The following is a 71,039-nucleotide window of genomic DNA, read 5'->3' on the forward strand; positions in this document are numbered from 1 at the left end:
CCCTTATAAAATAAAAATTATTCACAGGAGGATACAGTGTGAACTGTGATGATAAAATGATCATTTTGCCCCTCACCATTTTACCCCTCACCATATTCACGGAAGAGAAGGCTGAGAGCATTTTTGGCATAAAAAAATATATAATAATATTTTATAAATAGAACCCTAATGGATTACTAACTGCAGGGGGCGAACTGAACATTTTTCATTTTACAAGGGGGCAAAATATAGGTTTTTAAATGATAGGAAAAAAAAGTGAAAATTCGGATTTTGACAGGGAGGTTTTATGTAATTTAGTCTATCTTATATATAGAACTATATGGAGTCTCACAATCTCCCCCCTTTTAAGTTCTGACGTCCTCGTCAGAACTCAGACTCACAAGTATCAGGCGATGTAAGACTCGTCTCGCTAGCCTTGTCATTCCGACCCGACTCAGCCGAAACTCATCTAACACTTCCGACTAGTAATTGGCTCTGATACCAACTGTAACGCCCCAACTTTCTAAGGGCCACCCATTCATATAGGACTACTCTTGTCCTAGCATGCTTAGCTCTCTTAATCTCTTGGGCCTAGCCACCACACAAAATGCTTAAGCCGAGTTAAGAGTTTAGCCCTATTATATCTTATATATAGGACTACCTATTACCTGGGGTCTCACATCCAAAGTACTAGCAGTAGCAGTAGTAATAGTAATAATAATCTATCTAACTACATTAAAGGATGGTTTGGGGGGACCACAGGGTGACACGTGTCCCCGCAAACCCCCCATTCTCTCTCCCTCTATATATATATATATATATATATATATATATATATATATATATATANAAAGGAGCAAAACGAAAATACCAAAAGAGTGAAGGACTTTAGCGTAAAAGTATTTTCAGGGATTATTTTTAATTTTAGGAGAATTTTATTCGGAGCAGAAGTGCTTGTGGCGCGTTTTTTAGGTTTTTTTTTTTTTCCTTTTTTATTGTTCAAAATTTTCGTGTTCTTAATTTTCTACTCTAACCCTTAGAAATTAATTCTAGGGAGTTTAGCCATGTATTTTCCCAGACACTTTTTTCTTTCTATCTGGAAAAATCCAAAACAAAAAAGAGTTCTAAAAATTACAATGGGGCTGTCCTGAATTGTAATTCTTTAAAAAAAAAACTGTCCTTATTTGCGATTTGATAGATCTGATATTTCTGGAGGTGTGGACCAGGTGCACGTAGATCATGTGTACAAGCAAACAAGAAGGCGATTCCTGTTGTCCATCGGATGCACGTGATGATCATTTGTATCTAATAATTAATCTCCCATCCAATTTTACAAAAGGTCGTTTGCGGTGCTGCTTACTACGATCACCACCGTTTGATCTCGGCCAAACCAATCGAACGGCCCAGAACTCAAAAACACTGCTCCTGCAGGTACACAGAAGGTTACCGCACAGAGGAAAAATTTTAGAATGTAACGGGTATATTGGTGACGTGACGTAACAAACCAATCAAATATCTGCTTTAAGAAATATATGTTCCGTCATAATTGTCAAAAAATATTTTTATTATATTTTTGTTTGAAAAAAAAAATATGATTGACTTGTTATTAATGACGTGGTGCAAGTGTGACAGTGTAAAACTCCTTCCTTTGAGGAGCACTTTTGGGTGTGAGTATATAAATATGGTGGGGGAGGAATGAGGGGGGGTATTAGAATGGCTTTTTTGGAGCCCCATGTGGAGAAGCCATGTAACCATGTTGCAGGGAGTAGGCCTAATCATTAGATGTGGGATTTTGGGGACCACTGGATGCTGATTGATGCAGAGTGGAAATCATTCTCAGTCTCTGGTCATTTTCTTAGGTTTAAATGCTCAAGGAATATTCCATCTTCAATGAATCTCACCACTTGTTGGAATAAAATTTACCATCCCAATTTGTTGTTGTTTCTTTTTTTTTTTTTGGTATTGGATTTACTAGTATAATTGGTAGAAATTTTTTATTTTATTTTATTTTTTTCAGAGTAAACTTTTAACAAAAAAACATGCAGAAAAGACGAGAAGAAAACAAAAAATAAAAAACAAAAAACAAAAAACAAACCATCACAACATATGTGGTCTACTGTGTTCCGCTTATATTTCTTTTTTTCCCCCTTAAAAACAGAAAAAAAAAAACAGAATGAAGAAAAATGAGGAAAATATGAATTATATGAAAAAGGAAAAAGGTGGAATTGGTATTTGTATCAAATCCTCAGCTTTTGTTACTTTGGATAAAGTAATTGTCATTTTGGAGGATTTAGGGTAAGTTGCACCACTGGTTGTGGTTACCAAACTTTTTGATAAGTTTTTTTTATGTAGGAAAACATTCATGAAAGTGGGGCAACAACAATGCAATTTAAGCCTTTGTATTATTCAATTCATAGGGGTCAGTCTCATTTATGTTTCTTTGGACAGGGAATGTCTCTAGACTCCAAAAAGATTATAAAATGGTTTGAAACCTATATGAGAATTAGCTTAAGGAAAAATACTTTAAATAAAAAAAGGCCTTACCCCAGTCCCCAGAGATACAATTGAACAGTTACATAGATGATATAAGCCTAGAAGAAATGGTCTGAGTGGTATAAGCACAAAAAGGAATAAGTAACTAGTTAGTGTTGTGGCACTATTTTTGGTTATCAAACAAAAAACATAAAAATGTATAAAGGCCCCTTCAGCAATAGGCCATTTTTCAAATGACCACCTCAATTTCTTTTTTTTTTTACTTTTTTTTTGGTGTACACTCCCCTGTACATTGGCTTTTTTTTTTTTTTTTTTTGAGTTGCATGCTCCCAATAGCTTAAATTTTACTAGTGATTCCATCAAATTCAATAAATTTAATTACATTTTAGCTAATAAACCTAAAACAATTAACGACGTATATAAAAAACTATTAAATTTAACAAATCTTCCGACTTAACTAATTAGAATAACTCGATTTATTAAGAAAGTGTCGAGGAAGTTGGCGGGCCTATTACAACAAAGGCTATAGTTTGAGGGGGTCTCGGTACATTTTTGTGCTGCATTTTTAACACCTTGTGCACAACTTGTCCATTTCTATGTTAAACTAATTATTATCTACATGATCAGTTGATCACAGATTAAGATGCATCGTAAACAAAAAACTTTGATAAAACAAGCCAAAACATTAACAGAAATGCAGCACAAAAATNCTCAACTCTATATATATATATAAAGTTTTAAAGTTTTGAAATAATTAGTTACATATATAATATAATTAATTAATTTTATTAATAATTAATAATACTTCTATTTATTGATTTTTTAAAAATTATTTTGATAGATTTATCTCAAATCCTTTTCATATAAATTTTTATAAAATAAATTATTGTATAATTTACTTTGCACATATACCAATTTTAATGACTTTTATTTAAATAGATTTAACTATTAGATTATTTTTATATAACTTTTATTTAATTAATAATTAGATTTATAAAACTATATAAAAATATTAAAAAATTAAAATTTATTATAAAAATATTTTTATATCAGCAGTATCGCGTGGGTATTTCACTAGTATAATAATAATAATAATAATAATAATAATAATAATAATAAGAGGCCACACAACACAAGATCCCAAGATCTCTTTGAGGGAAAAATTCTAGAATGCAACGGATATATTGGTGATGTGGCATAACAAACCAATCAAATGTCTTCTTTTAGGAGTATATGTCCCATCATGATTATAAAAAAATATTTTTATTGTACTTTTGTTTGAAAAGAAGAAATGTGATTGACTTGTTATTAATGACGTGGTGCAAGTGTGACTGTGTAGAATTCCTCACTTTGAGGAGCTTTTTTGGGTGTGAGTATATAAATATGGTGGGGGAGGAATGAGGGGGGGTATTAGAATGGCTTTTTTGGAGCCCCATGTGGAGAACCCATATAACCATGTTGCAGGGAGTAGGCCTAATCATTAGATGTGGGATTTTGGGGACCACTGGATGCTGATTGATGCAGAGTGGAAATCATTCTCAGTCTCTGGTCATTTTCTTAGGTTTAAATGCTCAAGGAATATTCCATCTTCAATGAATCTCACCACTTGTTGGAATAAAATTTACCATCCCAATTTGTTGTTGTTTCTTTTTTTTTTTTTTTGGTACTGGATTTACTAGTATAATTGGTAGAAATTTTTTATTTTATTTTATTTTTTTTATAGTAGACTTTGAATCAAAAAACATGCAGAAAAGACGGGAAGAAAACAAAAAATAAAAAATAAAAAACAAAACTATTTCAACATATGTGGTCTACTGTGTTCCGCTTATATTTCTTTTTTCCCCTTAATAACAGAAAAAAAAAACAGAATGAAGAAAAATGAGGGAAATATGAATTATATGAAAAAAGAAAAAGGTGGAATTGGTATTTGTATCAAATCCTCAGCTTTTGTTACTTTGGATAAAGTAATTGTCATTTTGGAGGATTTAGGGTAAGTTGCACCACTGGTTGTGGTTGCCAAACTTTTTGATAAGTTTTTTTTATGTAGGAAAACATTCATAAAAGTGGGGCAACAGCAATGCAATTTAAGCCTTTGTATTATTCAATTCATAGGGGTCAGTCTCATTTATGTTTCTTTGGACAGGGAATGTCTCTAGACTCCAAAAAGATTATAAAATGGTTTGAAACCTATATGAGAATTAGCTTAACGAAAAATACTTTAAATAAAAAAAGGCCTTACCCCAGTCCCCAGAGATACAATTGAACAGTTACATAGATGATGTAAGCCTAGAAGAAATGGTCTGAGTGGTATAAGCACAAAAAGGAATAAGTAACTAGTTAGTGTTGTGGCACTATTTTTGGTTATCAAACAAAAAAAATAAAAATGTATAAAGGCCCCTTCAGCAATAGGCCATTTTTCAAATGGCCACCTCAATTTCTTTTTTTTTTTACTTTTTTTTTGGTGTACACTCCCCTGTACATTGGCTTTTTTTTTTTTTTTTTTTTTTTTTTTTTTTTTTTTTTTGAGTTGCATGCTCCCAATAGCTTAAATTTTACTAGTGATTCCATCAAATTCAATAAATTTAATTACATTTTAGCTAATAAACCTAAAACAATTAACGACGTATATAAAAAACTATTAAATTTAACAAATCTTCCGACTTAACTAATTAGAATAACTCGATTTATTAAGAAAGTGTCGAGGAAGTTGGCGGGCCTATTTCAACAAAGGCTATAGTTTGAGGGGGTCTCAGTATATTTTTGTGCTGCATTTTTAACACCTCGTGCACAACTTGTCCATTTCTATGTTAAACTAATTATTATCTACATGATCAGTTGATCACAGATTAAGATGCATCGTAAACAAAAAACTTTGATAAAACAAGCCAAAACATTAACAGAAATGCAGCACAAAAATGAGTATATGCAGCAAACAAATCCATATTAGCTTAAAATCAGAACACGGGCACCTGTAATTATTCAATGAAAAAAGCACAAACTTATGAAAATAAGCACAAACTAGTAATAAACATTAGCTATACCAATATGAACTTGAATAGCAAACAAAAGAATCCAGTCCACTATTCTCACACCAAATCATTCCAAGACAGATTCGAAAAGAAAAGGGTCCACGAAAGTATGACATTAATATACAGTAATACGCGAGGAGGATTCAAGCGGAAAAGTTACCGACCGAACCAAGCTTTCTGGGGCTGCTGCATCTCCCCGTCATTCATGAGCTTGTCGAGCACCACATTCAGATCCACATTCTGCCCGTTCTCAGTAAGCTTCCTCACAGTTGCCCTAACTTGGTCTCTCGAGAACCCCATATTTGCGACCTTCTCAACCACATCGTCGAGCGGCATTCTGTTTCCTGAGGAGGAACTACCACCACCACCACCACCACCACCACCACCACCTGAGCTTGATCCAATTGGCACTGCCTGAGGTAATACCTGAGCTGTTGGAAGCCTATTATAGTTGCTTCCCCGGTCGGGTGAGGGCCCAGATGAAGCAAAAGGCGAGGGTTTCATTGAAGAGGCGCTACGATGGGAGGGGGATCCGGTGTAAGGGTAAGAGTCGGTGAAACTACTTCCCGGTGGTGGGCCATAAGGTCTGCTTGTAGGAGGTTCGTATACGCCAGTTGGCGGCCCGTAGAAGTTCTGAGCCGGGGGCCCACTAAATGGGGCTGGTTGGCGGACAGGCGGAGGGAAGTTCTGAGGCGGCGGAGGCATGTACGGAGCAGTCTCTTCATGCTGGATTTGAGATGAAGGGTTAGCAGGTGGGAGCGGGGGTGGCTGAGGATATTGGTGATGCTGAGGTGGTGGTTGGTAGTGTTGCTGTGGTGGTGGCAGTGGCGGCTGCTGCTGCATAGGAGGGGGCTGGTATTGTTGGTATTGCTCCTGAGGTAAAGAAGGGACAGAAGGGATTTGAGGCTGAGTTAGAGGAGGAGGGAATTGTGATTGAGGTGGTGGTGGGTTTTGAATTTGTGGCGGTGGCTGCGGCGGAGCATTTGGGGGAGGGAGAGAAGGGAGCATAGTGGGTTGTACCGGAGGAGGAATTGGGACTTGGTGTTGTGGCGGGACTTGGTGTTGTGGCGGCTGCTGCATGATGGGTTGCTGAGGTGGCGGCTTGTGTTGTGGGTGAGTTTCTGGGTGTTGAGTGATAGGGTTTTCTAATGGCTGGGGTTCTTTAGATGTTTGTAGCTTAGAGAGTTGAATTTGAGCTTCCATGATCTCTTGCTTGTCGCGCAGCGTTTGTACACCAGCTTGTACCTGCATGGTGTTTTAAAAATAAATCCAGTCAGTTTTGATAAAACTAAAAGATTTCAGTTTAATCACTAATGCATATTTTGGTAGAAAAGTAAGTGCAAATGTTTCTTTCAACAAGAAAGTACACTTGAAGGAGCATAAATAAGACAGGGTTCCAGTGAAGGTTCAGCTTCCTGAAACTTATAAAAAGATAAAAATAAATAATATAAGAAAAAGAAGAAGAGGAAGAAGAGGAAGAGGAAGGACAGAGCTTGCTTGTACAAACAGGAAAACTGATGAGCTCTGCTAGCTTGGGGAAGTTTACTGTCTGTCGCAGGTAAGATTTATTTCACTTGGGTTGAAATTTTTTGGCACAGACACGTAATAATACTGCTCGTAATAATACTGCTCATCCTCTTCAAATTATTACAGGTTAATCATCATTCACTTATATAGGTTAATCCTAATGAGAACATTGTATGCACTCGTATTATTTCATTTAGGTTGAAATCTTTTCGCCTACACTTGACAGCTCCTCATCTTCTCAAATCGCTACAGATCATCACAGTTCACAAATTCCTACTGTGACTATATGAGAACATTGTATGCATCCATATCAAATATCCTGTGAAATTAAAAACAACATGCTAAACAGTGCAAACTCCAAATGGAAAGGTCCAGTAGAAGGTGCTGAACAAAACAAAAGCTGAAAATGAAAATTTTAATCTTTACCACATAAGAATAAATATATTTGAATTAGCTGAATCCAATCCATTACAGACTAGTTTCAACAGGGACCAAATTGAGACAGACTCCTGATTCCTGAACAGCTGAACATAAACTCAGTCAGCTTTCGGCCAATTTCAATCAGTTCTAATCAATTTTAACAGGTTTCATTATCAATTTTAATCAGATATTGGCCATTTAATAGGTAGTTATTAGTTTTACTTCAAAGGATATTCTAACAACATTTGGCCTTTTAAGTTGGTATTTAATTTCCTGTCATTTAATTTTGATCCAGATTTCAAGATTCTACAATATTCCAAATATCCATCATTCTCAAATATTGTTTTGATAATCTGTAGTTGATAACATCCAGATAACACAGCATTCAGTAATGTGAATTGTCAACTACTTCTATTATATATCACTAGTTCCAATTGCAAAGTGCAGAACTTATCATCTCCCAATATATCTTCAGATCTGTTATATAAGCCAAAATGAGACACATTACATCATAATTATCGTCTCAATATTCTCCAAAATTGTTTACTTTTCAAAATTTCTAGTGTTGCCATTATTTTCTCTTCTATACTTCCTCTGCTTCATGGTTTGGAGAAGTTCCCATCTAAAACCACTGAAATAGTGAGACGTTTCATTTTTTGTCGACAACCAAATCTGAAACCAAAATCAAGTTCCCGACAGTGCCCCCTAACAACATTAATCAAGTAACAAAAAGCAGTAGCATAGTCACACAAAATAGGAAAATATCATATACAAATAAATGTCACTAAACAGGAAACATGCCCCCCAAATGAAAACCTGTGGTCCATAATCAGTGGTCTAATCTTTACAGCACACCATCCCCATCTCCCTATAATGTCATTTGACTCTCTGTATGCTTCTTCTTACAAACTTTTATGTTGCACTAAGAGAGCTCAACCACTAAAAACCATCAACTTCTACTTCGGCTCTAATGATGCAAAAAAAAAAAAGAAAAAAAATCAAATAATAGTCGAAAATAATGTTCCTTACTAGAGATTAAATTATTTATCGACACTAATAAATTTATTAGGAAGTCTTAGAACAAGCATAACTAAGTCGGAGTACAAACAAAATTGGAGTTAAAATAGTAAGTATCAAACGGAGCTAAACAAAAAAATAAAAATAATTATAAAAAATAATTATAAAATTATAAAAGAAGGTCTAAGTAAATGAAGGGAGGGAAAGATAGATGTCGTAAATGTTACAAAGCTTTATGCATAAGACAAAAATTTCCTATAACAGGCGCCAAAAGAAAAAATTGTGGTTGCTCCTCTCTTCCCTTAGGTAGAGGAAAACTTAGAGCAATGATTTGATAAGCACAAACAATTCAATCATATCAATTCAGTAATCAGAGCAATCCAGCTGTCCAACTTAATCATTTTCAGCTATTACACAAATAATCAGAAATGATTGCAGGTCAATAATCCATAATAAAAGCAAGAAATAATACTGCACTAACTATTGAATAATGAAATTGATCTGCGGACTTATTGGATAATTTACAGTACAACAAATAATTCATGAGCTATACGTAATTATGGAGCTTTATGTATATGATAAAAAATTAAGACTGGACGGACCAGAAAAGTGTGAACGTGTATATGTTTTAAAAATCAAAGTTGTCAAACTGTACCATATTGTTGGTGGCCCCTGTCCTACGTAAAACTACCGCTTCACTGCCTCGATTTTCATCAAACACATCGTTATTATGTTTAGTGTGTAAAACTGATCAAACAGTCCAGTTTTTAGTGGACCAACTGGCTTGTTAGAATCAAAAAATACCTTCTCTTGATATTGAGAATAAATTTTTTAACTTAAGAACAAAGTTTAACACTAATTACACTAAGGATGCAAGGATAATTGCAAGTTTCCGGTATTTCTTTTACAACAACAATATTTTCCACCCCTCTCTTGGCATACATTATGCCACTCTAAGTTTCGGCTTATATCAGCAAAATGTTATTCGTATTAAGTAAACCAGGTTCAGTTGACAAAACAACTGACTTGAACCTAAAAGAATGGACAAGATACTTCTTGAGTGCAGTGACCATTTCAGTCTTTACAAAGCTGCTAAGGCACTAACTATAAATCAGGTTTCAGTATTTTACTGGTTCCTCACAATAATGAAAAGTAGTATTGTGTGGTTAAAATTATTTAAACATGGATGAATTGAAGAACATTAAAAAATTAATGAAATCCAAAAGCACCTTCACAGCAAGATGTTTACTGACAGATAGAATCGGTTAAACTAAGATTTAAATTGGGATGCTATAATTGAAAGTTCAAGTGAAGCAAACCTCTCGTAAAATATTCTCAAACTGTCTCAATTTTCCATCTGTGCTGCCATTAAAATTTCCCATAACTACCTTCAATTCATCAACAGAACTTTCAAGGCGGTGTGTTCTACTCTCTAGCTGGGAAAGCCTTGAGCTCACACCATCCAGAGCATGTAGCAGATTATCAACATATTTTTTCACAGTATGATCGATGTCAGCCACAGTAGCTGCACTATGTGTGCCCTTCTCTTCAACATGACTAACTTTTGTTAATTCATGAGGCTCCAATATGCCAGCATTCTGCACCATGTAGCAAAAATAATGAGTACACGTGATAACAGAACAGCATGACAAAAATTAGAACTTACAAATAACACTGCCAAACATCGAGTGGTGATTAAAAGATGAACACCTATGCAATCAAATTGTACACTTAAGATCAACCCTAGATTTTCACACAAATAAGTAAGCAAACAAAATCGTGAGCAAGTATAACATTAACGGCACGTTTGTTTCTTATCCTATTATCTGTTTCTTCTCAAAATGGATACAGGATTAATGTGTTCATCTCCTGCTTCCTAACAGAAAGAAATTTTTCTAAAAAAGAACTATTTCTGATCCATTTTTGCATCCATCAACATTTCGTAAAAACCATGACACAATCTAAAGGCACCTGTAACAGAGTCAATTCTCCCATTTCTTTGAAGCCATAGATAAAGCAACACAATCTAAAGGCACTCCATAGCAATATTGTTTTGTGTGTCATCTACTGCAATACCCATTTGCCTTCAACCACGTGATGATAGAAACTAAAAAAAGAACTAACATTGCAGATCTAGTGGTTCAACTATTACTGCTTGAGCATACCACAGGGGAGATTTATTGAAGTAGCCAATAACCAACATGAGAAATTTATAGGAAGACTTGAAGAAAACTAGCTTGAGCTACACTGAAACAAATAATAGCTAGAGTAAACAGGTAAAGCTGCATCCAACATATCAGAAACCAGTGAATAGCCCAAATATAAGACATCACCCGCAGGTAAGAAAGTTGCCAACTATAAGTACGACAAATGTCCAACATATAAGAAAATATACCAACTATATGTACAATAGATCTAGATACGGTAGATTACACCATTGGTCATTGAGCAAATTGCAAAGATTCAATTACAACACTGAACTAATTTGTTGATATTAAGTCACTGAATCTCAATTCTACTCCAATCAGGTCACACCATCTTCTAGTTAATTTTGATGTACGTGGGTTATGTGATAACTGATTCAGCTACTACATCATCTCCAAGATCACATGGTAATGGCGTTGCAGCTAATTCAATGACCTAAATGAAAGCATGACAAGTGACCTAATCGAAACAAAAACTCAACTTTCTATGCACCAAAAATGAAAGATATTCAATGACCTAAATCAAGTTTCGGATTAAGTTCAAACAAACTGTGCAATTTACTCACATAGATATATCGTCCATACTCACATAGAAGCAAACACAATTGAAATGACCTCAAGAACAACAAACTAGTAGAACTAGAAACGTCTCATCATGTAATCGATCTAGAAAATTAAGGTACCTGCAAACGCTGGAAAACCTTAATAACTTTCCCAAACCTAAAAATTATAACAGTAAAATAGAGAAATACTGACCACAAAGAGGGAATTCACCATAAATTTCAATCACATCTAGAATCAATAAGAGCACCATCACATCAATTCATCAATTATCAAAGGAAAATCTAGAAATCACGAGAGAGATCCGTACTTTGAGATTGGAGGTGGCGATCTTCGAATCGACTGATCCCCAGGTGGGCCTGGAGACATCTAATCCGACGCTGCTCGAGGGAGAAGACGATGCGAAGCTTGTTCGGATGGGCTGGAAATCGTAGCTGGGGACGATCCCCTCCTTCTTCGTCCCTCCACCTCCTACTCCTCCGGCGCCGCCGTTGATCTGGTGCTCCTCCTGGGGGTTCATCAGATCGAACAAGTCCCCTCCGCCTCCGCCGCCGCCGCCGGAGCCGCCGGAGGATTGCAAGCCCGAGAGCCCTAGGATCTGCTTATCCATGAACTGCGAGGAGTTCATCGCAGAGGAGAGCGGTGGGAATCGAAGGCGATCGATCGGAATTCTAGGGTTTGGGAGAGGAGGATCTCTCTAAGAAGAGGAAGAGGAAGAGGAAGAGGAAGAAGCCGACGAGGGAGAGAGAGAGAGAGAGAGAGAGGGAGAGAGAGAGAGATTGTAGCCTTGTAGGGAAAGGTTATGCGGTGTGGTGTCTCTCAGAGCTATTAATTGAGAAGGTACATTATTGGGATATCAATGGGTACATTATTGCGGACCAAAATTTTATGGCCATAGTCCCAGACTAATAGTTTGGGGATTCTGTGGATCGGCGCCACGTGGCCGATCCGACAGCCACGGATGGAAAGACAAAAAAATCCTATGTTTTTAGAGAGAAAGAGAAAAAGTAACTGAAATTCCTGGCCGTTGGATCAGCCATGTGGCATCGATACGTATAATCCCCAAACTAATTAATTTGAAAATTAAGCCCATAAAATTTTTGTCCCATTATTGCAATAGCAATGTGTATTGATGCTCAAAATCTTATTTAAACCGAACTTAAATCAGACGAATTTAAACAAATATAATTCTGATTATAAATATAAATATAAACAAAAACTCAGCAAGCTCAGATTTAGTTATGATTTTATCTAATATCTAAACAAAATCCAAAGCCAAAACTATATACAAAATTGATATATATATACCATATACTATCTACTATTAATACTATATACTAAACTAGTAAATTTTGATCTTATTAAAAGTTTTAAATACTCTAAATAATGTTTAACGGTATGAATCGTCGATTCGGAAGCTCTATCATCGAAAAAGTTATGAATACGAAGGCGATCGTACTCATAAAAGTATAGTAGCCGGACTTATATATATATATATATTAATAATTAATATTATCTTAATAATTTTACTGAATATTTAGTTTACTAAATAGCCTGATTCAGTATTTTGATTTCGGTAATGGATTCTTGGTTTTTTATTCAAATTCGGTTTTACATTTTGAATTTTGAATCTGGCCAGGTTTGGATAGGGTTTTGAATTTTAGTTGTTTATTTGTGTTCTGCTTCGGATTTTTTAAAACCACTTTGAAATTCACCCGTTGCCGTTCATAGTATACAAGGATTTCTAAACTATTTCCTTTTTTTTGATCCACCTTTTTTTGAGTAAATATATACTGCATGTGAGATTAAAGTAGATTAAATTAAACCAAATTGCTTTGTTTGGATTCGGTTTAATGTAAAATTTACAAAATTTTGGAGGAAAAAAAAGCTCATCTTAAACTTTACAACTGAAAAAAGAAAAGATTATTCGACAAAAGTTTCAACAAAATACTAAATTTTATCTCAGCTATAGAAATGAATACAGTAAATTGCATATAAATAATTATGTAAAGATCTTATCAAATTTTCTAAATTTCTTTTCAAATAAATTTAGGTTTAAGAACCTTATATAAAACACTAATTGTGGATTGGGCTTGCGAGTTTAATAAGCCCGGGTGCTTATCATGGGCCAAATATGATGGAGAATAAATGGGCCGAATTAGATTTGGTGGATGTGTCGGGGCCAATTAATTATGGGCCTAATATATGAAAACCTAATTGGGCCAAATTTTAGATTTGCTTGGCTAAAAATATCCGTCACATGGCATTCATTATGAAAGCACTGAGAAGATCTGGTATGAATTTAAATTCTCGAAAACAAGTGTTAAAAAACAAATTTAATCTTAGAAACTATAAAATCGCTTTTAAGGAGAAAAAATTAGCAAGTTAGGGCACTTACGTACAATTGTTTTTTTTTCTTTTGAGAGAGACAGGTAGCACGCTACCCCGCTTCGTTTATTTCATTTGAAAATAAACTTAGCTGAAAATGTGAATTAAGTAGGATTTGAACTTAAAACATCGGGTATCAACCACCAAACATTTTTCCACTTGCAATTACGTACAATTGTTAGTTTGCAAAGTATATTGCACACAACAATTTAAGTCATGTTAACTTCACCTCTAAAAAGGGCTAATTTGTTATAGGCAACAAATTATAAAAATTAGCAAGTATAGTTAGAAACTTGAGAACGTACTTGAGATCAAAGTAATACTTCTCAAAGCATTGCACTTATAAAAGTGTTACATAAGAACTAGTAATAATGATTTCAAATTTTGAGTGAACGAAACATTTCTTTTGTAATCCCAACCAATCCTCAACATTTTTGAATAAAACCACGGCTTCAATAACTCCACACAATCTCACAACACCAACAGAGAGGAACAAAAAAAAAAAAACGAAAAAGGCAAATATGTACACACTTAAGAAATACCATGTTATATTATTGATATTGATGTTCATTTACATATAATTAGTTGGATGATTAGTCAAACAAACTAGCTATATAATTAATTCCTAATCATCCAATTCCCAAATAATTATTCAGTACAAATACTCAATTAGTGTTAACTTAGTCGAAGACCCAGTCCATGGCACTTGAACTCCAACCATGCTCTCCTCATACACAAACCCCACCTCCTCTCCATTAATCCGGCACGACGAGGGACGCACCGACGAGTAAACCCTCATCTCCCCCGCGCCCTTCACCGCGACCTTCGCGGTTATCTCCTTTTGCTCTTCTTTAAACTGCGCACTTTCAATTGCGCCCCCCGCGTTCAGCATGTTCGCGAGACCGATTGGCGCGAATTGCACCGATTTTTGGCCTAGGGACAATTTCTTCACAGGGGAAACTACGAGCAGCTCGTAGTTGAATGGGTCCAAAGTGATCTCCACTTCGTCTTGTGGCTCCAAAAGTTTGAGTTTTTTCGATTCTACGAAGTAGACCGCGAAGTGCTCGACGCCTTTGACGGAGATCGGGTGCTTGCCGTTCTTCCACTCGACGTCGGAGGGGCGGGCGGTGGCGGTGACCGGGCGCGAGAACTCGGAGGCGCACTTGTTGCGCCGAGATTTCGGGCACCATCCTCCTCCTTGGCAATTGAAGGCCCCCACAACTCCAGTATACTGTAAATTAATGTAAAATTAGAAATAATCACTTTACTATTTGGTATTTGTTAAAATTTGTACTTGTTCGAGACATCGATCAGCACTGTCAATAATAATTCCTGCGTAATAAATAATTACCTTGTTGAGATTCCAAATCTTGAGCATGGTCTTGCCATTGTGCAAGGGGTCCTCGAAGAGGCAATCCCTCGTCGGGAGGGCGTAGTGCGCGCACCGAAGGATGGTGCCGTCGGGCAAGGTGAGCCGTCTGAGCAGGTCGAAATCGTGGCGGCCGACGGCGTCGCTGACGTAGACGGGGCCGCCGGAGATGGCGCGGGAGGCGGCGTGGAACGCCGCGCAGGGGTGGGTGGATTGGAACATGTCCCAGTCGGGGTGGATGAACTGGCCCATCCAAAGCGAGTTGTAGGCGCAGTGAACCATGTGGCATCCCTGCAACCAGTATGTCCCGTTCGGGTCCCCCGATGGGTCCGTGCACCAAAAATCGTCGCCTGTAATAAATTTTAAATTTCAAATTTTAAATTTTAAATAACAAAGGAAAAACTAGTATAATAGTTATTTTGTTATTTTTGAAGTTGGGATAATGATGTAGTTGATTTATGATACGCACCGACGCGGCCGAGCGAGATGGTTTCGGTGCCGAGGAACATAAAGTCGTTGCAGTGTTCCATGCTTGCGATAACTCCATTCCCCTTGAAGTGCTTCTTCACGGAGTCGGTGAGGGCTCTGTAATAAGCTTTGGCCAGTTCAACTCTCCCTCCATACTCTTCACATAGCATCTCCAGAATCTGGACCAAAACAAAAAATTAGCAACTAAAATGATATTTAATAGTTTTAAATTTATGTAATATAATTATATATAATTTTATATATCTACTAGTGAAAAAGGGACAAATAATAAATAAGATATATATATATGTTAGTAAATAACTGCTGGGAAATTGCAGTTCCATATATTAAAATTTCTTTGAGATTGATTGATGGACCAGGTCTACTATACCGTCCATTAACCCTGTTGGTGCAGGAGGTTAATTTATTAAATGGGCATTAATTGTCTCAGTGGATTACCCGTGCACCGAAAAATTATTAATGAACGCGCATCGCAATCAATTAATGCGTGCTCATTTAGAACAAAAACAATAGCCTAATCCAACCATCGAAATCTCCTAAATATATATTCTTTTTATTATTAGATTCTAAATTCCCTGTATATGTCCACTAGACCAAGGTCCATGCAATGCTTTTTTTACTTTTTCTTTTTTTTAAAAAAAAAAATTCCAAACGCATCCCACGATTAATTAGTCAATTACACAATAGATCGAGAGTGCTCGAGAACCCTCGAGACATCGACACCTCGCCACCTCTCTAAGCTACGTACCAAGACCATAAAATAAACAAAATAAATAAATAAAAATTAAAAAAAAAATACATAAAAGGAAAAGGGAGGAGGGATCGCATTGCGTATACGTATGTATCTGTGCATGGAGAAATTAAACGCATGTACGTACGTGTATGACGTCGACCTTGACCCCGTCGATCCCGCTGCGCTGCAGGTGCGAGTGCAACCCTTGGTACAGCTCGTGGGCTCGGCCGGGTTCGACGAGCCCGACCCCGTTGTTCACGATCTTGTCCACGGCCAAGTCCTCCATCGTCGTCTTAAGCCCCTCGGAGAGCCTCGGCGCCACCACACTCGCCGGGGGCATGCCCCGCACGTGCGGCCTCACCCCGCCCCAGTACCCGCACAGCGCGTGCCACATGTACACGTGCTCCACGCTCGGGAACGCCCCCTTCACGTCCCCCACGAACGCCCCCAATCCCCTGCTTCCGCAATTGCCCTCGCTCTTCTTGCTGGTGTAGTCGCGGAACTTGCGGTTCTCCTCGAACTTGATGAGGCGGCACGGCATCTGCTCCCCGGCCGACGTCCGGTTCATCCCCTCCTCGCCCGACGCCGGGTCGTCGTCGTCGTGGCAGATCGTCTGCCACCCGTCGTCGATCAGCAGCAGCCCCGGCGGGCAACCCCCCTCCGCCAGCCCCTTCACTCCCTCCCACACCCCCTCAGGATGCACCTGCAGCCCCGCCCCATAAATATTAAAACACCGTTCTCTACCGATTTAAACCTTATTAATAGTTATAATATACAACAGGCACTATTAAAATACCGTTTCCTAACAGCTTAATTACCTTCAGATAGAAGGCGTCCCAGGTGCACCACCCGAACTTGTCGACAATGCCGGGCGGGGACTTCTCGTCGAGGAGCTTGAACGTGCCGAGGTGCGCGCGCACGACCTGCATGGCTTCTTTGACGAGAGCGTAGGGATCGTCCCCGGCGTGGAGGTACAGAGCGCTCCTGAAGGAAGCGCTTCTCACCGCCGCCGACCCGCTCTCCACGCACATGTCGACGAAGTCGGGCCTCTCGCCGCGCTGCAGCGAGGCGCGAAACGAGCCCTCGATGAGAGGGAGGAGGAGAACGTAGGGCCGACCGGTGTTCGACCGGTCGAGGACGAGGAGCTGGGTCTCGTGCTCCACGTCGGCGCCGGTGGAGCCCACCCAGTGGGTGGTCCACCACACCTTGAACCGGAATATGCTCATGAACCGGATCCCCGCGAGCCGGCCCACCGGAGCCACGTGGCGGCTCAGGGGCTCGTCGACGTCGAAGCCGACGAAGGCCCCGGCGCCTCCAAAATCGGCGGCGGCGGCGAGCGTGATGTTGGGAGGCACGTCGAGCAGGAAGGGGTGGCCCCTGACCGTCAGATCCCCGCCCTTGACCGCGAAATCGGACGGCGGGAGATCGCCGTCGACGAAGCCGCCGGCGAGCACGTCGGCGACGTCGCTGCTCTTCGTGAGGTTCGGCGCCATTAACGTCGTTTATGCAACCAACAACAACACGTACTTGTGAATTCTCGGAGAAGCGCTCTTGGTGGGAGTAGAGGACTCTGTTTGTGGGTTGTGTTAATTGTGTTAGCTCTGTTGCTGTGGGGATGGATGCGTAGTTGGGAGGTGGGAAACCAACGGGGATTGGGTAGGACTTTTATAAGGATATTTTGGGGCCCACAAAGGAAGGTTCTTCATAGTTGCTCCCTTATACCATTTATTTTCTTTTTTTTTCATTTTTTTGTAAAATTAAATATTCCTGATTTGGAGAGCTGTGGGGATGGATGGTCGACACGCGTCCATTAATCACTCCAACAGCACACGTGTCACTCTGCGGTGGGACAAGCGTCAACTCGAATTTTTTTCTTTCTTTTTTTTTAAATATATATATACACACACTAAGCAAATTAATTAATAAATAAATTAAAAGTGCATGCATGTTCTTTAATTTGAGATAGTAGTTAAACGACCATGGCCTGGGTCCTTCTAGTCCCTCCATTTGGTCTGGGTGGGGCCCAGGTGCTTTTCATTTTTCATAAGCTTTTTTTTTTTTTGTATGGTAAAAATTGTAATAACTTTTTGTTAAATTGGAAATGCGAATCACTGAGATTATCTTAGTAAGCTTTAATTAGGAAAAGCTCTTGAACTTCCTCGAAAAGCTGGATCTATATATTATTATATATATAACATATAGCGAATGTTTAATTTATTGCCAAAAAAGACTTTTTTTTAAAAAAAAAAACCATCTTTCTTTAATTGATATGTGTCATTATGTAGAGATTATTGACTCACTAATTGAAATCTCAAGATTAATTTACTGAGATTGAGATTAATCAGTTTCCTTTCTTTTGGGATTCTTTTTCTTTCACTTCTATAAATAGGAGGTAAATAGTGGGTAAATATGAGGAAATGAAAAAAACTTTTTAACCTTAATTTCTTTGAAGCAGTTATATCTTATTGGCTCATCTCGTTACCAGTGTTACTATAATCAGCATAGTTTGTTACACCAACTGTTCAAGTAAATTAAATAACTGCGTAAAGAGCTCTCATTGGTTTGTTTTTTAAATCTAAAAATAAATTTATTATCGAAAATCCCAAAGCAATTCGCTTTACAAAATCATACAAATTTTGGTCGGTAGGCATGTGAAAGGAGAAAAAAAATATATATTTCCACTAATTAATGTTGTGTGAGGATCCCATTGGCTCCCCAAGCCTACAAATTAAGCATCATGCAACCACCTCATTGGAAAAATATAGAAGGTGATAATAATAAACAATCAATTATCCATATCATGTACATATCTTTGACTTTTCCTTTTGTTATATATATATATATATATTCAATTTTTTTTTCATATATACTAAACTTATAGATCACATGAGATACAGTTAAGTGTCGGTTATTCATGTGGACGTTGTAGGTAGTTGCTGAATATTTGACGCCGTTAAGGGTCGGTCATATATATTACAAGTGACACAAAATTAATAAACTGAGACGTGCATGTTACGATGTCCATATGTGGACCAATTAGTTAGAGTTCAAATGTTACTGTTCAGTGTCGGTCACACATGTAGACACATTTGACTCTAAATTAATTAATTGAGTCGTACCTGGGCCCGAGTTACAATACATGGTACAACTTAGATATATATGTGGGCCAACATATATCGACTACTATATAACGTGTATTTTTGAGACAAGTGTCGCTCGCTTAACATTCCGAGTATTTTGCACCGACCAAATTTAATATGTAGGACGCGTGGGGGTTTGAATTTGAAAATTTTGAGCTCCTCTTTTCCTAATTTTGAGAACTCATTCCGTGGTCGGTGTCATTTGCGTCAAACGTTATCCACAAAGAAAGCAATATATATAGCAATGTGACAACAAGGCAACGAGTTTCGTCTTAAATGAAGGGTGCAATAATAAATTATTCTGTAAAAGTTTTATTCTGATCGTGCATCCCACTTTGAATGAATTTTGGATAACTGGATCGGAACTTTAAGTATATTATTAGAGTACGATAGAATGAAATAGTGATACACACCGAGCAACTATACTAGGTTTGGAGAGTCTATCCTGCTAGTTCTTATCACATCTTATATTTTCCGCGGAAATATCTGACTTACTTTGGCGATGAAGACGATAAATAGAGATGATAAGTTGAATTGAGATAAGATGCGTCGCCACACAGGATGTGTTGGACCTATAAGCTAGGTCTAAGCTTAATTACTTTTCTTAAGAGCGTTTGAATCTAAAACACAACAATTCCAACCCCTTGCGCCATGCGCCATTAAGAAGCTCGGCATCCAGGAGAAGCGAGGTAGGTGAGTTACATACAGGATGGAAGGGGGTGAGTTGCCAGGCTCCTTTAAGAGGCTCTGTATCTAGGAGCTTCGAGGTAGGTGAGTCAAGCAAAGGAGGGAAGGGAGCGGGATGGCAGGAGCCATTAAGGAGTTCCGTATCTGGTTACGCGAGGAAGGAAGTAGGGGTTAAGAAGAAATCTGGGAGTCGAGTTACCTGGGCGGACGAGGTAGGTGGTGTTTTAATGAAGGTCGCCAGAAGCTTTGAAGATGAACAGGTGGCGTTACCTTCATTCGGCAAGAACCTCCACAGCAAACAAAAGGAAGGCGTCATTGCGGAACATCAAAGGAGCAAACTTCGAGCTCCGCCTGAGGAAGCTAGGGGAGTAGACTTGTGCAGGGTGGGAGATGGCGCTAATAAGTGCCTCATCCCACCCAGCACCACCCCCCCCAGCGGGTCTTATAAGGAGGTGTTGATGAAGAAGCTGGAACCACACTTTCCAGCACCTAACCCTCCGAAATCAAAGCTCCATACTCCTTACTCTCCTCGAGCCATCCCTCGACGTAGCTTATCGAAGAGGTGTTTTCGGTGCCTCGCCAGTGATCACTTCGCCAACGTCTGTCGCGACCCTGTTCGGTGCTTTAAGTGTTGGAAAACCGGCCACCGGGCGTACTCTTGTAGGGATAAATTGGGCACGACTGAAGCAGCCATGGACAGAGCAGCTAACCTGAGGGGGCGACCGCCGCGTACGAAGGTTTTTGTGCCGTATACTGAAGAGTATCTGCGTAGAGTCGAACTGCGCCGAAATGCCGTTCTTGCGGACGTCATTCAACCGGCTAATCTGGGCCGGGATCCTATCACACTCATCAAGTCGGCACTAGCCAGCCGATTCGGAGGGTACATCGATGACTTCGCTGTCGCGCGATATCGCGATAGGGATTTCGCAATTTTTCTGCCGGAATGGGTTCCGGCGAGTCTTCTGATCAGGAGAGAGATCATTACTCTAAATGATTTTTGGATCAGGTGTTGGCCCTCGGGGCAATACCGAGACGCCCGTCCACACCGAGTCCAGTTTAAAGCATGGATCCGTCTCCTGAACCTTCCCTTCGAGATCTGGTCGGTGGCTCGAGTGGCGGCTTTGGTCAGCAGTTTTGGTCGGTTCATCAAGGCCGACGCAGCGACCAAGGCGATGACGGATCTCAGAGCTTATAGATGCCAGATCGCTCTCGACTCGATCTACAACATCCCCCAGAACCTGTCGGTTATCATCGGCGAGGATTTGTTCCCGGTAATGGTCCATCTTGAACGTTGGGAAAGAGCTGAGGAGGGTGGTGTCGAGCCTCCCCCGGCGCCGCCGCGTAACGACCAAGACGGCGCCGAGGTCCAGGCGGGAGGTGACCTTGGTGGAGGAGGTGCAAACCCTGAGGATGAGGATATGGAGGACGCACCAGGGGAACTGGAGGAAGCCGAGCCTGCTCCATCGACCCGCAGATCTTCGGGGGTTACGACGGCTCGGTTTGCTCCCACGGCGGCACACCAAATCAGGTCGGCGGCGAGGCTCCGAGCGGCGGTCAGCCGGAGGCTCTGGGTTCCAACGAGTCGTGGCGGCTCGAGAATCGAGGCTACGGTGGTGAGCGTTACGAGAAAGGTTGAGGGAAGCAGGAGCCCCGAGTTTTGCATGAGTTCGGAATGTGGGCAGAGGGGGTCTTTGGCGAGGTGCTTTACTCCTCCTTCTTCTTTATCTTTACAGGTTAAACCTTTTCTTCTGTCTCAAGGCTTGCCTAGGGAGGAGGGTGATCCTACTTTGGGTTTTGGGGAACCCGAGATTTTTAAGGCCTCGAGTCAAACCTCGGGGGCCAAAACTTTGTTGGTATCCGGGTCATCAACCTACACTCAGACTTTCCAGATGGCACCGGTTGGGAGGGGTGTTTTGGGTCCTGGGCCGGTAGCAATTGGCCTTTATTCTGGGGCTCGGGACATTGGGCCGTACTCAGTCGGGTTCGGTTTTGGGTCGATCTCGTTCGGACTTTTCACTTGGGCTGGGGACATTGGCCCACACTCAGTCGGGCAGCGGCACGGGCGGGCTGGGGGCATCCAGTTTTGGACCATTTCTGTTAGTCCCTGCCCAGCCCTGCGGTGCGGGTTTCCAGTGCCTGAAGCCCATGGACCGAGGACAGAGTACACCTACAAGCGGCTTGGCAAGAACGCAAGCCTTTCGTCGACGGCGCGAGGGGAGGCCGGTATGGAGGCTGGTGACATGGCCTTGTGTTTGAGGATCGGAGGAGTGGAAGATGCCACCCCAGGCGGTGCTTCAACCCTATCGCTTTATCCTGCGAATGCTATCGCCACGGTCGAAGCGGACATCATGGATGAACTCTCTTCCTTTCCTTGCTATCTTACGGCTCCCCATTCCGGGCCCGAAACTGGGGGAGAGCTGGGGGGCGCATCTGTGAACCGGGGTCGGCCGACACAACCACCGCCCCCACTGGTTAATGGTGGAGATAGTCCTCTGGCCAACTCGACTAGAACCAGTAAGCGACTGGCCAAGTCCAACAGGGCATCTATACTGTCCAAGGCGATGACAAGGAAGAGCTATCTGCGCGAAGGTGGGGAAGCTTCCGGGCATAGATCCGCTGTCAAGACGACCATCAACAAGAGCCTCCTCTGTGGGGTTAGTCTGCGAGCGAACGAGGCGAAGCTTTTCTCCTCGTTTCTGAACGAACGTATCTAGGAGGAAGCCTGAGGTGGTGTATGTTTTTGCTTTTTGGTGTTGTGAGTCTGTTTTGTTAGATGTTTAGTATCTGTAGCTGGAACGTTAGAGGGCTTAATGACCTGTCTAAACGTAATGCCGTTAGGGCTGTAGTTTCGAAATTACGCAATGCGGTGGTCTGTCTTCAGGAGTCCAAAGTTAGTCATGTATCTGGGTCTTTCCTTAAGAGTTTCGGAGGGTCCTTGCTTAACAAATGCGTTTTTCTGGAAGCTGAGGGTGCTTCAGGGGGTATTATCACGGGTTGGAGCTCCCGTTTCTTCTCTTGCACAGACGTTTTCATAAGGAAATATTCCATCACTACGTCCATGTCCTCCGCCACGTGCGGGATCAATTTCTACGTTACAAATGTTTATGGTCCGGCGTCTTGGGATGGAAAAGAAGAGTTTTTCACTGAACTGGCGCAACTCAAAGATATTTGCGTGGGTAAGTGGATCATCTGTGGTGACTTTAACTGTACCAGGGGACAAGAGGAGAGGAGAGGTAAGTTATGGAGCACTAGAGCCACGAAGCTTTTCAACGATCTAATCAGGGAGCTCGCATTGATCGACCCTCCCATGGCTAATCAAGCGTTCACATGGTCCAACTTGCAAGCGAACCCAACGTGTGCTCGGCTTGATCGTTTTCTAATTTCCACCGAATGGGACCAGGAGTTCCCACTAACCAGGATTGAAGCGTTACCTCGAATTACTTCCGATCATTGCCCTATCTTGCTTACGGCAAGGAATAACGCCAGGGAGAAGAACAAGATTTTCCGCTTTGAGGAAGCCTGGCTTAATCACGAGGGCTTCATTGCTAAACTGCCAGATTGGTGGAAGGAGGGTATTCAAGGTACACAAAATAAGTCGGCTGCCGCATCTTTCACAGCAAAGCTGAGACACTGTCGGAAGAGGATCAAGGAGTGGTGCGCTACTGAGTTCCATAGTATTAGAAACCTCAAGAATCAATTAATGGATGATATACAGAAAATCGACAAAGTGGAAGAACTTGGTGATCTATCGCAAGCCTTATTTTTTGAAAGAGCGGAACTTAAGGCGAAGCTAAGTGAGGTCATTAATGATGAGACATCTATTTGGAGAACCAGAGCCAAACAACACTGGTTAAAAGAGGGGGACGCCAACACGAGATTCTACCATGCAGTGGCGAACAGTAGACGGAGGGCTAACTGGATTGGCCCGATCGCGGATAACGATAGTAATTACCAGTCCGAAGAGGAGAAGAAATTATACTTCTATAGATCCTTCAAAGCGCTTTTCACTCCCGAGGATTCAAGCCCGGTTTCCTTTGGGGATTGGGGTCGGTTATTTCGCTCTAATCGTGTGGAAGATCCTGATCGCATGAGGCTAACGGAACCTTTCAACCTGGACGAGATTAAGAAGGCTGTTTTCCAACTTAGGGGAGATAAAGCTCCGGGCCCAGATGGGTTCCCGTTAAAATTCTATCAGACATTTTGGGACACCCTTAAGGAGGATATTGCTAACCTTTTTCAGGAGATGCACGAGGGAAGGTTGTCCACTGCTCCCTTCGATTACGCGTTCATATGTCTCATTCCCAAGAAAGAGGGGGCGGTGCGTGCTAATGACTTTCGACCCATAAGTTTACTGAACGGGATCCAAAAAATCTTTTCCAAGGTGTTGGCTAATCGGTTAGAGCTGGTCATGAAGGATCTGATTTCACCCACACAGTCCGCTTTTCTGAAAGGCAGAAATATTACTGACGCGTTCGTAACTGTGTCGGAACTTATCAGTTGGGGTTGCAAAACGTCAGTGGAAGGGGTAGGGGTTAAAGTCGACTTCCAGAAAGCTTATGATAGGATTTATTGGCCCTTCCTATTTCGTATTCTTCGTTGGTGGGGATTCGATGCAAAGTGGTGCGGTTGGATCGAGTTGTGTGTATGCCATGCGAAGGTAGCAATACTGGTTAACGGACAACCGACTAATTGGATTAAAACGAAGAGGGGTGTAAGGCAAGGGGATCCGCTCTCGCCCTTCTTATTCCTACTCGTGGCGGAGTGCCTGACCCGAATGACCAACGAGGCGATCGACAACAACCTCCTCATAGGCATTGGGCCTTCCGAGGCTAGCAGGGTAACCCTTATTCAGTTTGCGGACGATACTTTTTTCTTTTGTGAGGCTAGAAGCAGGTGCATGAGAAACCTTAAATTCCTATGGCATTTATTTGAATGGGCTTCAGGTATGAAGATCAACAGAGAGAAGTCAGAACTTTACTATCTAGGCCAAAAGGCTGGTAAAGGAGTTAGATTGGCAAACATTCTTGAGTGTAGAACGGGAGCGTTTCCGACCAATTATCTGGGATTACCCCTATCTCCCAGAACACCTTCCAAGGAGGCATGGAGGGGGATTATTCAAAAGTTTCATCATAAAATCGGAGGCTGGCAAGCTAAACTTCTATCTAGGGGGGGCAGACTCATTTTGGTTAACGCGGTCCTCACAAACATACCCCTTTTCTCCCTAGCAGTATTCAAGGCTCCAAGGTGGGTGATTAAGCGCATCGAAGCACTTAGGAGAGACTTTTTCTGGAACGGCGGGCGCAATCCCCCCGGTAAGGGCTGCTTGGTGGCATGGAAAAATGTCTGTAGAAGTAAGAAGGAAGGAGGACTGGGCATCCTAGATGTAGCATCCATGAATCTAGCCTTACTGACAAAGTGGTGGTGGAAATTTCACACCGCTCCAGATCTGCAATGGAATAAGCTAATTCGTGTGCTGTACTATCGAAGGAGAATACCTTTGAGAGAAGGCAAATCTTTAGACCCTACTCAAACTGTGAAGGGTTCCTACCAGCGCTCAATCGATTTCAAATGGGAACGGCCATACAACTGGTACGGCTCTAAGACTTTTGTCGATGAGTGGAAGTGGGGAGAAAGCCTGAATCTTACTTTTCGGAGGCTATCAGTCGCGGTGTGCAAAACCTTAAGGGTTAGCGAATGTTTCCGAAGGGACTTGAACTGGACAGGATTTAGTGGTACGAGTTGGACAGTGCAAGGCCGTACCCAACCTAACGGAGCTTGTACAAAGATTTCTGCTTCATCATCGACCAGCAGACCGGACACGATACATATGGCACTGGAACAACTGATGTTGTAGTTTTCGCGTAAAATCGGCCTATCCGCGCTGACGAGGCGGGGTGAGAGTGCTTGCGTTTCAAGATCTGGGACTGAAAATCAGCAAGGTTAAAGTGTGTCGGCTGGTTGTGCTAAAAAAGATCGATCTGAATATACATTGATCAAGAGAGGATTCAAACGATCGCTTCTGTGGCCTATTGGAATGCATGAGGAAACTGTGGACATCTGTTCTGTCGATGTGCGTTCAGCAAATTTATCATTTGTAAAGTGGATGGACGATATCGGGCACGATGATCTGGAGACGAAGTGGACTAGTTTGGAAAGATGTCGGATAGAAAGGATCGAGCATGAGAGAAACTGATCACTAATTCTCGTCCTGCTGGGGACTATCGGAAGTTAGAATGATTTGTTTTTAGGATAGGACTACCAGAACCGGATTGCTTCCAAAGCTTAGATATTAGTGAGGATGTGGGACTGTTCTCTCGACTTGTCTGATTTATACCCTTTTTTTTTTCTTTTTTTTTTTTCTTTTTTTTTCCGGGCCTGCTGCCCACCCTGTACCTAATTCATCAGTCCGTTATGATAGCGGTACGGCTACCTTTTTTCCTCAAAAAAAAAAAAAAACAATTCCAACCCCTTTAACAAAGGATTAAAGCTAGTTTTGCAGCTCTCTTGCAGTTCAGTTCATTTTGGTTTAGGTTTTGTTTGAGCTTACAGAAAGAATGCTTTACATACGATTAGCAATTAATTCGATGAAAAAATATTCAGCTTGTTTCTGTAAAATGTATAATTAATGTTGTATTCGATTACAATAAAATTTCTATGATCACAATGGCGCTGTGTCTTAGCCTCTGAAACTCTCTGAATCCTTTTTGTTATGCGTGGGAATTAGATAGTGTAGCAGGTGGGTGATGAGTAGTCAAAGTGCATGTTGGAGTTGGTATGTTTCATTCAAAGCAAAACAACTGTATTATCCCCTTAATTTAAGTTAATAAAAGAGCAAATTAACCAACTCCTTTTATTTTTTTCTTTTATTTTTTTTTGGTTTCAGTGCATTTTTACTTAAGATGATCAATACACACGAGACAAGTTCAATAATCTCTTTGTATTAGATATACTGCCGATTCCAAATTAACACCTCTTTAAATCATTGGTTTCTCAGAAAAGTGTAGAAATTATCTTTTTAAAAATAATAAAAATCACCATCTTCTATAATTTTAACTTTTTATACAAAAATTTTAAAATAAAAATACTATTTTTTGATAAAATATGACAAAAAAAAATGGACTAAACGGATAGAGAATAATTTTTTTCAGTCTAAAAACTATTTCCTAGAATATTTTTTGGGATAGAGAATAATTTTTTGAATCTTCTAGCTCTTTTCAATAGGAAATGTTAATTATATATCTTCATTGTGAGAAATGAAATATAAAGAATCAGATGCATGTTATATGTTAATACTATTGGTCTAAGTAGCTAGGTTAGAATACATGGGAGATGATCAAAAATTGATTGGATCTTAATTAATTACTAGTCTATAGAACCCTTATCCACATTTGAGATATCTAAGTGGCTTGTTAATTAATTTGTGTACTTTAGCAGGTGCATGCATGGGACTATATGTTAAACATCATATCATCAGATAAATCTAATAGCATATATAAGTCGATGAGATTTGAGTTAAAAGAACTCTCTTAATTTTACCCAAAAGATCATCGATATAATATATACATTCTGAAAAAGTAATATTGAATGCAATAACAAAATCCTAAATAGAAATGCAATATTAGAAAATGGCTAATGCGAGAATCAAATTTGTGGCCTGTTAGTTCGGAGGGTTCTAATGATTATGTAAAACCGACTTAAAATTAACCAACTTAATTAATTAATCATATCATCACTCGTATCCAAACTCATCAAACTAAGTGAAATTGATGCAAATTTGATAATTTCATCTATATTTTCTTCTAGAACTCGGCTTATAATTAACTTTGATTGATTCCTCCATATCTCAACCTCACATTGGATTCCTTTTCTTTTTTTTTCCTTTTTGTTTTGTGGTTGGCATTAATTGAGATTCCTTTTCTCATGCAACTTCAAATCCACATTGTGTTCTAGTTGCTTCGTTTTTCTTTTTTCAGAATATTTTGCATCTTTTTTTTTTTTCCTTTTTGTTGTACCTCGATCCTCCTCTTTTTTGTAACTCATTTTTCAGCCTTAATTTCAGCTCCAGCTGTTACTTAATACTTTTTGTTACTTTCCAATTTACACAGCACTCGGCCCCATTCTAGCCGCACACATCGCAATCTTCTTCTAGCACAGTTTAGAACATCCCAGGATCCCTCTAGCTAGAAAATAACAAGTCGGATACAGGACGTGAGTAGAGAATGGACTGAGTTTTGCAGCTTTTAGTGTCTTAATTTTGAGTGAGGAGTTTAAGTATTAATTTTCTGTAGTTTTTTATTTTAGTTTCTATTTGTCTTTTTTGTTTTGGTTGCCTTCTATGTTTTTCGAGGCCGCGTTGCCTCAAGCTCTGTAGTTAAATTCATCTGCTAAATGAATGAAGCAGGTAGCATGCTACCTTACTCTCTCAAAAAAAAAAAAAGAAGAAAATAATTCTCCATCACTAACTACGTACGTACCAACTTAATTACTATATTTTTATATATATGGACCATAAAAACTGATGATAGAAAAATATTTTATTTACTTTTACAAGTAGTACTACATATAACAGGAATTTAATTAATAAAGAAGTGTGTTTTATATAAATACTTTTGTGTGGCTCATTTATCGCCTAATAATATTAATTAGGTGACTCTAAATATATACCGGACGAATCCTTAATCTGCTTGTTATATATTTCACACAATATGCGTGTTATATGTCTGAATGTGACATTAGTTTATCGATCGGCCGGTGATTCTATGGGAGCCACTCATATTGTAAAAGATATGCAAAATATATATGTATATACCACTCACTTAAGCACTGTTTTGCGAAGTGATAATGCCTGATTATCTAGCTATACTATATTAGTAAATTTGTAATAAATTTACTTGTTAATATTGAAGTTAATTAGTTTTGTTAAAAAAATCTTATTCTCCTGAGAAAAAGGACAAAAGAGCAGTAATCTTTGAATTGAAAGGGTGTAAAATTTACGTACAGATAGTATATATTATTCAAAGCTTTTTCCATATACCACGTAAATTAATAAGAGTTTTAGTTACATATGGGTGTGACCATGCAACATGGCGCGATCTCATATGCACTACGTTCCGTGCATGCTACTACTTCTTTGCTGCTTCTCTGATCCTTATCGATCGATCCCCCAAAGGTGAGAATGATATGATAATAATAGTATATTAAAAAGAAATAAAGTTGCGATTCCGAAAAGCACTTATTCTGATCACCACCCTTCGAAGACGAAGAGTCTAGCTACGTTGTTGCCGTGTGGCTCGGAATCACTTTGATGACAAGGATATGCATGCATGCATATATCTCTGTTCTTTTTGGTAAAACGAACCCTCAAGTTAAAAAAAAAAATTATTTTTTCTTGATTTTTATTTTTAAGAAATACTTTAAAATTTTTATAAAGTTTTTAATATAATGCAGCACGACATGATCCATCTATCGCTACCATATAAAATATAGCTAGATTAATTTGATCGTAATGCATTATTTATATTAAAACTTCACTATTACTCAAATTATTATTCCATGTACGTGAGTGTATGTATTTTTCACATCTGAATTCGTAACTATTCGTCTGTATATAAAACGGAGCTTAATTGCTCATTCAACTAATGAGCTTTTTTTGCCTTAAAAATGCAAGCTAGTGAACAAACTACACCTATATATGTTCACAAATAATTTAGAGAGATCTTGAGCCACTAAAATTTTGGTGGCTCATGCCTCATTAATTGCAACTTAATTTGGTAGCTAGCTAGTAGATTATGTCATCTATGATTAGAACTTGTAGTTCCACAATTAATTGCATATATATGATATGATTCTCCCTCTTTCTCTCTTTGTGGACCTAATTAATTTATTTGATCTTATAACTCTCGCATCACTATTATTACGATTTTGCATAAAAAGACACTATATATCCTCCAGTACTGCGTAAGTAACATTATTATCGTCATCTAAATCGACCGCCGCCTCCGGAAAATTCTTTCCGACAGGGATCGAAATTCGAAGCGAATAATAAATCCGAGCTTTGAGGTTTTGCGGCTGGAATGAAATTACAAGTCGAGTCGAGTTAGCTGGAATGTTATCCGAATGGAAATAACTTCTTCAACATTTTAAATGCTGATGGTTGATTATATATTATTTATAATTAGGCGACAACTCGCGAATTAATTGATTTATGCAGCTATATCTGATATGATTATAAATATATACATATATATTGAGGGATAATTTTGGGGTTCATTTCTAAGACACGTCGAGCTTTTATTTCTCTCAGTTAAATGATTTTGATCGCGAAAGAGCGAAAAGGGAATTTACCTAGCTAACAAATTGCAAATTGATGTAATAAGTGTAGCGCACACAGTAGGCCCAATATTTATATATATGCTTCCTACAGATATGTAGTTTTATGCACGGGCTAAACATTTGAACTTGGTATGAAACTTCAAAGTAATTTTTAGATGCTTAATTAAACAATTAATTTACTCTTAATTGTGGGCCTGGGTCTAGTTTGTCAAATTAATCATGGGCCCAAAATGTTAAGTTCCACTACTTTTGATGAGATGGGAATATTTCTATTGGTGTGGTTTCATATATGTATGAAACCTAAAATTAGATGAGTTTAAATTTAAGTTGTTCAATTGGGAGATATGGGAAGTCGAATTTTGAAACCAAATTGGCGACTTAAGTTGAATAAAACAATGATAAGAGAAGTTATTTCCGAGAATCTGATCAGCCACGTTAGTGGTTGACCAGTTAGCAATATATTGTTCATTCTATTCAATTCTCTAGTAATCATGGCCAATTGTTTTTTTAGATAGTAGTTTTTCAAATTCGAGGAAAATTAGAGTTCATTATTAAATGCTGATAATTTTACAAAGTGGTGGTCCGCAGGTGATGTGGTGGACCTGGTCTAGGCAAATAATTTCGGGTTTGAGCTATACCCTCACTAAAACTGGGGGCCGACATGACTCGACATACGGCCCATTTAAAGGAAGCCCATGGCCAGTATGAGTACATTATTGGCCCAAATTTGAGCAGCCCTTGAAAAATGCGAGTCTTTATAATGTTAATTGGGCCCAGAATATTCAACGATCGGCTTTGTCGGCCCGACCAGTACAAAGATTTGGTATGGGCTGTTCCGTCTAAGGACGGAGCTTCTGCTTCGATACGCCCTGAATAGGACGATAAGTAGAAACCAAAGTATATATAAAAAATAACTCGTCTTGAATCCACACCGATCTACCATATAAATAGAGTGGGAGGCAGGAGATTCATTTTTTTTCTTGAACCGTCTCGATCCCTGAAAAATCAGCAAAAAATTTGCTCCAGCTCCAATCCACCCAGAATGAAGTGGTAGGTGAGGGCCAAAAATAGAAATAAAATTAGCCCAAATCAAATCCGTCCTGACTCAACAAAAAACAAAGTGGGAGGTGGGGAACCCTCACGCACCTATATCGGCCTTGTTTGCATCCCTAGGACTCCCATCTACCATTCATCGCTGGAAGGACACAAATCTCAAAGCCATGTGAACAGTGGATCCAATGGCTACTATCGGTCGTTTTGTATTATTTTCTTAATGCATAACAGATGATTAACTATGTTAAAATGCACTAATGCTCTGTTTATATTACTATTTTCCTAAAAATCGTGCCGCAGAGATTACATTAATTTTTAATTTCCACAATTGCTTGTGAAAAATTGTGAAATAATCACAACAAAAACTAGTTTATTGCTAAGAATGTCATAGTTTATTGCTTGTTTAAACTAAACCACTGGACTTCTTACCGGTAAGAAACGAGATAAGAAATAAATGAGCGCATGAGCTCGAGTCGCAGCAACGGAGACTCAACTTACGAGTTCAGAATACCAACCTTCGGATTCTTAAACGAAGGGGCAAAAAAACCTTGTTTGTTGCGTGCAACCTTGGTATGTTGTTCTATTTTTGAAATCGTCGTCTCTTTTAAATTTTTTTTTTTTTGAATTAATTGTTCTCATTGCAATTGTGATCTTTTTAAGTAGTTAATTTGCCTCTTTCTCAAAGTTCGAAAAAAAGCCAAATTTGAACAATAGCTTCATGGAGGAATTTCATTTTAAAAACTAGTATATATGTGACAAGTGAGCTTAGACTTTTGCTTAGGCCTATAATGAACCTTTTCCTAAGTTGAATTCCTCTTTTATGTTTTGCATGATAATTATGGCTTCTATACCTAAACTATAAGGTGGGGTTAACTAAGCCTCAAATAGTTAATATATATATATACAGTACTCCATTACAATCTCCATAAAATTAGGTAAAAAGTCGCGAAAAGTAATAGTACAATTTAAAGAAAAAAGAAAGAAAAAGAGAGAAAAAAAAAAAGATAATTAATTTATTAATTGCGAAGTAATCATACATTATAATTACTTTTTACTTGTCAATTGCACTCTAGTGCGGAAAGGAATTAAAGGGCTAAACCCACATGCCTCAAAATGTGGGATGTGTCTCCACTAAGAATCTTCTTTTTTTTTATGGATTAATTTATCTTATCTTAATACTCACTAAAATTAAACTAATGCAAACAAAATTATTTGAGCTAGGACAAAGTAATTTATTATTTGAAGTTCTAATAATTCATTTAGTTAATTTGGGCCATAGTAGGAGTGATGGAGGAGCCTTTAGATGATGGTGTGGAATTGATGATAAACACTTTGTTGTGATGCTTTAAAGCATGATTTTGTTGAGCATTTTTTTAGAACTTTTATTTTGTACCTTTTTTTGCGACTAGCAAGATACATTGTTACAACTTGCAAAGGTCGCAGGAAAAAAAATTTTTTTTTTTTTTGAGAACAAATAATTTCTTCTGCTTAACAGCTCAAAGAAAAAACAAAATTTGATCTACTGATTGTAGTTGAGTCGAGCAGATTGATGAGGAAGTGAACTTGGTAGCTTTTAAAGTTAAGGAGTATGTAACGTTTAAGTGTTTTTTTGAAAACACGTTGTTTCTTATCTTTTAACATAGCATAAATAAATAAATATATATATATATATATACATATATATATATATATAGAGAGAGAGAGAGAGAGAGAGAAAGAGAGAGAGTTTTTCAGCTTTTGGATCAACTCTTTTCATTATTTTTAACCATTGGATTAAATACTATAACTCAGTGAGAACCACTCGATCAACCCTAGGGGGGCCACTCAACTCTAATAGACTAATATCATTCTGACCCTACAATTTTTCATCAAATGGTTAAAACCTTGATAGCAAAAAGAGCGTTTTACTATTAATAGTATTCCAGCCTAATTCTATATATATATATATATATATATATTTATTTATTTATTTATTTATAAGCATTGCACTGATATCATCATGTACGCTAAAACCAATTTGATAGAAAATGATTAACGCATATTCTTAATTAATAACGTGTAGTGCTAGGTCTAGTCTTTTACTTTCAACTGGAGAATTAGTATTAAAAGTACTTGGAAACATGATGCTCCAAACATCGTTCAAAAAATTAAGTTTGTATTTTATGTTTATAACTCATGCATGTATTTGTTATCTTTTACTCCAGCATTTGACAAGAAAAAAAAAATGCAATGTACATGATCTCCGAGGTACTTTGAGACATATATTAGCTGTTCTTTGGTTGTTATATAGCAGGAGAAAGATTCCTATTAATATACACTGAAAACCAAGACATAGCAGTAGATAGATTCCTATTATATTGTTTAAATTTCATTAGTCATAATAGAATTATTAATCAATTTATGATCTTATTCTACTGGATATTCATAGCATCCACCAACTTTATACTATACGGATCTTAAAGCTCCATATATACCTTCACTTATTAAATAATATTGTCATTGTTATAATTACAATACTTTGTTGAGTAACCACATACTCTTTTTTTTTTTTTTTTCCTAATATATAATTCTCAGTCAGTATTTGTCTACATTCCATAATCTACAGCTGAAGTATCGATCGGCATTTGATTAGTATATAATTGAGCTGTATTTGTGTCGTAAATTGGATATTAGAATCGCAATTATCCACTTGCATCTAGATCTAGCATCTCTAATCCAAACTTAATTAAGTAATTAATTAAGCAATTTAATAAGTAGTTAATAATCATGGGTAGTGGAATCATATCTGTGGTCCATGCATCACAATATTTAATTTAATTAGTGATTAAGTTTAATTACTTAAATATATATTAGAGTATTCAAATGGGTACGTAAGAGGTTTTGTTGGAATTAAACCAGCTATGTACATGCTCTCTAGCGCTCAAAGTGAAAGTGTTAAATGTACTAATAACAGTTGATTAATTTTATAATTTAATGGCATTTAACAAGTAACATATTCATGTGTATATGGGTACTAAAACAAGTAGTTACCTATCAAGTAAATATTACAACATATATAGTAAAAGAAAACTTATACCATTATATTTTTAATGTACTTGTATCTCCTCTTTCTATGAGCTTAAACACTTTTATCTTTTGTTATCAAATTAATTGGTGTTATAATATTTGATTTGTTTGTGACGATTGTGGGATGTTATTTTTTTATTTTCAAAGGTACGATAGATGATGTGCACGAGTAGTACATTAATTTTAAGTTTTAAGAGCTGTTTAATCTTACGTACGTAGGTCGAAAAATTTACGTAAGAACGACTTTCGTACAAAATTTGGAAATCTAATAATGATTTTGGTATATTGAAGAATATATTAGTTATTCATTTTTCTTAATATGGTTTACATAAATAATTTCAAACATACTGGAAAAAAAATGTCACGTACATACACCATTTTAAAAGCAACAAAGGATAAACCATTTCTACTATTTTACGTTGTTTAATAAAACCAATTGGTTGCATAAAATTAAACAGTAAAACTCGTGACTTAAATTGAAAATCTAGCTCATCAAACCACTAACACCAAAATAATATTGTGATCTCCGTGAGCGTATATCCTCGACATCAAAAACAATTCTTTCCTCGACTGCATCTACTACAATATTGTCAAGATTAATAATGAATCATGCATTTCCTACAAGATCGACATCAAGTTTTGTTAAATATGGTATTCGAGACAGTTTTAAGCTCTTTATTTTAAGATATACTAAGTGTCAATAATATGATTCATCTGATATTTATCATATACACGCTAACTCCAATAGTATAAAAAACTCATCAACAATTAATGATATATTTATATGGCTTATTTCTTTGATTGGATTGGTCTAAAAGACTAAATCCACATAAATTTGTCAATCCTAAATAATTAATTAAACAGCCCAAAATGAATATCCCATCACCATCCACGTCAATATGCGTGTTTGTGTTTGTGGTTTCTCTCCTTTTGATGAAGGGTTGGGTTTATTTGTTCTCTTCGTCGCACTTATCGACAAAATTTCTTACTTACACATCATAAAAATAATTAAGTTGTGTGTCCCACTCTATGGCTCTTATATATTAATTCTTTGCATTAATATTTATGCAATGCAACCCCACTATATATATATATGTATACTTGTTTTCCCTACAAACCATTATGTCAAGGCCAAATAGATTAATAAGTAAAGTAATTAACATAGGATAATTAATCAAATTGCTTAAAGATAAAAATGTATGAAGTGCCCTAAGCTATAGGCCACTTTTGAAATAGGCTCCACAGTTTTTTTATTATTTTTTATTGACACTTGGTCCCCACAACTTTTAAATTTTTTTTTATTTGAACATTTGTTAATTCAAATTTTTTGTTACTTTTGTTGTCTGTATTACCAAGCCGTGGTTATTTATTCTGGTTTTATTTGTAAAAGTATTATTAGAATAATTAAATCTGATAAAACTATCGACAAATTTAATCAAATTTTAAATTAATTTGGCTAAATTATTTAGTTCAAAATAAAAAAAAAACAAAAGTTAAGAAGATGCCAATATATCTATACATAAAAAAAGTAAAACTAAAGGAGCTATATATTTTGAAATTGCCTATTGTTGGGGGGTCTTGTTATGTTTTTAACCTAATAACTAAAATATAATAAAATTAATTCATGAAAATAATAATTGTACAATGAGAGTAAAATTATACCACAGATCACAACAACACCACCATGATCTCTCCACCTTCTCTTCCTCACATGCCACCCTTGATCATAAAACCTTAAATTATTTCCTCTCTCCTCACTCCCTTATACCCCATGGATGTGCCCTACCCCCCCCCCCCCATCCCTCATGCCTAGATTCTTTTCTTGCCCCCCTCCCTCACCAACCTTTTAAATTTTAGTCACTATAACTATTGTTTTTATTATTATTGTAGTAGCCATGCGTACACCAATTAGTCAAGCTAAATCTTAATTACTCTTATCTCTCTTGTTATAGATACAGCACAAAACTATGTTGGTATATATATATATATATATATATATATATATATATATAGAGTTTAACTGGGCTACTATCGGTAGTAAACTACTCGGTTTAATTACTACCGATTTGTTTTTTATGATAGAGCTTCCAAATCGACGATCGGCATCGTTGAACATGATCTAAACCATTTAAATTATCTAAAAATCAAATTTTATAATTTTTTGGCATCACTAACTGAACGATCAAAGGGTCACAAAATCTATAATTTTAATGACCGATATGGTGCATTTGCTCGTTTAACGGTATAGAAGAGTTCAAATTAACTAAATTTTTGTTAAAAAATTTTTTAAACTATTTAAAATAAGATCTAGACTCTAGATCTCAAATATAAAAATTGTATCATCACTTTTTGAAGGATATTCATTTCCAGCCATTCATTTTTATGTTCACTTGATGGACAAGAGAACAACATTGAAAATGTGTGAAATTTGATTTCCAGATAGTTTAAATAGATATATATGTGTGTGTAGAGATGTTAACGGGTCGGATTCGGGGCGGATTTTTAAAAACCCGAACCCAAACCCGACTCCAAACCCGAGATCTGAACCCGAACCCGAACCCGACGGATTTTAAAAATCCATATCCAAACCCGAACCCGACAAAAAATCCGAAACCCGAACCCAAACCCGAACCCGAAAATTTGAACCCGAAACAATTATTTCTTTTTTCAATATTTCAAAATATATTATATCAAATCTAAATTTTTAAAATACAAATTCAAATATAACATCAAATTTTTATATATATATTATATATAATACAAAATAAATTCGGGTTCGCGTCGGGTACAATCAAAATCCATATCCGAATCCATATCCGTCGAGTTTCTATTTTTGATATCCATATCCATCGGATATATCTGTTTCATTCGGGTTCGGATTCGGATAAAATTTCGGATATCCATACCCATTGACATCCCTATGTGTGTGTGTGTGTGCACCCGTATTAGTCTGCTTGAGGGAAAGAGAGAGTGTTACAGTCGTTTGTAATTCCAAAAGTTTAAGCTTTTAGAGAACGACGATATTTCTAACATCAATATTAATACGACACTTTTTCTTAGATTTAGACTTGAAAGTTCTTAACAGGTTTACGATGTAAACTTGTACTCTTTAAGTAGGGCCTCTTAGCATACGAAACAATTACTTTTTTTAAAAAAAAGCTTTTAAAGAGAGAGAGAGAGGAGTGGAAATGGCATGATATGGATCGATGTGTGGTTGTCATTAATTTTCTTATATTTGCATAAGACCACAAGTCCACGAGATTAGATAGAAAATTAGAGAGATACCATCAAACAAACAAATGGATTTGTTATGTATGGATGAATAGATATGGCCAAGATGCAAGGGAGAGGCAAGCTAGCAAAAGAGTCCACAATCTCACGTGATGGACAGATTACATTTTTTTTTTTTTTTAAACACAATCAATTTAAATATTGTTTACTTTAATAATAAAAAAAAAGAACACCAAAATCTTTTTATATTAATATTCACAAGGGTGCATGAGTGGGTAACACTATTAATTAAGGGGCTGGTAATTATTGCTGGGGGTAGATCTAGGCAAAGCCCTTTGGTGAAAACTAAAAACCTTCGAGAATTAGTACCATGCAATTCAATGATTGGATTAATAGAGCATAGGCTATATAATATAGCTTCATTTACGTTTTATTAAATGTATGTAATTACCTTTTTTTTCCCCCCCTTTGGTAACAATGTAATTAACCAAATCGAATGACTTAGCCATGCAGAAAATGAACCAAATGGTATATATATAAGCAAACCTTAATTGTTGGTTGCATAGGCTATATAGCTTCATAAGCTCTCTTCGTTCCAAGAGGTTTTAAGTTCTATCAACCTTATAAAGCCAGTGAAAATGGCATAACTCATTTGATACTCGTAATGCATGCGAGCGAAGTATTAAGTCTGACTATAAACGATCAGATTGATCTTTTGGATAAGAGATAAAAGGAAGAATGAAAAAGAAGATAAAAAGTAACGTGCTTGTAATGTCATTCCATTGTAACCAATCCCAATTCCCAAACCCAATCCCTATGAACTTAGGTAGTTATTCTACAGCTGGGTACATTGTAATATTATTAGTGCCAAAATACATGTGTAGCAGGGAGGGTAGATCTAGAGATTTTGTATGAGAGCACAGTACTGTTTGAGATTAGAGATTGGCGGCTTACGGGGCAACACAAAAGTACAAGCAACGACAGAGTGTGTTTATTACTGTACTAGCTAGATCATCATAAAAAATAAAAAAAAATGAAAGGGTAGCTTAGATCTAGAAATAAGTTCACTAACAACATATATGCATGTGCATCCCTGCATTGTGATGACACATGCATGTTGGTCACCTCTCCGATTGTTTCTAATTAACCACATTAATCAGAGCTAGATCTACGATTTACTTAATGTTTATGCTTTTACAAAAGAGAGAAGCTATTGGGAGCGAAATCTTAATAAAAAGTTATCGGTATTTTTTCGAATAACAGCAAAAGCTTTGCGGAAACAAGAAGATCCTTAAGCACGCATCGTAGGTGGATGATGCTCGCATATTACTCTACTTTTCAAGTAATTATTTCTGTGCGTGCTATGCCTTTCCGGGAAGTTTAATAATGTATGTTTTTTGAGCATTATAATTAACTGTGGAGGCCATGTTACCTCTCTGCCACAATCAATCTCCTAAGGCAAAAGCTAAAACAGGCTTATATATGCATAAATCGCCACTAATCGATCCTCACCGTTCCCCATCTCCTTGTGTACTTATTAATTTTTTTTGGATTTAAAGTAGTATTCACTACCCATCCGCCATACAAACATTGATGTGTATAATCAATAAACAAATCCGAGGACACCATCCAAATTCCCATCTCCCTGCTCGTGGTCTTGGATCCGGAGATTCTGGGTCTTTGACGATGATGGCCCCACAATATTATTATTATTTTAATAAAAGCTAAAATGATCACTTATTATTACTATTCGTTGCTATTATTTTAGTAATTAATTAAGCTAGTGATCTGCGGTTCATACTTGTCGATCGCTAGCTCCCTCCTCTCCTATTTTTACTAATCTTTATTACCTTCTCCTCCCACTAATCTAATCTACTCCCCTCTCTTCTTTTGCTTGCTTTGCACACAAAGCAAAGCTCGAGAGTGAGCTCGGTTTTTGTGTGAATACATAATACATAATAATAATAATAATGCCCACCTCCGCGGAGGCCGCAATACGGAGGACCTGTTTCTCAATTCTACCTGCATTCGTCTGCTGTTGTTTGCTGCTGCTAGTTTCGTTTATGTTCGGCGCGTCGACGGCGATCGACGCGCAGGGCGAGGCGCTGCTCGCGTGGAAGCGGACGCTCAACGGTTCCGAGCCGGCGCTGGCCGACTGGAGCGCGGGGGATGCGAACCCGTGCCGGTGGACGGGCGTGTCGTGCGACGGTGCGGGGCGGGTGGCGGAGCTGAATTTGCAGTATGTGGACCTGCTGGGCGGCGTGCCGGGCAATCTCAGCGCGCTGGCCGGGTCGCTGGAGAAGGTGGTACTCGCGGGCGCGAACCTCTCCGGCCCGATCCCGCCAGAGCTGGGCGCGCTCCCGCGCCTCACCCATCTCGACCTGAGCGGCAATGCGCTCACGGGCGCGATCCCGGCCGGGCTCTGCCGCCCGGGCAGCCGCCTCCGGCAGCTGCTGCTCAATTCTAACAGGCTGGAAGGCCCGATCCCCGACGCGATCGGAAACCTCTCCGCCCTGCAGCAGCTGATCATCTACGACAACCAGCTGGCGGGGCCGATACCGCCGAGCGTCGGCCTGCTGAGCGGGCTGCAGGTGCTCAGAGCGGGCGGGAACAAGAACCTGCAGGGGCCGCTGCCGGTCGAGATCGGCAACTGCTCCGGGCTGGTCATGCTCGGCCTCGCGGAGACGAGCATCTCTGGGCCGCTGCCCGCGAGCCTGGGCCGGCTCGAGAACCTCGAGACGCTGGCGGTCTACACGGCCCTGCTCTCGGGTCCGATCCCGCCCGAGCTGGGCCAGTGCGGCTCGCTGCAGAACATCTACCTGTACGAGAACTCGCTGTCCGGACCGATCCCGCCGCAGCTGGGGCGGCTCGGGCGCCTCAGGAACCTGCTGCTGTGGCAGAACAGCCTGGTGGGCGTGATCCCGCCGGAGCTGGGCGGGTGCGCCGAGCTCGCCGTGGTGGACTTCTCGATGAACGGGCTCACCGGCCGGATCCCGCCCGCGCTGGGCAATCTGAGCGCGCTGCAGGAGCTGCAGCTGAGCGTGAACCAGATCTCGGGGACGATCCCCCGGGAGATCGCCGGGTGCGGGAACCTGACCGATCTCGAGCTCGACAACAACCAGATCTCCGGGGCGATCCCTCCGGAGCTCGGCCGGCTCAGCAGCCTCCGGATGCTGTACCTCTGGGCCAACCGGCTCACGGGCAGCGTGCCGCCGGAGCTCGGGGACTGCGCGGATCTCGAGGCGGTGGACCTGTCGCAGAACGGCCTGACGGGCCCGATCCCGAGGGGGATCTTCCGGCTGCCCCGGCTGGCCAAGCTGCTGCTCCTCGACAACGACCTGTCCGGCGGGATCCCCCCGGAGATCGGGGAATGCACCTCGCTGATCCGCTTTCGCGCCGGCGGGAACCGGATCGCGGGGCCGATCCCGCCGGAGATCGGGGCCCTGAAGAACCTCAGCTTCCTCGACCTCGGGTCGAACCGGATCTCCGGGGCGATCCCCCCGGAGATCGCCGGGTGCCGGAACCTCACCTTCGTCGACCTCCACGGCAACGCCGTCGCCGGGGTGCTCCCCGCGGGGCTCTTCGAGGGCCTCGTCTCGCTCCAGTTCCTCGACCTCTCGAACAACTCCGTCGGGGGGGCGCTGCCCTCGGAGCTCGGCCTCCTCACGTCGCTCACCAAGCTCGTCCTCGGCCGCAACCGCTTCGAGGGCGCGATACCGCCGGAGATCGGGGCGTGCGTGGGGCTCCAGCTCCTCGACCTCGGCGGGAACCTCCTCTCCGGCGAGATCCCGGCGAGCCTCGGGAGGATCCCGGCGCTGGAGATCGCGCTCAACCTCAGCGGGAACGGGCTCTCCGGCGGGATCCCGCCCGAGTTCGCCGGGCTGGGGCGCCTCGGGGTGCTCGACCTCTCGCACAACCGCCTCTCCGGCGACCTCCGGGCGCTCGCGGGGCTCCAGAACCTCGTCGCGCTCAACGTCTCCTTCAACGACTTCTCCGGGAGCGTCCCGGAGACCGCCTTCTTCGCGAAGATCCCGATCGCGGACCTCGAGGGGAACCCCTCGCTCTGCCTCGCCGGGTGCGGTGGCTCCGGCGGCGGAGGAGGAGAGAGGATTGGGGCGCGCCGCGCCGCCCGGATCGCGACGGTGGTGGTGCTCTCCGCCGCGGTGGCCCTGGTGGCGCTCTTCGCCCTCCTCCTCCTCGATCGCCGGCGCCGCCGCGGGCGAGGGACGGGGATCGGAGGGGATGAGGAGGGCGGCAAGGAGGGGGAGATGTCGCCGCCGTGGGAGGTGACGCTGTACCAGAAGCTGGAGATCGGGGTGGGGGAGGTGGCGCGGAGCCTCACGGCGGCGAACGCGGTGGGGCGGGGGTGGTCGGGGACGGTGTACCGGGCGAGGGTTCCGGCGACTGGTGCGGCGATCGCCGTGAAGAGGTTCCGCGCGGGGGACGAGGGGGCGGCGGCGGCGTTCGCGTGCGAGATCGGGACCCTGGCGCGGGTGCGGCACCGCAACATCGTGCGCCTCCTGGGCTGGGCCGCGAACCGGCGCACGCGGCTCCTCTTCTACGACTACCTCCCGAACGGAACCCTAGGGGAGCTCCTCCACGGAGGAGGAGGAGGAGGAGGAAATGGAGGAAATGGTGGGGGTTCTTCGGTGGCGGTGGTGGTGGTGGGGGAGTGGGAGGTGAGGTTGGGGATCGCCGTGGGGGTGGCGGAGGGGCTGGCGTACCTCCACCACGACTGCGTCCCGGCCATCCTCCACCGCGACGTCAAATCCGACAACGTCCTCCTCGGCGACCGCTACGAGGCCTGCCTAGCCGACTTCGGCCTCGCCCGCGTCATCGCCGACGACTCCCCCGCCGCCGCCGCCGCCCACGACTCCGCCCCGCCCCCCTTCGCCGGATCCTACGGCTACATCGCCCCCGGTAATTAATTAGGTTGAAGTTTTTGAAATCTGCTGTGCGTGTTCAGCGCCAAAAACATCCACTAATGATTAACTATATATATCATGGTATATTGGTATTGTTGCAGAGTACGGGTGCATGGGGCGGATCACGAGGAAGAGCGACGTGTACAGCTTCGGGGTGGTGCTGCTGGAGATCATAACGGGGCGGCGGGCGGTGGACCCGGCGTACGGGGAGGGGCGAGGCGTGGTGCAGTGGGTGCGGGAGCACCTGCGGGCGAAGCGGGACCCGGCGGAGGTGGTGGACCCGCGGCTGCAAGGGGCGCAAGGGGTGCAGGAGATGCTGCAGGCGCTGGGGATCGCCCTGCTCTGCGCCAGCGCCCGCCCCGACGACCGCCCCACCATGAAGGACGTCGCCGCCCTCCTCCGCGGCATCCGCCACGACGACCCCAACGACGCCGCCGCACCCCCCAAGCTCGCCTCCCCAGCCGCAGCCGAGCCGCCCGGGAAGGCTCCGGCTTCCACCACGGCTCGCTCTCCTCCTCCGCCTCGTACTCTTCCTCCGCCGTGAGCGGCGCTTTCCGGTGAGCTTTTTTTTTTTTCCCGACGAGGCCACGTGGCGCGGTGTTTCCGTGCGCATGGTGAACCGGGCGTTCCCTCCCATCCTCTCCGCGCAATTCTGACTTCTGAGCGGACGGATAGATCGAGCATAATGCATGGAACGGAGGGCTAGGGAGATACGGTGCACGGGAAAGAGGGCTGAACCGGGTCTACGAACCGATTCGGCTTTGGAGGGATATGGATTATGGAGTGGGGCCCATTCGAGGACCACATTACCTATCCTGTAGGGGAGGTGATGTACTGATGTGTGCTGCATCGATCGATCGGTCGCTTTCGACGTGTGGAGAATTGCCGAATTGGGGGGGTCTCCATGGCGAGAGGAATTAGTGTTCGAGGACGTAACGACGAGGAGGTGGGGAGTCGGTCGGGAAAAGCGGTGCGTCGTTTTGTGTGCGCTTTTTCAGAGATTTGATTGTAATTATTATTATTGAATGACTTTGTAATTATATGCACATCATCTAATCTAATTTGGAATTTAATTTGAGATAAATAACGCAAGGAAAATAAATAAAAATAAAATAAAAAAGAAAAGGAAAGAAAAGAAAAAGGGAGTCCACACTTATTATGCACCATTTAAAAATAAAAAATGCTCAGATCACATATATATATATATATATATATATAGAGCAGGGCTGCTGTGCTCTCAGGAGCACGGAGGCCTCCGTACTCCTGAGCCGTTTTCGATGATGGAATTTTCGAATCGACGATCAGCTCCGTTAGACTTGATCTAGCGCATTTGAAGTTTCTAAAAAATAATTTTTGCGATTTTTTGATATCATTTACCTAGTGATCGAAGGTTTCAAAATCCATAATTTTGAATGGTTGATATTTGCCGTTTTCAAGTTTAACGGTGTAGAAGTATTCAAATCAGATGAAATTTTGATACAAAATTCTTTATACTATCTACAACAATATCAATATTTTTGATCGAAAATTTTAGTACTATATCACCACTTTTTATATGATTTTTATTTTCAGCCGTTAAAAATTATTGATTTTGAATCCTTTCGATGCTAGGTAAAAGATATCGAAAAATCGTAAAAATTATTTCTAGAGAACTTCCAAAATACCTAGATCAAGTTTAACGGAGCCGATCGTCGATTTGAAAATTCCATCATCGAAAACGGCTTCCGGAGCACGGAGGCCTCCGTGCTTCTGAGAGCCAGCAGTCCTGCTCAATTATATATATATATATATATATATATATATATAATATATATATTAATATATATATATATTTATTTTTTTTTTTTTTGAGAGATAGGTAGCACGTTATCCGTTTCGTTTATTTCATTTAGAAATAAACTTAACTGGAAATGTGAATCAACTAGGATTCGAATTTGGATCTCGGATACCAACCAGTAAGTCCTTTGCCACTTGCTTTAGGGACAATCGGTGATTAGATCACATATTAATGTTATATATTGATTGATAAATTTATACAGCATTGTGGACAGGCAAGTTCAAGCTTACGAGAAGCTCTCATTTGTATTCTACCAAACCTTTATGGTTCTTTCGTTTTTTTTGGTTTCCTCACATTTAATTCATATGTGAAACAAAATGTTTGATATAAGAGGTTAATTATAACACTATTCTCTGGCAAGCTTAAGCTAATACGAATTAATTAATTAATACTTTTCTAAATCGTCTATTGCGCCAACATGCCAATAATCTGCGAATTTTCATTAATTTATAACTGTACTCTAGCTTTAGTTATTGAAAGAATCCTATTTGTTGACAATGAGATTTATTTGTAAATGATAGATAGTCGTTGTTATTGGATTAGATGAAGTTTCCTTATCCTTAGTTGTGAGTGGGGCAAATGAGAGTGACAACCTAACTCAAGTTGCAATCTACTGTTGAGGGTGAGCCGTCAATTCCAGACAGCGAATGCCAAATCCCTAACAATATATGTGGTATCAAATGGAAAAGAAAAAAAAATAGTCATTTTGAGCGAGCTAGGCTGATATACTATCAGTAGCACGGAAGCCTCCGTGCTACCAAGTTGTTTTCAATGATGCGGCTTTCAAATCGACAATCGGCTCTATTAGATTTGATCTACATTATTAAAAGTACTTTGACAACTAAATTTCATAATTTTTCGACATCATTTGACTAGTGATCAAAAGGTCTCAAAATTGACAATTTTAATGGTAGATGTGATATGTTTGTGAATTTAATGGTATAAACAATTCAAATCTGATGAAATTTTTATAGAATTTTTTTTTTTTACTATTTAGAGTAAAATCAGTTTCTCTGATCTTAAATTCAAGATTTTTATCATCATTTTTTATAAGATTTTTATTTTCAGTCTTTTATATTTAGACTACTTGTTTGATAGGTAAATGGTGCTAAAAAATTATGTAATTTAGTTTTCAAATATTTTCAATAGTACAGATCAAGTTTAACGGAGCCAATCGTCGATTCGAAAGCCGCATCATTGAAAACAATTTGGTAGCACGGAGAGTTTCGTGCTACCGATAATATACCAACCTAACTCATTTTGAGCTATCTGATAATGTTTAGGTACAAATTAGGACGCAGTTGGATGGTTAGATATCCACACTCCCTGAAAGATGGGAGTTACGTGGCCTCGATTTCACACAGGGAGTGTGCAAAGTTGAGATCTATCTTTATATTGAAACTAGCCAGTTTTTCTCAACCATCGTATAGAAGTGCAATTTGTAATCCAAGTTCGACCATCGTTCCAAATATATACATTCTCGATTTCAGCTGAGGCTTCGAGTTTCATGTGCTAGAAGTTTGGAACGCCCAAGCATGTCGTTACTGTTTTTGTATAAGATTTACATTTGTCATTAGGAAGATCTTCTTTTTTTTTTTTTTTACCTTATGTTCAAGCTACAAATTGAGGGACAGAAATACGTACTATAACTGAGAATCAATTCAAATGAACATAGATCAAAACTATTGTAAAATGGTTTATAGTTGAGGGTTCTGCTTATATCTTTACCCCCCGCAACAAAAAGAAAAAGAGAAAAAAAAAAAAAACAAGAGAGATATTAATTGGAGGGAATAATAAAGAGTTTGGTAAATGATATGAGCTGTAGCAAGCAGGCCCTTGATGGGGCCCCATTAAAAGACAATGGAACTGGGCAAAGCCTATTAAGCCCTAGTTGTTGGGCCAACTCAATCAATTTTTGCAAACTTGGGCCAAAGGTGGCCCATTTCATATCTGGGCCTTAATTTAGGCCCTATTTGACATCGTTGTTTCTTTTTTAAAATTTTTTTTAAACACTAATTCTATATAATATAATATATAAGTAGAAGGATTTTATTTTTTCTCGATGTCTTGCTTGATTAACTTACAATGAATCTAGCCAAGTAATAGATAATGACTTAATTAGAAAAAAAAAATGGAAGTAAATAAAGGTTGTTTCCAAGTTTTTACTTTTTCTTGCCAAATAAATATCTTGGAATAAACAGATTGCAAGCAACTTATTGTCTACTCTTGCACATTTTTATGTAAGAGTTATATTTTAAAAAATAAAAAACAAATATGGAACCAAACGAGACAAAAATGTTAATGAGCTAAAGAGGATTTTAAAAGCATTTTATTTTTATAAAAGGATAAAAATTAGATCTTTTATGATTTTTTTTTCTGAATAGAATACCTTAATTAAATGCCTAGACCATAAAAAATAACTAAGTTTATTTGCTTCCGCAACTACGACTAAGATAAACAATGGTGGAGGCCAAATTGAACGAGATCTCTGAAACTAAATTTGCATTACAATATGCTTGCATTCAAAGGTTAGGAGATACATCAAGCCAGAATTTTTTCATGTACTGTAACTATTATACCTTAAGCCTCCGTTTGGTTCGGGGTTAAGGAAAAAGTAGCTATTCCAGGGATAGGGTTAAGTTCAGGGTTAAAGTTTTTTTTGTGTTTGGTTGGAGGTTGGAGTTAGTATAGGATAGTGAAAAAAATGTTTGGTTGGAGTAGGTGGGATAAGAAGATAATGATTGATAAAGAAAAAAAAGGTGAGGGCTCGGGATGCGTGCGGGGTTAAAGTTGAGAGGGGGAGTAGGGTTAATGATTGATAAAGAAGAAAAAGGTGAGGGCTCGGGATGCGTGCGGGGTTAAAGTTGGGAGGGGGAGTGGGGTTAGTAAACCCCACTAACCCGGGTTAGTAAAGAGTGGTGTTTGGGTATAAATTGGGGGTTAAGGGGTTATTCCACCCCTTAACCCCCAACCAAACGGTAGCTAAAAATTTAACTATGGATTTCCTATCCATTAAAAAAAAAAAAACCATTTCAAAATTGGTGAAGTGAAATCAGTTCACCTTCTCATTGGAAATTAATTTCTATTTCTAATACTTTTTCTTAAAAAGAAAATTTCTAATACCATTTGAAAGATTTATCAAAAAAAAAAAAAAAAAAAAAAACACTTATGCCTTCTTAAAAACCCCGTTTGTTAAAGAAATTTGGAATATTATTTGGTTTTATCCCTACAGTAGTCAAATTAATATACTAGATATACAACACACATCCACAAAATTAGTATAACACTCTATATATATTGATGATCCTATGACATTCCGAATATACAGGCCTCTGCAAAGTTGTACACATGATGATGAGCAAGCTAACTAAACCTAATAAAATCATGGAGAGAAAAAAAAAAAAAAAAATTGAAACCAACCATATGGCAATCACCAAAAATGAAAAATATAGGAAGAGGGGGAAAAAAGAGTGAAAAGAAAATTGAATTAGACCCTCTCATTTCATTTGATCTAAGGGCATCTCACATTCCTTCCTGGTCCTCCATAGTAAAAATAATTCCCCCAAGCCCCATTTGAACCACCTTGTATATCATAGCAATTCGGGTGGTCCGCCAAAAGTCTGAGGTTCGATATCGGGATCAGGCTATTGTCCCAGTCGACTATCTGCAGGTTTCGGAAGTACGCGGCTCGGTTGAATCCGTCGTGCGCAAAATGGCCACTGCCCATCTCGGTCGACGTGTGGGATCCCGCGGTGCCCGAATTGACGATCTCGCCCCCGAATTGGACCATGTTCGCGTGCTGCGCTAGGTGGCTGAACAAAAATGAGGGCCAGTACCCGACCAGTAGGCCCGAACCGAACTCGAGCCACCAATGCCCATGCTTTGGGTCCTAGTGAACATGCGCATATGTCAGGAATCGAACCTTTGACCTCTCAAAAAAGAGGGATGAGAGCTAAGTACTTTTTCGAAATGATCACCAGTCGCTAAATGTATGTGAACACATGAATTTAATAGCTCAAGCCTCATTTGGTTGCAGTGCTGTTTTATTTTTTTTGTATTCTTACTATTATTGGCTCATGTTCTTCCAAACTTACAAGGGCACAATAACATTTTTCTTTTTTTCTCTCCCTCTATTCTAAAATTTGAGCTAGAAAACAGGTTAGAACTTTCCAAACAAGTGGAACAAGCAACTGTGTTTTATCTTTTATGTTGACAACCTATATATATATATTATATATATAGTTTTCCCTCTGTATATTTTAGGTTTCTGTACTAGTACCTTTGAAGAAACAATTGCACATACAACCAAACAGGTCAGGATGATTTATCTGAGGTAGGAGACTACTGTTATGTGATCTGACACATGATAGGCAGAGCATAAAGTGACTGAAAAACTCCAACCACTAAATATCACCAACACCCAAATCCACCACCACCAAAGTGGTGGGTCCACATCTTCTTTGGTACAAGTGTTTTTAGTTTCTTTAGATGCCTATTAGGAATAAGAGAATATTATCTTTATATATTGTTGATGCTCTAGTATACTCAATAATTTTTATTTTTATTTTTTTCTCTGCTGGTGTTGGTCATACTGGGCATTTATTTGCAACCATATATATGACTCATAATATTTTCTTATTAAGGTAATGGTGACTAAGTTTTATTGAAAAATTTACCTTCCATACGAGCAAACTAATGTCGAATTGCCTTCCATTGTAAATGGAAGTTGGTGATATAGCTGCTCCAATGGCAATCTTGTTGTTTGTTTGAACAAAGCCGGCGCAAAAGAGGTTGTAGCACCCTGTCTCTTGGTATGCATCAGTCTACATGCACCATTAAGGTATGCAATGTATTAGACGTGTAATATAGTTTACTTAACATACAAAATTTTATATATTTATATTAATTTTAACATGATTTTTTTAAAAAAAAAAACTTTTTATGTGGTTTTAAGGTTTAGAGTACTAACTGTCCAATATGTGAAGAACCTAGGGCAATCATCTCCGTATAGTTGTGGGCTCACCTGCAAAAGGATAAAAACAAATTTAATACACAAACACATATTATGTGATGGATTTGAGTAGCTCAATAGAACTATGGAAAATACTTGGAAAAAGTTATATTTAATCATTTATCTGTAAGAGATGGACTTTTTTTTGTTTTTCCTCTTAATCAGAAAAAAATGGCTTTGAGAACTCATAAGAGATCATTTACTGCAATATATATTATGGTCTACCTCTTTATATTGAGACATTTCTTTTTTGACATAAAAATTACTCTTTGAGGGAAAAATACAACATCACCTTTAGTTAGATCAACAAGATCAATCAAAGAAGAAATTGATGCCTTAGTACTACTGTTTGAACAATATGGAATAAAAAAAANATGTCGAATTGCCTTCCATTGTAAATGGAAGTTGGTGATATAGCTGCTCCAATGGCAATCTTGTTGTTTGTTTGAACAAAGCCGGCGCAAAAGAGATTGTAGCACCCTGTCTCTTGGTATGCATCAGTCTACATGCAACATTAAGGTAATGCAATGTATTAGACATGTAAAATAGTTTACTTAATATACAAAATTTTATATATTTATATTATTTTAATATGAAATTAAAAAAAAAAACTTTATATGTGGTTTTAAGGTTGGATACTAACTGTCCAATATGTGAAGAACCTAGGGCAATCATCTCCGTATAGCTGTGGGCTCACCTGCAAAAGAACAAAGAAAAATTAATTACACAAAGTCACAAACACATATTATCGACTGATTTGAGTAGCTCAATAACACATAATATCTGTAAGAGATGGCCTTTTATTCTCTCTCTCTCTCTCTATCTTAATCAGATAAGATGGCTTTGAGAACTCATAAGAGATCATGTATTGCAATATATATTATTGTCTACCTCTTTGAATTGAAACAATTCTTTTTTGAGATAAAAATTACTTTTTGAGGAAAAATCAATATCACCTTTAGTTAGATCAACAAGATCAATCAAAGAAGAAATTGATGCCTTAGTACTACTGTTTTAACAATATGGAATAAAAAAAAAAAACTATTCCTTTCTTTTCAAAATGATGTGAAGGCTATTAGTATATATATAATGATGAAAAGACAATCAAAAGTAACAAATTATGCTGAAGCTATATATCAAGAGATATTTGTGATCAGTTTCCAAATATTCCCCAACAAAGTCAAATAATCTATATATATATATATTTTTTATCACACTAACAGCTAAGTTCAAAGCAACAAGAAACTCCATATTGCAGACTGTTGAAGATGCTATCTAGTTAATTACCAGTTCTTTTGAGAGGACAAACTAATAATACCCACTATATTCCTTACCTAGTCAAAGAAATCCAAAGAAAAAAATAAAGATGTTTTTTTAGAAAATAGAATATAGAAAACTTTTTTTCCTTTTTTTTTGTTTTTCTAGAAATTGATGTTGCCAAAGCAAAATTTATCGTATCTAATCATGCTTCAGTCTATTTTGCTCCGGTGATAATAAAAATTGCTTTGACAATATCAATTTCTTTTTTAAAAAAATAAATAAATAAAGTTCTAGTGAGCAAAACATTATTAAATGTACCTGCCATCCAGCTTCAATGGTGTTGAGATCATTCCCAAATGAGCCTGAGATGACCCATATCTGAGACAAGCTGAACTCTGACTCAGTGGCCACTCTTGGTGACCACACATTTAAGCTTGCCTTTGCACCATAGTATTGCTCTCCCATTACATACCCCACTGCATGCTGCATGTACAATACACACCATATATAATTAATCCCAGTGCATGTATTCAAACTTTAGTAAAATGCATATATGTATGTATATATCTAGCATCATATTAACATAATGAATCCAACTAATGATGTCTTGTTAAAGGAATAATTAGTAGGCCTTGGTCCTTGATGTTAGGCCAACTAATAATATTAGTGCTCCTGTGCATTGGACAAAAGCTTTGAGGAAAATCATGCTAGTTTTTAATTTAGTCAACTGCTGCATCTTGGTTTTTCTTTCTGAAGCTTCTGTAGATGCACATGCATGCAGGCCTTTAATTAATCCAAATATATAATAAGCATGGCTATATATGAGTGTCATTTATATATAAATAAATACTTATTATATAGTATTGATGCTACTTAACTAATTAATAAATTAGTGTCACTAATCTATGGAGAGTGGGAAGCCTCTGTTTTGGAAGCATCAGATCCTAAAATGATCTAAAAATGGATTAACTGATAAAATGAAAAGTCCTAATTAGTGGAGAATGGATGGATGCATGAAAATGAGAGAGAAAAAAGAAAAAAAAAAAAGAAAAAGAAGAAATGGGTAAGATACAAAAGTGTCCTTTTATTGTAGTCCTATTTGTGTTTTGTCCTTATGAGATATGGAAACCTACATGTTTCACGTTGTTAGCACTTAACTCCTTTGGTTCCTCAAAAATTATTTGAAACAAAAAAAATTAAACAAGGAAAACAAAAATCTTTTAATGCAATTCGGGTCTCTTCCTCCTCCATTTTTGTTAAACACCGTTCTTTGTCAGCTTAAACTTTTAGAGAATACCAATTGTTCTGTATTATGTAACACGTCTGCTCTAACCTCATGGCCGCCGCTGGTCGAGTCTCGCCGGACTCTTCGTGCAGCTGCAACTGGTTTCCTACCAAACCTTGCAATGGAATTTGCTCTCAGAATGTCCTCTTCTTTAATCCTCCTCACAGGAACAGTTCCCTGTGGGCATGATTCACCAGATGTTCTCCATGTCTGAAGCAGCAGCAACTCCTCCTCCTCCTCCTCCTCTGTTATCATACTGCTATAGTTATAGTTATGCCCCTTTGGCCTCTCAGGTGGATCCTACACCCACAAAATCAACAAAACCAAGTATGCATGACACCATGATCTTAATTACTACATACATATACAAATGAGGGGCGTGTAGATTGATGTACCAATGGCTTTTGGCCTTTTAGCATGGGATGATCAAACGCAGGCTGGAGATGGGAGGGAACGCAATCTATAACATCACCATCAGGGCTCTGTTGCAACAGTGGAATTAATAATCAGATTAAAAGACCATGTGAACAGAAACTTAATTTGTTTCTTTATATCTATCAACCACAAGATCGAGTAGAAGAGGGATCAGGAAATGCCTTAATTGTCTTCACAGAGGGCTTGCTGAGCCTCCTCAGATGAGCCCTTGCCCTCCTGTAATTGTAATTGAGGAGCTCTTCATTTGGGTGGAGAGTGCTGCTGCTGCTGCTGCTGCTGCTGCTGTTGTTGTTTTTGGCTTCTGTTGTGGAAGGAGGAACAAGTAGTAGCAGTAGGAGGAGGAGTAGGAGGAATAGAGAGAGAGCAAGAGGGAGTTTTTGTGGTGCTAATGGACAAGGAGTGCTGCTGCTGCAGCTAGAAGCCATTCTGAGGGAATTTTTGGTGGTGAGCTGTTACTCCCCCTCCTTCTAGAGCTGTCTGTATCTGTGGCACATTGGTGTCTTTGTAGTTGTCTTCTTCCTCCTCCTCCTCTTCCTCCTCCTCCTCCTCCTCCTCCTCTACTGATCATATGGGCCTCTTCCTTGGAGTGGTGAGTGGGGGGTTTATTAAAAAACAAATAAAAAAAACTTTTACTCCATCTTTTAGGAGAAGAAGTAATTTAACCCACCCACCACCAACTTTATTTTATCCATAATAGAATTCAGCCTCCACTCCTCCACCAATCTCTCACCTTTCCCAAAGCCTATACAAATTAAAAAAAGGAAAAAAAAAAAAAAAAACCCTTATTAAAGAGTATTAGCTATAGCTATATATCAACCCATTCCTCACAATCTTTTTGTTTCAAAGGATTGGGGGAGGTTCAAAACTTCAAATACCATGGTAATGGGCTCTGGTTAATTGGCAGAGCTTTGAAGCATGAGGAGAATGATTTAAAAAAAAAAAAGAGGTCACTAATTGAACTGAGCTGGGTGGGGGGATCTCAGAGTTGGTCTCCATGTGAGCATGAGTAATCAAGTGTGGGGGGTGTGTTCAAAAGATCACACCTCTAGTAATTTTTTTCCCTTTCTTTTTTTAAAAATAATAATAATAATAATAATAATAATAATATTTCATGATTCCACTGATGGGTGGAGAAAAAAGGGGCTTGGAAAAGCCAGCAGGCTTTAGCTTTCTCTTCTTTTCATTTCATTTTAAATAAATATGGGATTTTTCTTTTTTTTATTTCTTGGGTGTGTGCAATGTACTAGTGCTCCTGCCATGCATTTAGTGATCTGGTCATAGGGCGGAAAAGTAGACTCCTTTTAGTTGTTTCCTGAGGGAGGCCTTCTTTCTCAGTTCCCCAGAAGTTCTGTGTTAGTTAATCACAAACTAGGGCCTTTGGTTGCCTACATTTCTGGGCTTTTTTAACCAAAAAAAAAAAAAAAAAAATTCTACCTGGTTTGCTACATAAGTGGATGGACATTTATAATTTCTTTTAGAGTTAATTTCATACAGGTCCCTGCAAATATGATAAATAATAAATATATTCCTGTAAAGTTCAACTTTTATAAGTTATTCCTGCAAAAGTTCTAATGTATTCATATATGTCTCTCTGGTTAAAATCTGTTAGACGGATATTATAGCTCCTCTGGTTGCAAGATAAAATCCACGGGTATACATATTAATTGCAATCTGTCATCATTCCCTAGCCTAGATATTAGTTTTTTTTAAAAAAAACATATACAAATATAGCCAAACAAGTTCTAACATTTCAATTTTCTCCTTACAAATACTTGAATATTATAGCTCCCTATATTCCTCTGGTCTTATGTTATTGATGTTACATTCTCTTCAATTAAGTTTGAATTGACGAGAGAGGGAGAGAGAGAGAGATTATATTCATTGTTTTCCAACTTCAAAAGATTCTTTTCTTCTCCTTAGATGTTTAATTAGTATTATTGCCACAGATGGCTAATATAATACAACGTAGGCCATACCAATTCAGTTACCAGTCAATTTAAGCTAATTAACAAACAGCATATGCAAGCTCACACTTAGTAATTTTTCTTTCCAAGTACCATCTTCCCTCTTAAGTCTCAGTCAAACTATGATATCAATTACAAATCTTGTGAACAAATTTTAAAGTTTTTCTATTTTCAGTTGACTTCTAAGTGGTACTGAGATCTTGATCTGCCATCAAATGGTTAGATGTAAATGAATCTCAAAAAGAGGTCGACTCTGTAATGAGAAAGTTATGAATGAAGTTTTTAATGTTAAACAATAGCTAGTATATATACACACACACACTCACACTGTCACACAGCAGTTGAAGGGTTTACATGAAAAATAATAATACTAAAGAACCAAAAAAAAAAAATCCTAAAATGAATATCTTAGTTTTTTTATTAGTACATAGATAGGGAAGTGGGTGCACCAATGTGTGGTGGGGTGGGGGGTCCTACACTCCTACATGAGATGCTCTGCTTGAGAGCTCTCTCAATCAATTATGCTCATCACTTTTTTTAGCACTCTCCCACAAATCCCACTCACTGCTCAGAGTGGTGGATAGAATATAATTGGCCCACAAGAAGAGTCACTAGCTTTTGTCTACTGGGAGAAACATCTCAGCGTAGCCAATGCTTGCCAGGCTTGTGCTGGAGAGAACAGATTCTCGGATTCTCAGCCCACTATATAAAAGAATATATTCATATTAAAAAAAGAAGGGTTAACTCAGGAATATGTTATATGGGGAAAAGTGTATATATATATATATATAGTGACCATCTCAACTAAAGGCCATTTTGAAGTATGCACCTTAGCTTTGCTTCTTTTTAGTTGAACATCCTTAGCTTTTAACTCTTTTGATTTGAGTTATTCTAGTTTGTTGCTAAGAGTACTCTGTTAGCTATTGGTCGTTAATTATTTCAACTTTATTTGCTAAAAGATGATGAGAATGATTTAATTTGATGAGTCACTGATAAGTTTAATAAAATTCTTAATTTCTTCGAGTAAAATCACTCAATGATAAAAAAGAAAAAAAAACAATAGTTAATTAAGGAGGTTTGAATCAATTAATTTAAAAAAAAAAAAGAAGTCATGGGGGACATTGCGGAAGAGCCAATAGTTGAGGGGATCTTCATACATTTTTACCAAAGTTATTAATTTATTCCCTGTTTTTCACTATTCCATTTGTATAAACTAAAAATAGAAAAAACTATGTATTCCGCCTATTTTTACGATAGAATATAAAGTGCACTATTTATCTTCATCGTTAGCATGTTAATCTATGGCAGAAATTAATTTAAATTAATCCATGATCTACTCTCTAGAGTGGGGAGCCCAAAGCATACAATGATTCACTTAATTCCCTTTATTAATGAGAAAGATACTTTATTAAGAGGTATGATCATATATACAAACTTAAGAAATTACAAGGAACAATTCTACTGTCTCTCTATGAAGAGACAAGTTCTAAGTAATTAGGTTAAATAAGAGTGATTGGACATGTTAATTTAAGTTATTAGCTTTTAGATCAAAACTAGCACGTGGATTCCACAGCATGCGTAAGGTCGAGCGTGTGCGCACACAGATACATCGGCGTGTTACACGGATTCTTCCATCTATCTAAGGGTTGGTTGTATACCATGTGGACCAGTTTGCAAGCACATGCGATGCAGGTTTGAAATAAGCAAAATAAAGACCCAAGAATTAAGACGCATTAATTTGGTCTGAATGAAGCTTCTGTTCTCGAGTAGGAACCTTGTTCTAAATTTGGACCGAACCAAATAAACATTTCTTTTGTAAATGGTTACGTACCTTGAGCTTTTATGACTCGTAGTACGTACTTTAACATGCGCATGGCTGTAGACAATTCATTTCCCACGAAATTCAAGGTGGCATCATGAAATGTTAAACCCTAAGGCTGCGTTTGGTTCGGGTATAAGTAAGAACTGCTAGTTTTAGGAATAGGTACAAGTTCAGGTATAAGCAGGAACTAGACCAATTTTGCGTTTGGATGAAAATTGAGTTGTTCCTAGGAATAAGGTAAATAGTGTTTGGATGATTAGATTGGAACAAGAGGAATAAGCGTTATAATTTGAAATTAAAATTATATTATGTAATTAATTAACATAAAAATATTACTTAAAAATAAATAAAAATTAATTATTAATAATTAATTATAAATAATAATTATTAATAATAATTAATTATAAATAATAAATTAATAATAACAACGATTATCTAATTATTAAGAATAATAATTATTAATTAATTATTAATAAATAATAATATTAATTATTAATTATTAATTATAAATAATATATTAATAATAATATCGATTATCATTAAGAATAATAATTATTAATAATTATTAATAAAAAATTAATAAATATTATTAATTATTAATAATTAATTATAAATAATAAATTATTTAATTATTTAATTATTAAAATAATAAATAATAATTTAAATATATTAATTAGATTAATTAATAATTTACTGCGATTAAAATTAAATTTAGATTTTAATTAATCTTGTTCTCATCAAGGAACAAGCTTGTTCCAGAAAACGGGTGGAACAGCAGTTCCAGCCTTATACCAGCTAGTTCTAGATTTCCGGGAACTACTGTTCCCGGGAGCCAAACATAGCGTTTGGGAACAAAGGGGAGAACAAGGGCTTATTCCCCCCCTTGTTCCCCAACCAAACGCTACCTAAGTTAGCCCCTTTTTTTCTTTTTTTCTTTTAGAGAAAGATAGCATTTCTATATATCCGCTTATCAGGTATTAATCATCAAATATTTTATCACTTACGATAGAGATAGTGGGTACCAAAAGATTAATGTAATTAATGATAAATTTAGAAATATATTTAACACTTCTATTCATATATATGTTGAATTTCAAAAGGTACTTAATATTGATATATAAGATAAGAGATAAAGATTTAAACTATATATGATGCAGAAATTTAATTAAATCATTTTAATGTTGAAGGAAGGGATCGAGCTAGTCCACATCCTCATAAAATAAATGGGTTTAAAACTAGTTCTAATGTCACGTAATCTAAAAGATCAATTTAATAGAAAATAGGCACAGACATATATGTACTTAACATTTAGTTAATTCTAATGTTATATATGAGCTAATTAATAGAATTAAAAGAGGGGACATTTTGATCACAAAGATAAGAATCAACCATGCAATGGAGCATTTACTAATATATAGAAGCAAACTAGTGAAGATTGAGATGGAATTTTTGGGGGATGATAGAAACTGGAATTGTGAAGATCCTCTCTAGCCATTATCTATGTATTCCTAACAGTTGGCCCCAACAATATATATATATATATATATGTACTCTTTATCTGTGCATTATCAAATGTAGATATATATTGGTGGAGAGATCTATGGCATTCTTAGGTAAAGGACAGATTAGGTGCCATATAATTTATTTCCTTTAGCCATGTAATTTCGTATATATATCTGTAACAGTACTGTTGCTTAATTATAAATTTGTATTCATTTTAATCTTATAAGGATTAATTGCATTAAAAAAGGAAAAAACGACAGATACTAACCAGTGACAACTACACATATCAGCAAGTAATGCATCAGGAAAATAGATGCATTGACTTGGTTTTAGGAAACACAAAAGTGGGTGATTTGATTCCTTGATGCCACCAATATTGCAGTGCATATTTAAATAAATATTATTTTGTCTGTTCACGTACATGGAGTATCTGTTTGGCCCATGTAACTTAACTTACCAAGAATTTTCCAAAACAAAAAAAAGGTTTTACCTTTGAGAGAAGTAAAAAGTAGTATCTGAGATTCAAAAAAGAATTTTAATGTAAACTCTACTTTAGTATGTTTCTAAAGGTCGATATATTATAGAGCGAAGAGATTTAGAATTAATTTTAATATCATATGACCTAAAAGATCAGTTTAAAGAAAGATATTAGGAGGACAACCATGTATAATACTTTTCAATATTTATATTCCACCATTTGATTGAATATATAGTTTTCGATTTGGGAGTAAGTGTGCTTCAAATAATTGTTACATCGGTTCATATAGGGGAATTGCTCATTAATTAACAATAGGCCCTTCAAGACTGATGATATCTTGAGAATTAAGTGACTCTTTTTGCTTTTTTATATACATGTATATACACATACAAATGATATTAGAAGTGCACTATGTTTCCAACTTTTGTACTAGTGACAAAGAGAAAGGGACTAAACTGTAAAAAGAAACATAGCTTAGTGGCTGCAGGAGTGGTCAGATTAAGGAAAGGTGTGAGACTAAGATTGGTCCAATTGACCAATTACCCCAACTTGGTCCAATCCCCAAACTTGATTTGCCTGCCTCTTCTGAAAAGTGGTTATTTGGGTTCTTAGGACTTAGGAGGTGTTTTGATTCACGTAAGTACGTACGTATATGTAATTTGACCGTAATTTAGTTTATTCGTAATAAAATTTATCATTCTGTTGCTAACTATGATAAAATCTACTGATCAACGACATTTTGGACCTTGCCATAAAATATGACTTTGGACAAAAATGACACGAAATAAGTGCTGTAACATAATTTTTACATTTATTCTAAAATAAAGTCAAGATATATAAAGTATTCCGTCACAATTCCGAAGTTGACATCGCCAACTAGCTATACCCATCCAATATAAACAAAACCCACTGGTCTTAATTTTCTTTCCAACCACCAAGTTTTTTTTTTTTTCTTTTGTAATTTTTTACTTGAGCAACCACGTAAAGTCCACGCTAAGAATCCTCCTATAAATACGTAGTCCCATATATTTTTTTCATAGGAAGTCGAGAACAAAATCATTCTTTTACTAAATATGCATTCGATCGAGTGATTGAAGTAACTCCAGAGAACTAATCATGAATATGGGGAATTGAACTTCGGACCTCGTAATCGGCAATCCGGTGCTAGCTGGAACTTTCCAACTCCTAAGTGGAATTACCTGTATGTTGGAAAAATTTCTAGTATTGATCGAAGGAAGAATGTTTTTGAGACTTGGAGAAGGAAACAAAATTTGAATCCATTTTTGAATCATTATTTTTTAAGTCTCCTTTTAGCTAAGCACGCCGAATGAACAAAAAGCCCAATTGACAAAGCGTTTGTTGGAGACCACGTACCTTTTAACTTTAAACCATGTTCTTTTGCAAATTCATATTATCACGCAACTTTATTATCATAAAGCAAGCATAAAAAAAGTGGGCTCATAAAGCTCATTGCTTCATCATGGACGCATGCTACTGCATGGTGCATGCATGCCTCCCATTAGGGGACCTCTCTTTATTTCTCTTTGAATTGTTGCTTGGAAAGAAGAGAACTAGTTAGGTAACCTAAGTTTTTATAAAAATGAATAATGATGGGCAAGCTATATATATATATATAAGACATTCAAAGAGTTGCAAAACACTTCTCCCAGGCCTACATGCATGGCCTGTGCTGATTCTATATATTGGTTGCAGCTCTCTTTGGTTCTTTCGGAGAAGAAATTAATAGAGGGACTAAATGTGCACCCAATGCTAACATATTATGAACAGTGAGAATGTACGATAAAATTTTTTTTTTATGTATTTTTGTAAATAATAATATATCGCAGTAATGATTTCAACATTTTTATCAAAAAATAGAGAAAAAATATTTTTTTTTATATTTTAAACCTTTCTTTTTTTCTTTTGGTGTTAGCCTCAATACTAAATGAGTCCGATTACGATAGACTACTTTGATATTCATCTACTTACGAAGTACGAGAAAAAATAATCACTTAATATAATTTTGTAAACAAAATATTTATTTGTGACTTGTTTTTGTCTCTGTAGTGTTAGATGACTCTCGGTACCTAGACCTAGTTAAGAATGGAATAGTTTGAGATCATTTGCTCATGCTCGTGGAAACAATTACGCGGGGCCCAAGGGGCTTTAGTGGGCCAATCCAATCAGGCCCGACCCAAGCGTTGGGTTCGCTCGATTGAATAGTTGATAGGCCTAAAGGTTTTGCTGGGCCGATCCAAATAGGCCCATCACTGTGATTCGCTGCTGCTTCCTTACGGAACTTTTATTGTAGCACGAATCTCAGCAGAGCGTCGTTTCTTAACGGTGGCGGGACGGAGCGTTTAACAGTAACATCCCCTTCGCGGTTCCACGGCGCCTGCGATAGTAATGAAGTGTACTTGCTTTGAGATTGCCGCATCGTGGCCGTGTGGCTATATAAGGAGCCCTCACGCGATTATGAAAGACGAGGTGCTTTTTTTTCGTCTTCTTCTTCTCGAATCGTATGATAGTTTTGCGCAGGATCTCATAGATCGTCTCCTCCTTCTTTTCGATGCTGTTCCCTCTGGCTCCAATTTGGGTACGTAAATGATCGAATCCTCGCTCTTCAATTCAAATTGTTGTAGAGTTTGCAACTCTTCCCACGATTCAATTCAATTCGATTCGATACTCGAAGGGTTTCGTATTGCTTGATGTGAAATGTTGGGGAATTTTGAGCTTGATTTCGTAACTGTATGGCGATCATTTCTTCTTTGCTTGAATTTTAGGGTTAATATGGAGGGATTTAATGACGATAATGAGGTAGAAGATGGAATCGATCCAGAGAGAAGATCGAGCAAAGGAAGCAAACCCTCAAGGTACGAGAATTGGATCCTTCCTCACTTTACTAGCGAAATGCGGGACGTTGAGAGAATTGGAGCGCGTACTCGCGCCGATGATCGTTATCGGGCTTTTAAAGGATCGGCCGGCGATTCGCAAGGTGGTGAAATTTTGTGCAAGTAGATATATTGAGAATTCGCAGTATGCATCTTCATTGTTGAGGTATCTTAATGATCCCCATCCTTTTCTCTGGAACACTTTGATCAGAAGTTTTGAGCAAACCCACAAGCCACGGGATGCAATTAAATTGTATAAAGAGATGTTGTGTAGTTGTGTATGCCCTGATAAGTTCACCTTTCCTTTCGTGCTCAAAGCATGTGCTAGTGATTGGGCTCTTAAGGAAGGGGAACAGATTCATTGCCGAGTTGCAAAGAGCCCGTTGAGCATGGATTTGTTTGTCCAGGGTTCTTCAATCTTTATGTATGCCAGTTGTGGGAGGATGGGATCGGCAAAAGCTGTGTTTGATGCAATGCTGTATAGGAATTTGATCAGTTGGAATATGATGATCGATGGGTATGTTAAGAATGGTAACATTGGTGCTGCATTGAAAGTGTTTGATACAATGCCTAAACGTGATTTGTTCTCCTGGAATTTGATGATTGATGGGCTTTCGAAAGATCACCAGATTGAATTTGCTAGGCAGTTGTTTGATAAAATGCCTGAGAGGGACGTTATTGCATGGAACTCGATGATTGATGGCTATGCAAAATGTGGGAATATGAAAGTTGCAAAGGAGTTGTTTGATCAGGTTCCATTTAAAGATGAAGTCACTTGGGGCATCATGATTAATGGGTATGCTAACTCTAATCAGATAGGACTTGCTCACTGTTGGTTTGAGAAAATGCCGAATAAGAATTTAATAACTTGGAATTGCTTGCTTGGTGGGTATGCTAAATGTGGTGATGTTAGGGCAGCACACCAGTTATTTAATTCAATGCCTTTTAGAAATTTGACTTCTTGGAATACCATGCTTGACGCCTATGCAAAGCATGGAAAGATGGAACTTGCGTTCCAATTGTTCAATCTAATGCCACTTAAGGATGTTGTTTCTTGGAATATTTTAATTGACGGACATAATAAAATAGGAAATGTGCAATTAGCACAGGAGCTTTTTGACATCATGCCATATAGGGATGTGGTCTCTTGGAATCTAATGCTTTCGGGCTACAAAGAAAATGGACTGTTAAAAAAGGCAGTTGATTTGTTTTTCCACATGCACTTGCTAGGAGAAAAACCTGATTGCTTTACTTTAGCTATTGTTCTTTCTGCTATAGCCGATTTAGGCCTTATCGTTCAAGGTAGATGGGTTCATGCTTATGCTGAGAGGAGCAAGTTTTCATTGGATGGTAATATCGGTGTTTCTCTCATAGACATGTACTCCAAGTGTGGGTATGTTGACCTTGCATTGAATATCTTTGACAATATTCAACTCCGAAATATAGATCATTGGAATGCAATGATATCGGGGCTTGCAATACATGGATATGGGCATAATGCTGTCTCTTTGTTTGAAGGTATGAAGAAATCAACGGTAAAACCAGATGATATAACATTTATTGGGGTTTTGAGTGCTTGCAGTCATGCAGGCTTAGTATACGAGGGCTATCAATATTTTAAGCTTATGAGCATGAAATATGGTATAATTCCAAAGATCCAACACTATGGTTGTATGGTGGACCTTCTGGGCCGCGCAGGGTTTCTAGAAGCTGCAGTTGCAATAGTGAACTCTATGCCGATGGCACCTAATGATGTTGTGTGGAGAGCGCTTCTTGGTGCTTCTAGAAGCCATGGGAACCTCGAAATTGCTGAGCAGGCAGCGAGGCGACTTATCAACATGGTACCACATGACAGCAGTTCTTTCGTACTACTCTCTAATATATATGTGTATAAAGGTCAGTTCAAAAGTGCTAGGGATGTGTGGAAGATTATGAAGGAGAATGGGGTGTTGAAGAACCCTGGTTTGAGTTATATTGAGTTAAATGGTTTCCTCCATGAGTTTTCTGCTGGAGACACTTCACATCCTCAGACAATGGAGATATATCTTATCCTGAAATGCATGATACCAGCATTGATGTTAGCAGGTCATGTACCGGGTGTAAAGCAAACACTTTTTGATGCTGCGGAATAGAAAATTTTCTTTGTCTTTGTCATGCTTGAGTTATTACACCATTTACACACAGTCAGTTCGTTGGAGACATCTTTTGCTACTGGTAAATAGTACTAGCCGAGAAGCATGTTTAGCTTATCATAATATTTTATTATTTCTTTCTTGGAATTGATAGTTTCATTAGTCGCATTTTGCATACGCATGGCTATCATTTTATGCCTTGAAGTGCTAATTAAGGCTTGAGTAAAATCTCTAGGAGAATGGCATCATTATTACCATCTCAAAGTCCAATTGAAGTTTTTGGTTAAAGTTGCTGCAGAATGAACGAGGAATGGGTTAGTAATTTTACGGCTAAGCAGGAGTAAGGAAAAGATTTATAAGTTCATAATCACACAGCACTCATTTTCTTGTTTTCCTTAGCAGTTTAAATTTCACATTGTATATCATGTAGGTGAAATTTGTGTAACAATTACCTCACTTCCCTGTCAATCTTCATGCTTGGCAACTTTGTGTCACTTGATGAACCATTAGTTAGTTGCACTTTTCACCATTTGTCTTCCCACCACCACACCACTCCCCACCCCTGCCTTTTCTTTTTTTTTTTTAAGAACTACTCTTGTGCATGATGGCATAGTGTACTTCTTTGCTCACTCCAACATCTTTTCTATTTCCTTCTTTATATTTCTGTTTGAAGGCTTATATACTTGTCTGAAGCTACATTTGTCTTGAATCGTTACTAACTATATTTACAGTTTGTGTCAGAAAAATTGGGTATCATCGTGATCTTCAAACAAAGGAAAAAGCGGTAGAGATGATGAAGGGACCTATCTCTTGGTTTCTGAATGACAGAAGGTTTTCCATGGAAGATGCTGTAACCAACATGAGTAAAGCCATTCTAGATAAACTGCATATTAAGCTCCTTAAAAGGCTTATAATCAAACTATAATGTACCTTCTACTACAAGATTTCGTGACGCTCAATTAGCTTAGGACTTACTGTTTTGTCACAGATGGAGCAAAATTGAAGTTCTACATGTGGCTTCCAATCATTTTCTTGGAGTAAGTTATTCTTATGTTGCTATGCTTAAAATATCCCTCCGTTCATGTTGAACAAGCATATTATTTAGCAGCTTTTAATACTTGACACTGAGTTTATGTACAAGGGCATTTGAACCGAAAAAAAGAAGAAGTCTATATACGGGGGTTTAGTTGTGAAGAAGCCCTTGCACAGTAAGAGAGATGTTATCTTAGGGAAGTAATTATCGATACTAGGCTTCTTGCTTTCAATATTTTCTTTACTGTCCATTATAGAACCTGTTATTATTGACCTATAGGAGACTCCAGCATTAACTGTTATGTGCAGTTGCGAGGCGGCTTAAGTAACTCTTTATGTTCCTGGTCTATGAAAGCAGGATTTAGAAAGTGATCAACAACAAATAGGCAAAGGAGAACTGCCAAAAAGATGAGCAGCTGAGGCAAGCAATAATACATATTATGTATTCAAGGTCATTCTTCGCTCCACTAGGATTCCAGCTTTAACGAATAATCTTGCACATTCCATCATTCTATTCTCAAGGTAATCCTCTTTCTTATGCAGGGAGGCTTCGCAAAACAGAAACTGCTTAGCCTTGCCATAGATTTAGTACACTCTAATCCTCTCTTGAAGCCTTCGTGCGGAGGATGTGAGGAAGGTGCTAAGGCCAGATTGACTCCGGAGTTTATCAGTGAATATGCGTTTCTAAACAAGTAAACATATGCGTTTCTGAAGGGCTTGGAAAAATTCGAAAACACTTTGGAACTAACTTCTTCTAATGCTATTAAATGGCAACGGAAACCGCCATAGGCACTTCCCATTACCATTTTACATAGCATTGTAAGAGCAGAAGTACAAAGCGGTTTCAAATATTGTTAGTTTCTGAAAGCATGAAAATGGATGTGCGAGGGATGTAAGCAACTGAGTAAGGAGGTAGAAGAACATTGTGGGCTGCATAAGCTGGGCATGCAGAAAGCAGAGGCACGGATTTCAGGGCATGCAGTTGCTAAGAGACTACCCAGATGCGACAGCTTTATGCTTCAAAGGTGCGTGTTACTACTTACTAGAGCTTATCGTATTCCTATATTTAAATGTCGTTAATCCGCACATTTCACGAGTACGAAGAAAACTTTTATTCTAAATGTATAATGAATTATTTGTAAGAAACTTCTACATTATTTCTAAATGTATAATTAATTATTCATAAGAAAATTCTATATTAATATTTGAATTTTAAGTAAAAAAATGGGTTTACTGAAATTTAATACATAATTATATGCGTAAGTATTTGTATTAAAATTTTACAATATTCTATTGTATTTTTTGTGGTAAATATTATGTATGAGATCAATTTTATAAAAAAAAAAAAAAGGGTTTGCATGAGACTTGAAAATTTCATCCAAGAATCTAAATGACAAAGTTTGGTAATATAAGATTAATATGGAATTGGTTATTACTGATAGAAACTATTTTTGAGTAATATTTTGGTTCCAAACTACTATTTTGAACCCAAAGAAAAAATATGTTTGTTTTTTTTGTTTTTCTTTCCTTGGGGGCAACTGGGCAAGCATACAATCTTAACAAATAAATAAGAAAAGCTAAAACGAAAAAAGTTCACATGAAATCATCATAACAGGAATTTGAATGTGGACCAATAAATAATCTATAAATCTAAGACTAAATTACACTTTCGGTTTTCGAACTCTAGGCCATGTGATATTTTGGTTTCCAAACTTTTACTTGTTGCAATCTGACTCTAATTATATAAATTATTGTAATTAAAATTTACAATCCAATAAAATATTTTTTAAAAAATCATGGTGGAATAGGTGAACTTTAGAATAGTAATATAACTAATGCATTTTAGATTTTTTCCCTTTATAGCAGCACGACAGTAGTGTTACCTAAAACATGAAAGAAATATGCGAAATATGCGAAATATGCGGTTGATGTGCTATAATATTTGAAATTACCCCCTTATTTGGTACTCAACAAAAGTAGAGAAGAGGTTTAATTTTTTTGTTTCTTTTTTCCGAACGATAGCTTTTTTATTTGACACATTACTAAATCTTCATTATCTCTGTATTCCGATGCTTTAAACAACTTTAAAAAAAAAAAAAAGGGGGCTTTTCTGCAGGTACATTAAGGGCATGTTTGGTTCGTACATTTTGAATCCGGAATGGAAATCAGTTTGACCAAATCCTACTAATTTTGTTTAGTTCACAGGAATCGGTTTGGACTCCCATTCCGGATCGGAATGGGAATGGTCCATTAGCTTACAAATTGATTCCGGTCTCCAAACCCGGATTGAAGTTTCAATCCCAACTCCACACTCACCTCTTCCTCGGGCCCAATCTAACGTTTCTTTATCTTATCCATTCTTTCTCTTCATATACCAATCTTTTTCCTCTTTTGTCATCATTAGAAAAAACGTGATATATTATTTTTTATTACAATTTTATTCAAAAAAATTTATGCATTTTTTTGTAATTTTTTGCATAAAAAATTTTAAAATAAATTCCTTTTTTTTGGCATAGTTCTAACTTGAGAATAGTATTAATTTTTTTTTATAAATTTTAGATAGTTTTATAAAATTATATTTAAAAGTAAAATTAGTATTATGTTATTCTATTATTTTTTACTTTGTACGAACTAAATAGTAAAATAGGAATAATTCATTTCGATTTTCAATCTAGAAATGAACCAAACGTCTTCGGGGAGTAGGACAATCTAATTGCCATTCCAATTCATTCCTATTTCATTATCCATTCCAATTTCACTCTTGAACCAAACAAGTCCTAACCGTCTTACATTTTAATGGCAGCCAAATATGGAGTTATGCATTCTGAGGAACTTGATCATGTGCGACGGAGTTTATGAGACCATTATTATTCCTGTTGTAACAATTGTGTGCTGCATGTCACAATTTATTCTGCTTTACAAGTTACAACAATCAGCCGCACCTGCATTACAGGTAGCTGAACACAGCCGCCTTTAATTCTTTAATGCTCCAAAAGTATATGAAGGCACTTTAGAGCTCCTCTCCGATGCTATGAAATGCCCATGAAAACATCTAATAGAAAAGCAATTTACTGTATGCATAACAAATTTATTTTTTAACATACAGGGGGGTGGTAGTGTGGGGGACTGGGGGGCAGGCTCCAAAGCAATATTTGGGTATTTTGGAAGCTTCGGAGCAATAAAGTGGTTACTTTTGGTGAATAAATTCCCATACTAAGCCTCAAATGGCTGCAATAGTCAGGTCAAGATGGCCTTCTGGTCAGGTTTCTCCTTACGATTTGAGCAGGTCAACAACCAATACCAATCAGGCTATGCTGAACGATGAGGTCAAGAATTCATGAGCAGTAAGTATTTGGACTCTTTATACTCAATTGCCTGGAGTTCAGACTTTCAGCAGTTTTGGCCATGAATGTATGACAGAAAGGGCGGAGAGTTACTCACTGCGTTAGAATCTTGAGAGCAGTAAAGCGCGTAAACTTTCTCGCAAAGAGGAAGTAGGAGGCTGGTCTTCCTTTGCTTGTGCACCGTTGCCTCCTGAAACAGAATGCAAAGAGAGTCACCACTGTCGATCAACAGGAGACAACCTGATTCACTATAGCCTGAAATAATCATTACCATATATACTAAATGTATCTAAGTAAATCAAATTTCTTAGATTGATCAGATAAGCGTACATTGGAAGTTGCAAAGCTCTTTCACTTACATGTGCCAAGGATTTGTAATTTATAACTACAGTGTAGCTTGATCTGTTCTATAGCACGAAAATGCCCCCCTTTGCTGTCAAACTTTAAAACCACATTAGTTTCTTTTAATTCCCAATTATAATAAAATGTCCAATAATAAGCCCACTAGTTTCTTGCTTACATAGTAATTTACGAAAGGTTTCGAAAACTCAAGTGAAAAACAAAATATGCAAAAGAAAATTAAGTTGGGCTACAAAAAAATAAAGAAAATAGAAGAAGAAGAAGAAGAATATTTTGGACTATCCCATGAACATTTTTCTCATTTAGATATTTTCCCATTTTAGTTTTTTTTTTTTTTTAATATGGTCGTAGAATGCACCTTCCCTAGTCCAGTATTTTTGCTTATTGTTATTAAATAGTTTTTTTGAATTATAGAATTCTACCAGGATATAAGGAAAGAGAATATTGAAAAGTTTATCAATGTTTACTTGTCGGTATGGCATAAATGAGGACAACGAAAATATCTTGCATAGTGAGGAGGAGTATGAAGTATAGTTGGCAGTTACTTAGGTTATAGTGACATATTATTGCCTTCCCTACCCTGTGCAATCTTTGCACCTCATTTAAGGAAAAAGAAAAGGAAAAAGAAAAGGAGCACCCTTGGGCCTGGTAACCAACAAGTTGGCGGTGCATGGGCCGTCACTTGCGGCCCAATAGCGGATCCGCCTCAACCCTCCGGTTAAGGGCCCATTATTAGTAGAGAATAATATTCGAATAAGCCGTGTGCGCCACGTCAGCATGAAGAAGTGGTGAGATGAGGCCGGGATTGTTTAGCGGTCTATGGATGACGTGGTGCACCAAGTGTACTACATAATTTCTCCCGTTCTTAGACCATTTTTTCATATTTAGTGCGAGAGAGGCGGAGAGAGAGGAGGAGAAGTAGAGGCATGATGGCGTGGAGCATAGCGAGAGCGGCGTCGCTCATGAAGCTTCGGCTTCGCCTCTCCTCCTCCCCAATCCCCCCACATCTTAATCCCTCCACTACTCTCTTCCTCTCCGGAAACCCTAGTAAGTTACTCTCCATTCCGATCCTTGTGCTACAAAATCCAATCGCACTTCATCTTTGAGAACCAACCCTAGTCAATTATTCTATAAATCTTCGGCTGGATCTCTGCTTATATGCATCGTTGGAGCTCAATTTTGGTATCTACAGACTAATCTCTTGCGATTTGGTGGAGTAATTAGATGGGGCATTTGAACGATCTTCGCATAGCTATGTATATGCACGCAGTGGTTGAAAAAATGAAGAGAAAAGTAAAATGTTAGTAGAAGCAGAATCTAAATATCATATAGTTGATGCAATGTATCTTAGACAATAGTTAGAGGAACTGTTACCTTTGTGCAGTGAGGTGAGGAAGTCTAAAGATCAGCTATTTTTGGCCTTGTTTGGTGTCCTTTCCTCTTTTTTATGTTATTGGCTTACTAAACTCAAATTCTATGTGATCAAATGTGTCCGCAGATGAACTTCTCCATTGTTGTTGTGGTTGGTTGGCTCGCTCCCGCCAGATGTGGAATGACATCTTCTGGTAGAATTCATAGAAGCGAGAAAATTTTTTTAAAAAAATTGCTTCTTGGTTTTGGTCTTTATTACCAAAATAAACCCCGTAGATGTGTAGATTGCGAGCAATCCGCCATCCTCATATACAATTTGTACTTGAAAAATCCGCGATTCCAAATGAGGTCTTTCTTGTATTTGTTTTTATTTTTGGAGTGGCAGGGGATAATATTCTGTAAGTAGGAAATAGAAACGAGATAAACAAGAAGTTTAAACTTCCTTAAAAGAAGATAAAAGTCTTATGCTGTAATTATAAACGTTAAGTGGCCCTTTCTATGTAAACAGTGTAGCACCAAAAACCAAAAAAAAAAAGGAAAGGATTCACCACTGTACAGATTTCTTTGAAGCACTGTAGCTAAGGATGATATGACCTTCGTTAGAATGAATCAGAATCTCAATTAGAATTTTATAATGCAGAAAATAACAAACACAGGATTCTTTTGTGTGGTCGAATATGTTTCAAGATATTGCCTTGTCGTAATGTTCATAGCCTTTTATCTGTTACAGCGTAATTGCTCGTTTGACCCTTCAGTTTTACGTGGGCATTAATGTGTTGTTCAATTCTCTGTGACATTCTAGTACCTAGCTTAATAATGTCAATAACATCATTATGACTACTCTTAACCAATTTCTTTTTCAGTTTTAAAAGGAAATTTTTCTTTAGTTTCAGGAAGATCATCAGAGCTAAAAGTTTTGCGCAATTATGTTAGTCTTGCTTCACCAGTTTATGCACAAAGATTCAGATCAGTGTTTAGCATGCAAAAGATGATTGGGCGAAGCTTACACTTGTCAGGTAAATTTGATCATCTACTGTAACTTGTCCAAAAAAATAGGAAACTGATGTTAAATGTTTATTAAATATTTCAAGGTGTTCTTTAGAGTTTTGTCCTTTTTTTTTATTCATCTTTTATTTATTTCTTTTTTATTTTTTTGATACGGTTGTACTTATTAGTTCACAATTCTTAGGTGCAGCTTGTGTCTAGGTGAATACCTCATGGCTTTCTGTTTAAATACAGAAGGTTTCATTAGTCTTTTTATACTAGTTATGACCTCTTCAGCTCGTAGATTTAAATGTTTTTTAAGTCTAATTTGGAGTTGCTTAAGTGATGTCTAAAAATGAATTAGTTTGTATCCATCTATAGAATGATTAATCACTGATTAGTCATTGTTTGTCCTGTGTAATTACATAAATTAACGTTTACAGCATCGAAGAATTGTAACAAAAGTATGTCTGTGTAAAATGTCAATACTCCACAATATGAAAGAAAGAATAAAACGGAAGATGGATAAATTTTATGTCAAATGTCTTTGTATTGTTTGGATGCTTTGGCAAATCTAGTCATATTATTAATATAGCAATGCATACTTCTATGTACAATATATGCATATTACTGTATGTACCATCTGCCAACTCATCCAGTGAACGAGTGGTTTCACTGTGTGACCAT

At 38.3% G+C, this 71,039-nt stretch overlaps 6 protein-coding genes across 14 annotated transcripts in view; 3 read left to right on the forward strand and 3 right to left on the reverse strand.

The window, feature by feature from the left end:
- On the reverse strand, positions 5,421 to 12,012 carry LOC109716502 (class E vacuolar protein-sorting machinery protein HSE1-like). The gene is made up of 3 exons (XM_020241988.1): positions 11,541 to 12,012; positions 9,785 to 10,063; positions 5,421 to 6,746 (listed from the first exon to the last, which is right to left on the reverse strand). The coding sequence occupies exons 1-3, from the start codon at positions 11,856 to 11,858 to the stop codon at positions 5,658 to 5,660; spliced, it is 1,686 nt and encodes a 561-aa protein (XP_020097577.1). The 5' UTR covers positions 11,859 to 12,012; the 3' UTR covers positions 5,421 to 5,657.
- Positions 14,143 to 17,856, reverse strand: LOC109716828 (galactinol--sucrose galactosyltransferase). The gene is made up of 5 exons (XM_020242413.1): positions 17,028 to 17,856; positions 16,355 to 16,912; positions 15,457 to 15,634; positions 14,970 to 15,337; positions 14,143 to 14,849 (listed from the first exon to the last, which is right to left on the reverse strand). Exons 1-5 carry the CDS (start codon positions 17,700 to 17,702, stop codon positions 14,271 to 14,273), a joined length of 2,358 nt encoding a protein of 785 aa, XP_020098002.1. The 5' UTR covers positions 17,703 to 17,856; the 3' UTR covers positions 14,143 to 14,270.
- Positions 39,553 to 43,727, forward strand: LOC109716005 (probable LRR receptor-like serine/threonine-protein kinase At4g26540). Its single transcript, XM_020241269.1, has 2 exons — positions 39,553 to 42,638; positions 42,745 to 43,727. Exons 1-2 carry the CDS (start codon positions 39,689 to 39,691, stop codon positions 43,185 to 43,187), a joined length of 3,393 nt encoding a protein of 1,130 aa, XP_020096858.1. The 5' UTR covers positions 39,553 to 39,688; the 3' UTR covers positions 43,188 to 43,727.
- Positions 47,747 to 53,710, reverse strand: LOC109716818. 4 transcript variants are annotated; one of them, XM_020242399.1, is made up of 8 exons: positions 52,633 to 53,710; positions 52,432 to 52,518; positions 52,085 to 52,336; positions 51,070 to 51,234; positions 50,135 to 50,188; positions 49,878 to 49,993; positions 49,157 to 49,187; positions 47,747 to 48,369 (listed from the first exon to the last, which is right to left on the reverse strand). In XM_020242399.1, the coding sequence occupies exons 1-8, from the start codon at positions 52,894 to 52,896 to the stop codon at positions 47,992 to 47,994; spliced, it is 1,347 nt and encodes a 448-aa protein (XP_020097988.1). In that variant the 5' UTR covers positions 52,897 to 53,710; the 3' UTR covers positions 47,747 to 47,991. The 4 variants fall into 4 exon arrangements, with proteins under 4 accessions (XP_020097988.1, XP_020097987.1, XP_020097990.1 ...); XM_020242398.1 differs by lacking the exons at positions 49,878 to 49,993; positions 50,135 to 50,188 and adding an exon at positions 49,450 to 49,503 and having other exon boundaries at positions 49,157 to 49,303; positions 52,633 to 53,213; positions 53,347 to 53,703; XM_020242401.1 differs by lacking the exon at positions 49,878 to 49,993 and having other exon boundaries at positions 49,157 to 49,303; positions 52,633 to 53,709.
- LOC109716063 (pentatricopeptide repeat-containing protein At2g45350, chloroplastic-like) lies at positions 60,649 to 68,078 on the forward strand. Of its 3 annotated transcripts, XM_020241346.1 has the most exons (8): positions 60,650 to 60,834; positions 61,022 to 63,343; positions 63,993 to 64,124; positions 64,250 to 64,298; positions 64,652 to 64,744; positions 64,837 to 65,318; positions 67,097 to 67,246; positions 67,400 to 68,078. In XM_020241346.1, exon 2 carries the CDS (start codon positions 61,063 to 61,065, stop codon positions 63,259 to 63,261), a length of 2,199 nt encoding a protein of 732 aa, XP_020096935.1. In that variant the 5' UTR covers positions 60,650 to 60,834; positions 61,022 to 61,062; the 3' UTR covers positions 63,262 to 63,343; positions 63,993 to 64,124; positions 64,250 to 64,298; positions 64,652 to 64,744; positions 64,837 to 65,318; positions 67,097 to 67,246; positions 67,400 to 68,078. The 3 variants fall into 3 exon arrangements, with proteins under 3 accessions (XP_020096936.1, XP_020096935.1, XP_020096934.1); XM_020241347.1 differs by having other exon boundaries at positions 60,649 to 60,834; positions 64,003 to 64,298; XM_020241345.1 differs by having other exon boundaries at positions 63,993 to 64,298.
- The window catches only part of LOC109716064, a 4,427-nt gene continuing 2,276 nt past the window's right edge, over positions 68,889 to 71,039 (forward strand). For 2 of the 4 annotated variants that reach the window (XM_020241348.1, XM_020241349.1), the window contains exons 1-3: positions 68,889 to 69,044; positions 70,256 to 70,384; positions 71,012 to 71,039. The exon at positions 71,012 to 71,039 is cut by the window's right edge and continues 104 nt beyond it. In XM_020241348.1, the coding sequence (XP_020096937.1) occupies positions 68,924 to 69,044; positions 70,256 to 70,384; positions 71,012 to 71,039 (278 nt within the window). In that variant the 5' untranslated portion in view covers positions 68,889 to 68,923. The remainder of the gene's footprint in view (positions 69,045 to 70,255; positions 70,385 to 71,011) is intronic. The other 2 variants (XM_020241350.1, XM_020241351.1) reach the window with 2 other exon arrangements.

The sequence above is a fragment of the Ananas comosus genome, linkage group 10 (assembly GCF_001540865.1).
Source record: "Ananas comosus cultivar F153 linkage group 10, ASM154086v1, whole genome shotgun sequence".
Taxonomy (NCBI): domain Eukaryota; kingdom Viridiplantae; phylum Streptophyta; class Magnoliopsida; order Poales; family Bromeliaceae; genus Ananas; species Ananas comosus.

Excerpts from the sequence above, each read along its gene's own strand:
- LOC109716502 (XM_020241988.1), bottom strand. The coding sequence starts at position 11,858 with ATGAACTCCTCGCAGTTCATGGATAAGCAGATCCTAGGGCTCTCGGGC. Across the intron at positions 10,064-11,540 it reads TCGCCACCTCCAATCTCAAA|AATGCTGGCATATTGGAGCC; the intron begins GTACGGATCTCT and ends TACATGGTGCAG. Across the intron at positions 6,747-9,784 it reads TTGAGAATATTTTACGAGAG|GTACAAGCTGGTGTACAAAC; the intron begins GTTTGCTTCACT and ends AACACCATGCAG.
- LOC109716828 (XM_020242413.1), bottom strand. The coding sequence starts at position 17,702 with ATGGCGCCGAACCTCACGAAGAGCAGCGACGTCGCCGACGTGCTCGCC. Across the intron at positions 16,913-17,027 it reads GGGACGCCTTCTATCTGAAG|GTGCATCCTGAGGGGGTGTG; the intron begins GTAATTAAGCTG and ends GCGGGGCTGCAG. Across the intron at positions 15,635-16,354 it reads TCAAGGTCGACGTCATACAC|ATTCTGGAGATGCTATGTGA; the intron begins GTACGTACATGC and ends GTTTTGGTCCAG.
- LOC109716005 (XM_020241269.1), top strand. The coding sequence starts at position 39,689 with ATGCCCACCTCCGCGGAGGCCGCAATACGGAGGACCTGTTTCTCAATT. Across the intron at positions 42,639-42,744 it reads CTACGGCTACATCGCCCCCG|AGTACGGGTGCATGGGGCGG; the intron begins GTAATTAATTAG and ends GTATTGTTGCAG.
- LOC109716818 (XM_020242399.1), bottom strand. The coding sequence starts at position 52,896 with ATGGCTTCTAGCTGCAGCAGCAGCACTCCTTGTCCATTAGCACCACAA. Across the intron at positions 49,994-50,134 it reads GGTTCTTCACATATTGGACA|ACTGATGCATACCAAGAGAC; the intron begins GTTAGTATCCAA and ends TGTTGCATGTAG. Across the intron at positions 49,188-49,877 it reads ACTTCCATTTACAATGGAAG|GCAATTCGACATTAGTTTGC; the intron begins GCAATTCGACAT and ends TTACAATGGAAG.
- LOC109716063 (XM_020241347.1), top strand. The coding sequence starts at position 61,063 with ATGGAATCGATCCAGAGAGAAGATCGAGCAAAGGAAGCAAACCCTCAA.